The sequence below is a fragment of the Ptychodera flava genome (assembly GCF_041260155.1).
Source record: "Ptychodera flava strain L36383 chromosome 23 unlocalized genomic scaffold, AS_Pfla_20210202 Scaffold_23__1_contigs__length_28996876_pilon, whole genome shotgun sequence".
In the NCBI taxonomy this organism is placed as follows: Eukaryota; Metazoa; Hemichordata; class Enteropneusta; family Ptychoderidae; genus Ptychodera; species Ptychodera flava.
The window spans coordinates 9,053,540-9,114,487 of NW_027248277.1; the positions used below are offsets into that span (position 1 = coordinate 9,053,540).

The 60,948-nt window shown below is 37.0% G+C and overlaps 4 protein-coding genes across 4 annotated transcripts in view; 1 reads left to right on the forward strand and 3 right to left on the reverse strand.

The window, feature by feature from the left end:
- LOC139124193 (dynactin subunit 6-like) overlaps positions 1 to 1,472 on the reverse strand; it is a 5,864-nt gene extending 4,392 nt beyond the window's left edge. The window contains exon 1 of the mRNA XM_070690334.1: positions 1,390 to 1,472. Within this exon, the coding sequence (XP_070546435.1) occupies positions 1,390 to 1,426 (37 nt within the window). The 5' untranslated portion in view covers positions 1,427 to 1,472. The remainder of the gene's footprint in view (positions 1 to 1,389) is intronic.
- Positions 1,473 to 30,449: 28,977 nt separating this feature from the next.
- Positions 30,450 to 38,744, reverse strand: LOC139124195 (dynactin subunit 6-like). The gene is made up of 7 exons (XM_070690336.1): positions 38,626 to 38,744; positions 37,475 to 37,539; positions 36,664 to 36,769; positions 35,559 to 35,635; positions 35,169 to 35,216; positions 33,157 to 33,299; positions 30,450 to 31,449 (listed from the first exon to the last, which is right to left on the reverse strand). Exons 1-7 carry the CDS (start codon positions 38,646 to 38,648, stop codon positions 31,357 to 31,359), a joined length of 555 nt encoding a protein of 184 aa, XP_070546437.1. The 5' UTR covers positions 38,649 to 38,744; the 3' UTR covers positions 30,450 to 31,356.
- A 6-nt stretch (positions 38,745 to 38,750) lies between these two features.
- On the forward strand, positions 38,751 to 49,797 carry LOC139124194 (ornithine decarboxylase antizyme 1-like). Its single transcript, XM_070690335.1, has 4 exons — positions 38,751 to 39,051; positions 42,147 to 42,292; positions 42,927 to 43,164; positions 45,712 to 49,797. The coding sequence occupies exons 1-4, from the start codon at positions 38,979 to 38,981 to the stop codon at positions 45,819 to 45,821; spliced, it is 567 nt and encodes a 188-aa protein (XP_070546436.1). The 5' UTR covers positions 38,751 to 38,978; the 3' UTR covers positions 45,822 to 49,797.
- A 7,836-nt stretch (positions 49,798 to 57,633) lies between these two features.
- Positions 57,634 to 60,523, reverse strand: LOC139123945 (uncharacterized). Its single transcript, XM_070690092.1, has 2 exons — positions 60,261 to 60,523; positions 57,634 to 59,181 (listed from the first exon to the last, which is right to left on the reverse strand). Exon 2 carries the CDS (start codon positions 59,121 to 59,123, stop codon positions 57,999 to 58,001), a length of 1,125 nt encoding a protein of 374 aa, XP_070546193.1. The 5' UTR covers positions 59,124 to 59,181; positions 60,261 to 60,523; the 3' UTR covers positions 57,634 to 57,998.
- Positions 60,524 to 60,948: the final 425 nt, after the last annotated feature.

Below are 60,948 nucleotides of genomic sequence, written 5' to 3' on the forward strand. Positions count from 1 at the left end.
ACTAGAGAAAACTTCCTCTTAACATTTCACATCAGAATTTCAATGTACTGTTATGATATAATATCAACAAACCAAGTCCAGCGATGGGTACACAACTCGGTTTTGACCACCTCAGTCTATATATGCATGTGATATCGCTCGTGAATTTATGTAGAAACTGGTCAAAATCCTTTGGTATAAAATAGCTGTGTGTGGGTTATTACTTATTATATTACCATGCCCTGTCCATTGCATTTTAATTGGTCGAGCTGAACCACGTGACTGCCCATAAATACACAGTAATGGTTTGTTTTCATGCCCGTGAATATGAATAATATCGTAAACATAGTAACTTTACGGCTAAAACGAAAATTGTGATTTGTACAAAGATCATAATCAACCACAAAATAAAATGGAGCATTTGTGGGCCAAGTTTAGACGCTTTTTTCAAACAAATCTCCGGATTTGCAAATTTTTGCAGCGCGCGCACTACTCACTGACAGGTTCTGGGCCCCGTTGTCGTTCGCACGGGAAATTTTCTTAAATTTCGATGGTTGTTCGGGGTTTGTTGATACTATAATTGAACCAGGCGAGAGGAAAGCCAAATTAATGGGCTCGGCAAGCCTCGCCCATTAATTTTGGCTTTCCTCTGGCCTTTGCCCACAAATAAATGTTAGTGGTCAGTGCATCGTCCGTTATTTCTACTATATTGACTTATTAGTCATGATTATTTTCACCTTACACTTGCTGTACAAGGAGTACGTGGCCCGGTGTTCTTACATACTGTGACATTTGTAAAAGTTAGTGAAACAAAAGACATAAAATATAAATATCATGATGTGTGAGGGCGCTTGTAGCATCTGGTACTTGGAAACACTATGACTGTGATGCCAAGACTTGTAGAAGAAGAAGAAAAGTTTGAAATATCTTAAACAAAATATCCACCTTGCCTGTTCTCCCTTGAATGGTCTGCTTAAAGCACCAATTCCATTTTACATCCCTCAATAGAATATGTATGGATGCGTGAAATGAAGGGAGGGTGACTTGTACACTCCCCCAGGTGTAATGAGTGGCGCAAGAGCTGTGATACATGCAGAGGGTTCAATTGACTTGTGTACATATTCATAAGCACCCATATGAATATGGATACATCCATGTCAGTATATAGATATATGCATGTACACATACATAACATGTAAAATATGCATGCATGCATCCACGCATCCATCCATACATACATACATACATATATGTACATACATACATACATACACATACATACATATGTTAATACATATGTATAAACATACTTACATACCAGTATATGGTGTGTTCATGTGTGAAAGATGTTTCAAGTGGTCTTGCATTCTGATATCAAGAACCAATGGATTTTAAAGCTTAAACACTTACCCCTAGCTTCAACGATATTGTTACTGCCCACTCTCATTGCTTCACATCCTGGAGAAACTTTGTTAGGAAAAGAAAAGGGAAAAAAAGAGGACTAACGCTACCCACTGATCACTGGATTCTCAACTTGAGGGTGTCAATGAAAAAAGCACATTTGAATATGCTTTCCATTTAAAAATAACTCTCTACCGCTACTGAATAAATAATTATATGAATATGAATCCCTGCTTGATTACAATCAATTGGTCTTTGCAGTTTGATTTGTTGCAGGCCTGGATTGAGTAACAGAGAACTGTTTTAAAATTGCCTAGGAAATGAACATATATACAGAAATACACACACACACAAAGACGCCATTTTGCCATCTTATAAGGATACCTCCCATTTGCATATATACATTTGCATATATGGGAGCTAAAAAGTGATTTTCATAAAAGTGTGAACATTTAAAAGTTTTAGTTGTTTTCAAAATGGTAGGTGTTTACAAACAAAGCAGTACGCAACAGCTTCCTGTTTACTCAGATTTCTTGTGACCTTATTCATTTGTTAGTGCTCTGAGAATCACCTAGTTTATTTCATGAACAGAATGAACTGCTCTCTCTAGAATGGCACCACAATACAGGGCAAAGTCAGAAAATGCCACAATATGAGGCAAACTGGGGTGTTTGTTATAAAATTTACAAATGACGGAGAATTCTGCCTGGAAACATGCGTCCATTAGTGTGACCTTGAGGTATTTTCACTGTATGCTAACTTTGGTAATTTTAGTCGGCACATGCGTTGTAGTTGACATCAAATATGTGTTTGATTTCTATAAAGCTCATCTCTTTCTCTGCTTGTATCTTGCAGGTAGCGAGAAGCCAAAATGGAGCGAGAAATCGAGTGTAGGCAGGAATACTATTAAACGAGTATTGCTGGTGGTACTATGAACAGACCTTTCACAGACTTTAAAAACTGGAAATTTCTGTTTTACCGGAGTTTATTGGTCCATAATAAACCCACTGCTCCAGAAGCAGAATGGTTTTTGCAAATATTCGACGATCTCAAGGATCTGATAATATTCATTATCGGATGCACTAATCGTTACGCTAGACAGAGGAGAAGGGCAAATGTGAGGGAACATGATTGTCCTAGACACCAACAACGGTTGTCGAAAAATGCCAGCATTCATTGGAGTTGATGGTGCTGTTTTGGAATATGCTTGTGGCCTGACATCCAGCTGTATTGGTCGGACCATGTTTGCTTTGGTCATAATTTCATCAAGAGAACATTTTCTCATGATCGCTTCAAGCTACTGATACAATATTTATACTTATGCAAACAGCCCTATTGTGCTCATAACACTGTAATGTATACAGCCCCCAAAAATAACTAAACTAAACACCATACTACATTAACCTTGTCATTTATGGGGTTTGGAATTTGTCAAACACGTTGATCACGTTCCGAAAACATTTCTGGGAGCCGCCATTACCAATTCCGGTAAAGGCGGCTCCCAGAAACACGGATGCCCCACGCATAGTAAGTGAGGCTACCCACAATTCCCCTTGATTTGTTCACTCAGACATTTTTTACTAAAGGCTTTTTCAATTTTATCAGTTTCTCAACAATTTTTTACTTAAAATTTAAGTTTAAGATTATTTGTCAAAACTATATTCCAACATTATTGATTATGTTTGATATTCAAGAGTAAATTGAATGAGAAGTCGATGTTTGGAGGTGCTTAAAATTGCACAGTTGTCAAGATAAGGTATCAGCAACTTAGATTGTCTCATCATACCACCTGTCGGCATGCAAATTTCCTTTGTTACGAACATTAAAATAAATAAATACCTTTTCTTTTGCCAACACAGATACAACTTATTCCCTTAGTTTCCGTAAAAATATTGTGTATGGCTGTCAAAAATCTATGTCGACAAGATTACAAAATTGCTATCTCCTCCACAGAAAAGGGGTTGATCTTCTCATTATTCACAGTGAGAAATCAGAAAATTATGATTATCAGAACTAGGTTGCCTAAATTTTGAAATATGGACCGAGTTGTTCTGAGTACAGAAGAAATTTGCTTCAGTCTAGTGAGTGATCTCCGTGTGTACAGATCATGGAGAATTGTGGGTAGCCTCACTTACTGTGCCACGCTCAATGTTTATGGAACTTGATCGATGTGTTTGAACAAATTCCAAACCCCATAAACAACATTTTACGTCTTCAGTAGTGATAAATCAGTACGACCAAATGCAGCAAATATGTTGCATTTCACATAACTATAAATATGGCGCCGAACAAAGGTGACACGGTTTGTGTGCTCTTACACTTTTCGTGTTCGTATGCTTCTTTATAATTGAATCATCCGGACTACTGCCTTACAACAGAGAGGAACTACTGGTGCTCCGCCAGAGCGGCGGTGAGGTGAGCAGTGAACTGATCTCGGGTCGAAATTTCATCGAAAAATCTTTGTTCACAAATTCAGCTGGTGAACAGAAGCCTGCCCATAGCTGTTCGAATAGTCGTCGACCACGGGAGCGTGGAAAACGTGGCGGAGTATTGACGTGTCTCCGTAAGCGAAAGCATCGCCCACCACTGCCCAGTATCATTCTCGGAAATGTATGCTCGCTACGAAATAAGACTGATTAACTTGTCTCATTCACATGCGGAAAGACTATCGCGATTGCTCAGTGTTTTGTTTTACTGAAACATGGCTAAATTCATCAGTGCCTGATTCCATTCTAGTGCCTGATGGATTTACACTGTTTCGTTTGGCTCGTGTATTTGCTGAAGTGGAAAAATCTATTGGTGGCGGACTCTGTTTTTTTTAAATAATGCTTGGTGCACTGATGCCAGGATTATCTCAAAATCGTGTACACCAGAGTTGGAAACTCTTGTTATCAAAAGTCATCCATTTTATTTCCCCAGAGAATTTGGATCTGTACTTTTGTTTGCTGCATATGTGTCACCAGATGCAAATTCTAATTTTGCTATTGACCAGGTGTCGGGTATAATTACGCAACATTAAATCAAACATTCCGGTCAACCTGCATTGTTTTGGGTGACTTTAATCATGCAAATTTAAGTAAAGGGCTACCCAAATACTATCAACACGTAAATTGTGCAACCCGTTATGACAAGATCAGGTGCCGCCAACTGAACTGTTCGTGCAAAAAGGTGTTCGTGCGCAGTTTTTCAGCGGGCGGGCAAATTTCAAAACTAATCAGCGGGCGGGGAGAAAAAAATCGATATTTACTGTGGGCGGGGAAGAAATTTCATTATTTTCAGTGGGCGGGGAGAAAATTTTTGACAGTGGGTACCGGAAAATACGTAGAGGGAGGGGAAAACCGTGGTTGATAGAACTAGAGGGGAGAGTAAGCGCCTAACTTAGAGGGGAGCAATGTTCCAAGGTATACTGCTAGCTGCTCGCACGGTTTTGCGTTGATCTAGGGTACCTAGTGGGCATCTAGTGGGCAATGGGGAATTTCAGTAGTGGGGAGAGGGCAGTGGGGAGCTTGAATTGTTGTGGGGAGTGGGGAGCGGGCAGACCATAGATACTGGAGGGCAGTGGGCATCAAAATTCAGTGGGCGGGCACATTTTCCGTGAATGCCAGTGGGAGGGCAGTTACGAACAGCTCTACTTTCCCCTCCAAATTTTAGGTCAAGGTGAAAAATAACTAAAATTGGTATATCAGCCTTCAAAACATGTTTTGTGATGATTTTGCGAAATTGATGAAATTTACCAGTTGGCGGCCCCTGCAAGATCTTAGACCACTGCTATACGACAATAAAAGATGCTTATCGGTCTCTGAAACGTGCACCTCTCGGTAACTCTGATCACGATATGATTCATCTAGTACCCGTGTACAGACAACAACTCAAATGTCAAAAACCTACAAAACGCCTTGTCCCTCGATGGACAGAAGCAGCCACTCAGCGACTTCAGGACTGTTTTTGCATGTGCGAATTGGGATTTGTTTATTGAAACTGCAGCTGACCTTGATGAGTGCACCGAGGTCACGATGGATTACATATCGTTTTGCGAGGAGCTATGCATTCCCCGGAAGGTGGTAACTTCTTATCCCAATGATAAACTCTGGTTTGATTGGACCGTAGCTACCCATCTTCGCGCAGAAGAAGCTGCTTTCAGATATCGCAACAGTTCAGCTATAAAGAAGGCAAAATATAATGTTGTGAAGGCGATTAAACATGCGAAATGTCTATATCGAGACAAGTTAGAAAAGGATATTTTGACAACTGACTCACGGAACCGTGGAAAGACTTTGATAAAATCCCAGGGTATAAACAAAAGTCAAAATCAGCTCCAATGGATGATGAAACTCTTCCGGATAGTTTAAATGAATTTTACGCGTGATTTTACCGTCCTTTTGACATTCCACCAGTTACAAGTGAATCGCTGCCTCCTCCGTCTGAAGTAAGCTTGGGGACCTCCGACGCACTTTAAGTACATTGAACGTGAGAAAAGCTTCAGGTCCAGATTGAATTTGTCCTCGCCTGTTACGATCATGTAAAGATGAACTGTGTGAAATCTTATGTGTGATAATTTACTGGTCATTGAAAACGAATCACGTTCCAAATGTGTTCAAAAATCCATTATAATTCCTGTACCAAAATGCACTCCAGTTACTAGCTTAAATGATTATCGTCCAATAGCTCTTATATCTACTTTTATGAAATGTCTAGACACCATTGTTAGGAAATACATTCAGTCGAATGCAACCCATACTTTTTCAATTTTGCATGCCATTGTACCAGCTCTGGACACAGACATCTCTCCTATCATACGAGATACATGGGATATCAGTGTTGACAGCACGCTGCTCAAATATCTTAGGCTTGTATTACGCAATTGCCGAAATAGATACTAAATTTAGACGTTGTGGTATTATAGTCGCAGGGGCGGAATGTCCATGGTTCAAAAAGTAAAGCGTTGAAAACAGACAGAATTACAAATTTAGTTATCAAGCACTGAAAATAATTGCTGATGAGACAGTTGTCGATATTGACAGACCTGGACAGTGGACCCATGAAATACGAATTTTAACATGAATTATTTGCATACTTTTGGACTGTTAAGAAGTTGTGTAAGAGAATTGGACCTTGACCTGTCTCACCCAGAACAATATATTACTGTATTTAAATAAATCCTAAAAGTAAAAAGTATCAAAGAACAAATGTACAATTAACTGTAGTATACTCAAATTTACAAATGTTTAACTGTTTTTAAATAAAAAAGTGAATAAAGCATGTAAATCTCTGTGAAACACTTTTCTAACGGTCCACTGATGTCTACCTGTTAAATGTTAACTTTAAAATTAAAAATAAAATGTTAAATAAAATAATAAAAATTGCCAAAAATGTATGATACTGATAATTTTACTATGATTTTTAAACTTCAAAATATGAAAACCCCAATAAAAGCAGATTTCAGATTTTTGAATAATTTTGCCATTATTTAAACAAAACTGAAAGAGAACATCAATGCCTACTTCTAAACCAATTTTAAAGCGACCAGGCAAACGGCTGCAGAGGTGGTTTTTAAACAAAACTAAAGAAAATTACAAAAAAGATTATTAATGAAAAATAGACACTGCAAGATATCAGCTCAAAAGTAAGCAACACATGAGGTGTATCTAATTTCCCATTCACTTAGTTAAACACCAGGTCTTTGTCCTAACCTGTTACATGGCTGACCTAAAAAGTACTGTGATAAAACAGAAAAATTCAACTCAAGTGATAATACACGAAAGTCAACTCAGTACATGAACAGATACTTGAAATGTATGAAAATATAACAAAATATTGCAGGAACAAACCAGAAACAACAAACAAACTAACCTTTACAACAACAACAAATAACTAGCATATCAAAAAAATCAAACTATCCTATACACGAAGGAAACCTACTGCAGTGTTCTCCATAGGATTTTCTGGTGGAGTGGCGGTCAATTTGCATAAAGATTAATGTAATTGTTATGGTAATAAGTTTATATTGTTTACCAAAAATTAAAGAGTGATTCATTATTTATGGTTGAGTATTCGATCCTAACCAGGAAGGATTTCACATTTTGAAGGATTAAGGGAAGAGCTACTGTATTTGTGTAAATGAAGCATAAAAATTAAAATGGACAAACACACACACACACACACACACACACACACACACACACACACACACACACACACACACATATATATATATATATATATATATATATATATATAATTTCATATATTTATAATTTCATATATAAAAGATTTGCTGTAAACGATAAACATGGGCATTTCTTTTACCTTTTCATTTGAATGCAATGATGTAAAACAGCTAGCTCCGATTGTGTTTACATGATGAAGGACGCCACCACATTACATTTGATAATATGTACTCCACTTGGGAGGGATACTTTTATCGAAAGGATATCATAAACCAAATAAATGCACTCTGAAAACGATATATATGTTCACGGGACCGTTTGGATGAGTCTTTTTATTTTACTCGACTAGACACTTGGCAATCAGACTTTGGCAATTCAGTTGACATTAAAATGCGTTTGGAGTTTAAATGGATATATTTATGTGGGTTTCTCGTCATTATAAAGTTTTCTGTTCCATTTCATCGGAGAACATAATTCTATTTTCTTCAATTTCAAAGACCTACACGCCACGGGGGATCTTTGCCAACCTGGTGGCATTCGTTGCCCAATACTATTATAGAAAACAACAGATACAACGTTTAGCAGTGAACCGGGTAGCTGCAGTACAGTAGCTCGAGGTTTTGCCTGGGTATTTGGGTCGGACCAAAATACCCAGGCAAAACCTCGAGCTACTGTACTGCAGCTATGAACCGGGTTGAGTGTAGATAGGAAAAGCTAGGTTTTCGTCGAATGAGATCTAGAAAATGATACACCAGTTCGTGTCGTTGGCACCCAAGCTAACCCTGACCTAGTGCTCGGTTCGTTCAAGAACATATGGTCGTACTACAGAGCAACTGGCCGTGTTCAGACATGAAAGAGAGACAAGGGGGAAGTGATCGATTTATTAAAGCCAAGAACGATGGAATAAAGTGAATAACAACTACAGGTTTTTCATGCTCAGTCAACAGGACAGGCCTCACGAATCTTTATTCTAATGAGAGGATCCGACACAGGAATGAAAGATGTGGTTTTGTAATATACTTACATTGCAATCAAGATTATAACTGGAATGGCGGCCATTTTGGAATTTCAAATGTCGCAAAATGTTGGGAAGTTTCGCTAGTTCAAAATTTGCACGATAACCCTCGATTTTATTGTTGGTTTGGTGAGAGAATGATTGAACGTTTCAATGAGGAAAGTTTGAGCAAAAGTTCAAGTCTTTCACTTTCGTGGTGCATACTGCCTTTTGTATTGTCATTTGCAAACTTTAAATCAATAAATTTAGACGGTGGAGAGGCATATGTCCTTTCACTTGATCGAAGTAGAAACCAAACAGAAGAATAAATTAGAAATACATTATGTAATACATTGCACCATATAAAAACGATAGAAAGTACGAGTATTATAAATCCAATCTGGTGTTAACTATCTTTTACTTTATAATATTGCTTTTGTTCCTTTTTCAGTCTCTATGGTGATGAATCCTTTTCAACTTTTTCGATCTTTTATTGAGAGATTGTATAATCTAGACCGATCACCGAACTATATTTTAATTATAATCGATCGAAGACATTTTGTGAAATATTAAATGTTGTATTGGACGAAAACTATTATGGTCGAGGTAGCCGTTCCTCCTGCCTGTATCATTTAGGGTTGAAATGGATTTGTTGCATAAACGCACTACACGGCAACAGAAAATAATCGTTAAAGGAGTTTTACTTTACCACAAAAAACAGCACTAAGGTGAAGGCTATAAATAACTCAACAGACAATATCTCGGGTGAAACTTGAATTTAGCAGGATACTTGGCATCGGTAGTCTGATGAAGTTGCTCAGAACAGTATAAGTACCACTAATCAAGAAACAATTTTCATGCCACCAATCAGCACCAAAGTGTCCCAAAAAGACAAGACAAGAGAAAGTATTAAACTCTTCACAATTTCTCAGTTATCTTCGAGGATGTCAGTACTTTGTAAAGGCCAGCTTTTATCTGAGCAAGCCGGGAGGTATGCCATCTGGGAGTTTCACAAGGTTCTTGATATTGTAATTTGTCTTTCCATTTGCTTCTCTGTTTGCAGCCACAAATTTGGACCAGCTGGAATCCTGCGAGGCTACAAATACTGCAGCTCCTACAAAAAAGTGAAATTGCGGGCGACAATGATGACCACATCAAGTTACCGTACACATCTGTGTCATGCGTAGACTTCTCATGTAAATAATTTAAAGAGAATGACTATGATACGCTGGATTGTTATAAAGCCATTCAGCAGCAACATGTTATACCTTTACAAAATTGATGGTTACTATGAAGACAGTGACGACGATAATGATCATGATGATAATATTTACTATTATTATTATTATTATTATTATTATTATTATTATTATTATTATTTTGTTGTTGTTCTTGTCGTTGTCGTTCTTAATTAACACATACGTGATATATTTATGTTATATTATGTTTACATTCTTTGCTAAATGAATATTAAAAATGACTTTAGTGGAAAGAAGAAACTAACAGTTCGAATTCAGAACTCACTTAAGCAAATTTCCTGTTCTACGAGGGACAATTTGTAGTAATCGTCGAGAAGTGTTTTGTATTTCTTTGAACCAAGAATATCGCCCGATGTAAAGATGCTTGCTCTCGGTATCCGCTTGGACAAAATATCCACCATTTCCTAGAAAGATCACAAAGAAAAACATGAGAAGGCTAAATTCACTGACTCCGAGAAGTAAAAAGTAAGACATACAAATAAGGAAAACCACTTAATGTAATTTGAATATACGTATGTGTCCTTCTGGAGCAATAACCTGGGTGAAAAGCCATGACCTTTCGAGTACAATGCTAACATCACACCAAAATGAATATTAAATGACAATGAGATGTCTTGTTGAAATTGGATAAGGAAAGGACTAATCAAACTTAAAGCCATCATGTCTCAATGTGTTTAAATAACCACTTTGGAAACAAGGTCCAGTACTTAGGGACAACAAGTTCAAAACGTGCCCACACAAGTCAGAAGACTAACGTAAAATACGAGTCAAAATATCTGTCACTTTGGTGCATTCTACCTTAAGACGAAATGAAGACATATAAATACAGCCCAGAGCATTCGCTGATATTGTAACTTATGCGACTTACCAATGCCCACAGCGGACAGGCCAAATAGATGCACTCTATCTGCTCAGATTTCATCAGATCAGTTACAGCTTCAGCTGATATTTCTGCAAACTTCCTAATCTCTTTTCGAAGCACATTCGTTCTCACGGCGTTCACGGCCCAAGAAACATCTGTGAATCATATTGAGTATCTCAGAAATGTAAACAACATTTTCATTTAAAAGTATTACCTGCGAAAGTTTCTAGTGCTTGCCTCAAAAGTAAACAATATGTCACTCAGTTGTCAGCAATTGTCAGTTGAATCTAACCATGTACCACAGTGTGCCTCAAGTTCATTTGTCCATATATATTCGTACTCGAGACGATAATTGCAGGTAATTTTCAGCAAATACATGGCATAAGAGAGTTCGATATTTAACGATTTGTGCTTTTGCGACTGTCTCTTTATTAAAAGAAAAAAATGCAAGCTTGGTTTCATCACAATACCAAAATACATTTTGTAGATATAGTGAGACTTACTGAGTCCAAACTACATGCATAAATACATTGCAAAATGGTCTCTATATGGTTTCGTCATTAACATAACATAATATACCAGAATATGTATTATACTGTTCCGAAAGCGACCCTAAATGCAGTTCAGAGTAAGTGTCCTTGTGCAAAAATGGGAATTCTTTGCCTGTTGATCTAAAGCATGATTCCGATTTTAATATGCTTGCATTTTAGGGAACAATTAAAAGAATTACAGCCACTTGAACTTTTGATCTTAACACGCCAGATTTTTAGTCTCTGAAATTTTTCGGTTGCAGTACCACAACTTTCGTCAGCAGAATAACCAGATCTCAATGTCGTGACCTTTCGGACACGTGACATCAAAATCGGGTCATAGACCTTTGGTAATGTATACCTTCCACTGTCTCTATTAAGGGATAGCTGGTTAACACGGATATATAACGCCTCCTTGACACCCCTTTCAAAGTATAGGGGATCCCTATTAAATATTTTTACATTTTCCAAGTCCACAAAGTGGTCTGGTGATTCACTGTGGATATGTTAGAAACCTCGGATGTTGTGGGGGGTGGGACGCCAGTGTTCAAGAAATCTTTTAGGAGGTATCTCCATTTCACCGATGTAAAATTGTGTGCAGGGCCCCTTATCGGTCTGACCGTGACACGGAATCATGTAAACAGGACCAGTGATGTCTTTCTTGGCAGTTTTGTCCTTGGGTGCAACCAGTAACTGGCGTAGTGTTTGAGTAGGTTTGAAACATACCATTATGCCGTAGGAGTTGAATGTCCGTTTCAGGGCCTCCCTTAAAAGGACAAAGTCGGCCATTTTTCATGAATTTTGATTGATACGAGACACTACTTATATTGTTTGACATGTTGAAAGACACTGAATGAATGGGTGACCATGCATATATTCGATCCCGGTTTTACACATGAGGCATGAAACCATCGCGAAAATGAATTAATGGTCATGACCATTAATTCAATTTCGGGATGGTTTTATTTGTCTAAAACAGAGGTCGAATATATGTATGGTTACCCATTCATTATCTTTCAACATGTCAAACATAAGTCAAGTAGTATCTCGTATTAAACAAACTTCATGAAAAAGGCCGACTTTGTCCCTCATTATAGGGACAGTGGAAGGTATAAATTACCAAAAGTCTATGACCTGATTTTGATGTCACGTGTCCGAAAGTTAAGGTCACGACATTGAGATCGGGTTGTTCTGCTGACGAAGGTTGTAGTGCTGCAACCGAAAATTTCAGTGACTAAAAATCTAGCGTGTTGAGATCAAAAGTTCAATTAACAGTAATTTTGCTACCAACACAGATGAATTTCCATGCAAAAAATAAAAGAATTCATAAAAGAAAATATTCCGTTGGCATGGCGATTGCATTGTACTTTAAAAGTGACCATAATTCAGAATGATTACTACGACATTTCAAATTATAATGTCTAAAAATATAATAATACATACGCCATTTCCGCCGTTTTGTTTCTCCAATGATATGCTAGATACCGTCTTCCCGGGCAAATCTTCTTTGTGAGATAATTGGCAATATGGACGATGTTCGGTGATGGCGTCAGATGTTTGTCGGCGAGATGCTCTAGTCGACCTAATTGTTTACTGTCCACGAATTTAATGGCCTTCTCTAAACCATCTATGGAAAGTGCGACACAGCTTTCGTTTTCGGTTATTGACACCATCTGATCTATTTGCCTGTGTTCCAAAATTGTAACTTTGTCTTTGCTTGGAAGATCGACGTCTATTATATCAGTATAGATCAATTTTTTAATGTGTTCATACTGCGTCGCTTCCCTGGGCCAAAGAATGACTTTAATATTGTTTTGATTGCATACCCTTTTAAATGCTTCAATCGTAGCTACTGGCACCACCTGAGACAACATATCAGCGTCGAATGTAACATTAAACGGCCTTAGACGTTCTGTAGAGTATGGAATGGTGACATGACCACCACTTAGGAAAAACGGAGTCATGACTAAAGTCCGATTTGTCAAAATTGACATAATGACGGCCTTTTTGAATGTCCAGACTTGGCAATTGGACCCCCTCGTGAGTTTTGTCTTAAGGGAAACAGATACCGATTGGAGTAGATCTTGGCTTTATTTGTAGCAGTTGAATGTTTCAGCTTCATCCGAGCATTTTCCCTACGTTCCGGGACAGCTATAGATTCAGCATTGCTCTTTGCGTCTGGTCCATGACGCTCCTGTGTAGAGTGTTGGTGCTCGTCACCGGTTTTGATATTCTTCACATACTTAAGCTGTAGATGAAGTATATTAAGTGTAGATGAATATATACAGAGAGAGTCAACGATAACACTCTACTACAGCTGTCGACAGATATCATGACTGTAGCTTTTAAGTGTTCTTTGTGTATTCTGTCTTCTGTTTTGCAAAACCGGTATCATTCGGCGGGGCACATTAGCTTAATATGTGAAAAAATGTAACGCAGTTCTAAAGACATTCCAATGAAATACGAGGCAAAAACAGACACACTAAAGGTATAACTTGTACTCTACAGGATAATTAAGCAGACTGGTTGGAGATATTTGGTAGATTATTTCCGCCAAATAAATGATTGTGAACACAAAATGAAGTCACTGTAAGCTTTGAAGACCTGTGTTCAGGATGGAGTCAATTCATATACTGAAGACAGCCTAACCAGGCATTTTTTGATACTTAGGACTTATTTTGATAAAAAAGAGTTTAAATAATTTACATTAATTTACATTACCCATCGAATAACCTGGGTACACTAGTAACAAATGTCGACTTTACGCGTTTTGTTTGTTGCATGCGGTCAATATATTTGTAAGTATTTTGAAAATTTCTAGCAGATTTGCTGCTTATTGTGATTGGCCCGCTACAGGCCTGGCTGCGTTCAATACAAATCATTGGAAAACATAATTTGATTTTATTTTAATTTCAAAGACCTACATGCCACCGAGGATCTCTGCCAACCTGGTGGCATTCGATGCCTAACATTAAGCAAAGCAAAAGATACAACGTTTAACAGTGAACCGGATTGAGTGGAGGTGGTCAAAGCAGGGTTTTCATCGAATAGGATCTAGAGATTGACACTCCAGTTCGTAAAGTTGGCACCCCAGCCATCCCTGACCTAGTACTCGGTTCATTCAAGAACAAATGAGAAACTGGTTATGTTCAGACATGAAAGAGATGCAAGGGGAACTGATAGGTTTGTTGAAGGCAAGAGCGACTGAATAAAATAATACCAACTACATATTTTTCATCGCTCAGTCAACAGGACAACGACAGCCTCACGAATCTTTATCCTAATGAGAGGACCTAACACAGGAATGAAAGGTATGGTTTGTAATATATTGGTACTGTAACCAAGAGTTTAACTAGAATTTTCCTAAACATTATTCTACTTATTGCAATGGTGGCATAGCCTACAGCTTGAAGACACAGCTGTCAAAATACATGTAAAATATATCGCACAAATTTTACATTTGGATTGCCTTACAATATAAATTATCTTATATTGAAGTGGGTGACTCATTTTGTGGGATTACAGGGCCCAGGGCACAACATCTGGTTTTGCAGTAAAATGTACCGATCGCATGCAAGCAGCCATTTTTTCACAAAGGAAAGTTGGCTCTCCGTGACAACTTATTGTGGGGTATTAAGAACATTTAGAATGTTTGGAGTATAATTTACATGGTCGAATTTCAATTGGGAACGAGACATGATTTGTGCATGTGTTCACTGTTATTTTCATTTTTCGCCCCTTGTGTGTTTGTGTCTTAATTGTATTTTTCACATATGTACTGCCGCATTCCATGTTGCACGCGAAAAAATAAATCCCTTATATTTACAATCTGATATGCAAATTAGCAAACATCCAGAGTAATCCATATCCATTTGTCTTTATTTACATACAAGTAGTCTATGACATTTGTTTCCCCCATTGCACTCAAATAATGTTAAAGAAATAAATCTGATACCAAATTCGTTGCAATGTTTGCTCCGTAAGAGATCAAAATGTTAACATTTTTATTAAAACCGCGGTAATGTCCTTCGGCGCCTATAATTGGCAATTTATTCATGTTGTTCATCCAAATAAATAAACAAACAAGCAAATAAACAAATAAATAAATATACAATAATGATGTTGCCAAGTTGATGATTCTATGGAGGAATAATGAAAGTTTAATACTAATGTTGGAAATGAAGCAGCATTGTGCGACCACCAAAAAATAAACGGTTGGTTAAGGCGATAAAATGGCTTTAAAGCCGCACTTTTCAATCCCAGGTTCTCGCATTAGTGGAGTTCTCCTCCCAGTCAAACACATGGCCAGTACGATGTTTGATTTCTATTACACTACTTACACAAACTGATTTCAATCTTTTGTCACCTTTTGCTAATCCTGCAAATAGAGCTTATAGGCGAGCGGCAGGCTCACCTATTTTTCACACTTAATGTACCCACCTTACATACAGCCACATCATACATCATTTGAAAGCTTATTATCTCTACTTCAAGAAAATTGACGATGTGGAGCTGCCAAGTAGGGCCATAACCCCCTAATTTGCATTATTCACATGGGTATCCAATTTGTATAAATGTGATATAATATTCGGAAATTCATTGTTAACTACTCTAAACATACTTTTAAACTATTGAGTGATATATCAAATGAAAGGTACTTGCATGTAAAATACAAAAGTGATATCCAAAAAGATATTTAAAATGGGTTTACTGAAATATTTTCATATTAATACTAAAAAAATATTTTACCCTTTTGAATAACAATATTTTAAAAATTTGATCACATACAGCCACATCATGCAGCCACATTATACATCATTTGAAAACTTACTATCTCTAGTTGAAGAAAATAGACAACATTTAGCTGTCAAGTACGGCCGTAGCCCCTAATTTGCATAAGTCCAACGGGTAACCAATTTGCATAAATGCGATTAATATTAGCTATTTATTATTCACTATTTGCCTTGAATGATAATGATTGCTGGAATCGATTTGATGTCATATTTTAAACTATCGAGTGATATATCAAATGAAAGGTATTTGCATGTAGAATACTTAAAAGACATCCAAATAGATCTTTAAATTCATTTTACTGAAATATTGTCATATTTATATTGAAAAAATATTTTCCCCTTTTCAATAACAATATCTAAAACAATTTATTACAGAAAGCCAAATCTTACAGCATCATCATACGTTATTTGAAAACTTGCTATCTCTACTTCAAGAAAATTGACAATGTGGAGCTGTCAAGTACGGACATGGCCCTTAATTTGCATAATTTACATGGGTACCCTATTTGCATAAATGCGATATAAAATTGGAAATTTATTAACTACTATAAACTTACTTTAAACTATCGAGTGATATATCAAATGAAAGGTATTTGCACGGAGAATACAAAGTGGATATCCAAAGAGATATTAAAAATGATTTCACTAAAATTTTTTCGTACTAATGTAGAACAATATACTTTCCCCTTTTTAATAACGATATTTTAATAATCTTAACACATAGAACCGCATCACACAACCACATTAAACGTTTTTTGAAAGCCTATTATCTCTGCCTCATGAAAAATGACGATATGCAGCTGACAAATAGGGCTGTAATGATTTAATTTGCATAATACACACGGGTACCTAATTTGCATGAATACAATATAAAATTACAAACATCAATTGTAAAGTACTCTAAACTTACTTTTCAACTATCAAGTGATATATCAAATGATAGGTATTTGCATGTAGAATAGAATCATGAACTCCAAACGTGTATTCAAAATATTCTTATTGAATATTTTCAATTAAATCGTAAACATCTTGACTAGTTTTTAATATTCAAAATATTGTGTACTAATAACGAATAATGCTAAAGTTATGGGGATAAATATCTGAATTTGTTTTGCAATTGATTTTTTGTTTATTAAGGATACGCAAACTGGAACACTTTCCTGTCCAATTCCCATATAGCTGAACAAAAAGAATACATAAAACCAATTGGAACTAATTTGGGATAATTGGGTCTTCATATTTTGCAAATTTTCTAAAGCGTGTTTTGAGCTCTATAGTTGAGTGTTGAAATATAACAAGTTACTCTTAAAAACAAGTAAAAAGCAGATGAGCTTAAATTTGCAAATTAAACCGACATTACTTCATTATCCAATTATCCCAAATTAGTTCCAATCTTGTTATAAATAGCTGTGTGTTGAATGACCCTTTTGTATTATTGATGTCATTTTTTGTTTCAATTTCTCTAGAAATCTTGTTTGATGGAGACATCATTGGTTACTACATCTGTGTTACATCTGTATTTTCAGTTCAGTTATGTGGAATATGTAGACGGAAGGCACCATATTTCATTTATCGTATTTATTGTTATATAATGAAGGAAAAGCAACTCAACACACCGTTCATATCTTCGTTGTTTGCATTTTGTGTATGATATTGTGTATATTGTCAGTGTATATTATGTTTGGCTATTTTATATTGTTAATTAGCCATGGCGATTATTCCAGTTAACAGTAAAATACTAGCACCACTTACAAGTTGGTACCTCATGCTAAAAATACTAGTGAACAAAATGACGCCCACGAGGAAAGTTCTTTGGCCGCCCAATTATGAGTGGATGATGCAGTCCAACCTTTCACAGATCAAAATTCATTGACTATTTACTCAAAGAAATCGTGAAGAAATAAACAGCATAAAAGAAAGATACGACAGATTTTACACGGAAAATTGAGACAATAAAAGTTACGGCCAATGCGACATTGGTAACACTAGACATTGTTTCAATGTACACTAATACAACGCACAATGAAGCAATGGAATCAGTCGACAGAGCATTAAATCAGGAAAGATCATCAAATGATTGCATAATCAAACAACCAACAACAAAATACAAGATAGCTATGCTGAAAATGATCTTGAAAAACAACACTTTCAAGTCGACAGTGAATTTTACCGTCATGTATTTGGGTGCGGTACGAGATCTCCAGTTTTACCAGAAATTCCCGACATTACATTTCACAAGACAAAATGAGAATAATTCAGCAACACACTGAACAAATATCGCTCTGACTGAGATTCAGAAACGATGTATGATTCTCTTTGGAACTCAACACGAGCTTAATGAATTCATATCAAACATGAACAAATGCATCATACTTTCAAATTTTCGAAAGCTCTTCTCAAGAAATCATATCATTAGACCTCATTATCTATAAAGGTCATCAGTGCAACAAAGAGAACATTTTCGACTGCAAAACACACACAAAACCAACAGATACATTGCGGTTCACGAAACCAAATGGCAACATTCAGCGCCTTGTTAAACGCGAAACATTACCATACATTAGAACAATCATGCAACAACAAGGCAATAGAGAATACAAGATATTTTTGAGATAAAAGTAATGAAATGCGACCAAACGATCCTAAATCTTGTTTAATTATTACTAACTTTGGACAATCGGATTACATTTAAATGTTATTAAATTTTCATTAAATTAATCTCAAAACCATGGAATCGTAAATAGTGAAAGGGAACCAAAACATTTTCAGGTCCCCTATTTGTAGATCAAAAACTCCAAGTGCCCCTCTACAATCTCCGAAACTTGTCGAATCCACCCCGAATTCTTCTGCCTCTCACCGTTATTTGTGAGCGTAGCCTAATCACATACATAAGAAACGGAAATATAAGCGTTACGATGATGCCAAACTTCACAAAACCTACAACAGCCCGATCTCCGATTCAAATGAGCGTACACAAATACAGCCTGAACGAACAGTAGACATTCTAGCTTCCGTACTTGAACAAACTGAACTTCAGTGGAACAACTCGATTGGTAACACCTACAATCATTCAATCAGTGCACATGTTTCACCAAAAAATGAAGGACTGATGAAGACAACTCTATTCTCGAAAGGTAGCATCAAAGGATCGCAGTGTCACATTAGTCTTGCTACCCCATAGGGCAGAACACGTAGATTAGGGTTACGTCTCGCCATGGCAAATCAACACTATACATAAAACGGCCAAACATAACATAATATACACTTACAATATACACATGTACCATACACAAAATTCAAGCAACTAAGATATGAACGATTTGCGGAGCTGCTTTCTCTTATTATATGTCACAAATTGTGTCTGCTGTCGAATTAGTCTTCCCTGCACAGACCTTTGTTCCTGCCAAGGCAGCGATAACTTTGGCAACCCTTTTACTCATGACAATGCTGGTGAAGAAGAGGATGATGAATTCCTTCAGGTTTCCTGGAAATGACGTGAATGATTTGGATCATGAATCATGCCATTACTTTGATGCAGCTTACTCTGACACATTGTTTCAGCTACAAAGCCACATTTCAACAACTACAATAGTGTCGTACGTGTAGATCTTTTTGTTGCATTGATACTTTAGTTAATTTTTTTAAATACCATTATTAAAAAGAGGAAATATTTATTTCGACAGAAATATGAAAATATTTCCGTAAATTAATTTAAATATCACTTTTGATATCACTTTTGTGTTTTACATGCAAATACCATTACCACAGACCATATATCACTCGATAGTGTAAAAGTGTGTTTAGAATAGTAAACAATGAATTTTCTAATTTCATATCTCATTTCTGCAAATTGCTTACCAGTGTAATCTATGCACATAAAGGGGTACGGCCTTCCTTGATAGCTCCACATTGTCAATTTTCTTCAAGTAGATATAATGAGCTTTCAAATGACGTATGATATGGCTGTATGATAGGACTCTATGTGTTAACATTTTTAAAATATTGTTATTCTAAAGGGGAAAATATTTTTTCCATATAAATATGAAAATATTTCATTGAAATCAATTTCAATATCTCTTTGAATATTCATTTTGTATTCTACATGTAACTACCTTTCATTTGATATATCACTCGATAGTTTAAACGTATGTTTAGAAAAGTTAACTATAAATTTATAATACTATATCGCATTTATGCAAATTGGGTATGCGTGTTTATTATGCAAATTAGGGGGTTATGGCCCGATTTGGTAGCTCCAAATTGTCAATTTTCGTGAAGTAGAGATAATAAGCTTTCAAATGACGTATGATGTGGCTGTGTGTTGTGGCTGTATGTGTTAAAATTTTTAAAATATTGTTATTCAAAAGGGGAAAATATTGTTTTCTATATAAACATGAAAATATTTCAGTATAATCAATTTCAATATCTCTTTGAATATCCATTTTTTATTCTACATGGAAAGACCTTTCATTTGATATATCACTCGATAGTTTAAACGTATCGTTAGAGAAGTTAACAATAAATTTCAAATATTATATCGCATTTATGCAAATTGGGTACCCTTGTTAATTATGCAAATTAGGAGGTTATGGCCCTACTTGGCAGCTCCACATCGTCAATTTTCTTAAAGTAGAGATAATAAGCTTTCAAATGACGTATGATGTGGCCGTATGCAAGGTCGGTACATTAAACTCCTGAAATAAGGCCCTTTTTGTGGATTCGCCGCTCGCCTATTATATAACCGTTTGATTGACGGTCGGTTCAAATTGCCAACGGTCATTTATTCCCCAGCACCACATTCGAATTTCCTTAAGAAACGTCTTCCAGTCACGTTAGAATTTGAATATAACCACAGAGTTCGATCGGCAGCAGCTTCGGGCTGGCCGCTTGGCAGTCTGTCAGCGTTTTTGCATCCGGGAAAACTAAAAAGTGGCATTTTCTGGAGGGTGTGCCCTCATGTTGCCTGTTTGGTGTCCACTTACACAATGAATGCTGCCATAGGTTGGCACCCTTTTAAAGGAGGCCCCGCCTTTAATAAGCATCTTGACTTTATGAAATCACATTTTGTCAGTTGGACACGTTTTGACAGGTGTGACCTTTTTCAAGTTACACATTAATATTAAGGTAGTATGCGCCTCGAAAGTGAAAGACTTAAACTTTTGCTCAAACTTTCCTTGAGATATCTTTCAACCATATTCTTTCAAAATCAAAAATAAACATCGGGGTTGACCTTGCAAATTTTGGTACTAGTGGAACAAATAACCCAAGATTTACCGATATTTAAAATTCAAAATGGTCGCCATCATTGTGGAGAAAAGTAAAATTTTCGAATTTCGAAAAAAACTAAGCCAGTGAAATGTTTTCTTACACCAAGAGCTTTAAAATGAACCCCCACAAGTAGTTGATCAGAAAAGAACTGAAAAAGTATGAGAGTCCGAATATCTGTCCCGAGTTCCACGTTAATAGTGTATCGTCTTCGACTAACATTGATTTGCATTGTTAATACAAAATTTAGGTGTTACTCCTACATCCTTCGACTAAACTACTCCTACCATACTAAACATTAGTTTCTCGGGTTTTTGAAAATATACTGTGTGAGGGGGTTAAATGTCACTTTGGTGAGAAAATAATGCTTTGAAAAAAGTGTGTTGGTTATAGGTGTAACTTTTCCTTAATTTATGATATTAACAAATTTATAAAGACTTTTCACGTGTTGTCCGTGAATCATCACTATCATCCGAACCATTGATTTCTACCCTACAATATTAGCTCATATCTGTTTGATAACAAGTCAGAGTGATATTATCGCTCGGGGTCTTTAAATTCACATGGGAGAAAGAAATCTACGATAATTTTTAAGTCAAATCGTTAGCGAACAAGGCAACTTCAAGTATCTCCAAACAATACAACATTGCGATGATTAGAACTGTTGTCAATATCTCGGTTCTCATTTAACACGTTGTATTCGATACAAGTTTCTCACAATCTCTGGATGAAAATGGTAGGGTCTCTATATAACAGCTGATGCATATTGCTGTAACTCTTGTGGCCTGATTCTGGGATGGAAAGGATAGCAAGAACGCTCACATACACGCGTACAAACATACCGAATGCGACCACGCGTGGCCATACTTCACAACAAAAAAGGTACATCAACTGTACCTGTATACTTTAAGAACCAGTCTGTACCTATTCTGTCATATCGGTACACCAAGACAATCTATAATAAGATATTCAATTACAATAAGGCATTGCGGCACTTAAAAATTGATGAATTCCTTCAGACACCAGCATCTTGTTACTGCTCTACATCTCCTTTCAAATATACTCCGTTTGGCCACGTCATCACCGGTGACCTGAATTTGGTTCAACATCACCACCTTCGTAAGATATTATCTTGTGGGCCCAAGTTCAGAGCATCTCGCAGGATCAACTGGAATCATAATTTTAAGATCATTATGGACTCTGTTGAGGAATATGCCAGGAAATGGGCTAAAAGGGAAGATGTAGAGCTAGACACACGGTCACAGCGGGTCAAATCTGTGAAGAAAATAGTCCGTTGGTCTAACTAAGACCTCCACCAACTCCACTTACAGACAATAAATGTTCAACAAAACTGAAATTTTGGCAAACCATACGTCATTCATGGATAATTTTAACATTTCAACGGATGATGACCACAATAAGTTGCCTAGCTTATACTGGATACCAAAACTCCACAAAACACCATACAAAGCTAGCTTTATTGCAGGGTCTTCAAATGTTCAACACCAGAGTTATCGAAAATACTGACTTCTGTTCTTTGACCCGTTAAACAGGGACTTCAGGCATACTGTGATGTTGTCTTTTCTTGAAGTGGTATAAATCAAATGTGGATATTAAAAAATTCGAAGGAACTCTTGGATAATTTGAAATCAAGATCTGTTTCAACAATAACATCTATTGAAACTTTCGATTTTTCCACATTGTATACCACAATACCACATGATAAATTGAAAGAACGCTTGAAAAACGTCATCAACCAAGCATTGTTCTACAAAAACGGTTCAGGCCGTTACAAATATGTAGTATTAGAGTATAATTCTACATATTTTGTTAAAAATATTACTAATGCTAAAGTGCTTTATACCGAGAAAGACATTATCAGTATGCTTGATTTCCTCATCGACAACGTATTTGTTGAATTTGGAGGACACATTTTTCAACAGTGTATAGGAATTCCTATGGGTACTAACTGTGCTCCCTTGCTTGCTGACTCATACGAGACAGAATTTATCCAGAACTTAATCAAACAGAAAAAGGTCTCTGTAGCTAGAACTTTCAACTTTACATTTAGATACATAGACGATGTCATTTAAATGAATAACTTCAAATTCAGCGACTATATCGCTATGATATATCCTCCAGAATAGGAGATTAAAGAAACTACAGAAATGGCCTCTTCTGCTTCATATCTGGATATTTTACTTGAATTTGACTCTAATGGTCACCTTTCTACTTGGCTATATGACAAGAGAGATGATTTCAACTTTAGTATTATTAATTTCCCACACCTCATCAGTAATTTTCCGCTCTCACCAGCTTATGGGGTAAACATTTCCCAGCTTATTCGATATGCAAGAGCATGCAGTTCATATGTTGATTTTGTGGAGAGACATAGCCATCTCTCTCACAACCTGTTAAATCAAGGTTACACCAAGAGAAAGACTTGTCTCTACATTCAAACGCTTTTATGGCAGGTATCGCAAGCTGGTAGATAAATACAGCATCTCTCTTCGACAAATGATCGCTGATGGCATCAGTGACATTGGACCTTAGTTGGTGAACACTACCTATTTGACTTACAGATTGATATATGGCGGGTGCCCCATGTGGGGAGGGTGCCCTTACAATTTTCGAAACTGATATCACTTCTTGGCCTTTTGCCCAGAGGTCCATATATCTTTCTTTCATGAATTTGACTTTGTTGTATGTACCGGTGCTTTACTGTCTGTTCTGTGCTGTTTTGTGTCTATGTTTATAACTAGTGTATTACGAATTTTGACCTAGTGTCATGGATTACGGATTGGTATGATTGCGATTATCTTATTTTATCATAATGTCATTCAGGAATTACGAGATAGCCAACCGGCAACGAACAAAGCCCAGAGAACCAGCAAAAATTGGTGTATTGAGTTCTGAGTTTGTTTCCCAGATGATATACAATCGTCTATTTTTTCCATGTAACTTATCAAGTGAAAATTTGTTTCTTAGGCATTTGTTTGACAAAGCAATGCAGCAGCGAGAACGAAATCATATCATCAAAATTTACAAGAATTGTTAAAACCTTGTTCGTTGTCCTCCTGTATGACTTGTTCCTCTTTCACGGTTACTTGAGCTGCCCTAGAAGAACTAGCAGTAGAATTTCTATCAAGAATTGATCTCTGATCAGACTTCAGGCTACCATGGTAAAAAATCACTTGATTCACCATATGTGCTGCAGTCTTGGCTAACTACAAGTTGCATGTTGGAGTCACTTACCTCGTTTCCTTGTAGCAAATCTCTACGAACATACACGGTGGTGAAGACAATGCAAAAAAGGATACAACTTAGCAATACATTGCGGTAACTTGCCTGCCACATGTTCTATCTGTGCCAGATAGTATAGGAGTGTCGCCAGGCGTGATTTGTAGACAAGTGTGTCTGTAATAATTGCACATGTGAACAGCTTTCCCAGATTAAAGCATTACGTTGTGCACACACAATTCGTATGTAAGGGAGCATTCGTTTTTTTACGGGGGGGGGGGGGGTTGGTGGAACTTGAGCGACAAATGAAATGTAAAAAGCGACCCCCTCCAAATCAAATTTCTAAAATTTGCCCCCCCCCCAAAATTCATCAATTGTAAAATGTGCCCCCACCAAATAAAAAATCATCAGATTTGATTCATTAACCCTTCGCACCCTATGGCCCTGGGCTGAAAACATAGGCCCTTCAAGAGTGTTTGCGAGAAAGAGAATTACCCACTCCAATTTTCATGCACAAAAAAGCAACCCTCCCCAAGATGTCACAGTCCGTATCAATAATATCTTAATTGACTTATAATTTCTCAGTGACCTTTGAACTTTCAAAGAATCCTTTTTGAACTTTACAAATAATCACTGGGTGAAATTCCAATATCATATTGGTTTTTCAGACCTGCTTTTTCAAATATAATATTCTGGTCACGTACATTTATATCAATTGTTAAACTTTTTTAAAGCAAAGATTTTAATAGTTTTGTATTGTAAAGAAAATATTTAAAGTTTCCTCGCAGACCACAATGTATAGACAATCAACATTTTTGCACACACATGAACTTATATTTGCCCTAGTCTAATCAAGTACACTAAAATCAATAATCAAGAGTACATAAATACACAGATTTACCTAGTTTTGTATTGGAAAAAAATTATTCATAGTTTCCTCATAGACCAAGATGTATAGTGAATTAACATCTCGGTGAAACTCCAAAATCCAATTTCTTACACAAACATCCACTTGTCACCACCCCATTCTCGCAAGCCAGAGCATAATTTCTGCTCCGCTGACCTACACAAAAATCTTAACGGGTAGCGCTAAGCTGCTGCCATAAAGAAGCGCGTGGTTTATGACGATGAACCACTCTATTCTAATCAAGTACATTAATATCAATAATCAAGCGTACATAAATACACAGATTTAGCTAGTTTTTTATTGTAAAATAATCATTCATAGTTTCCTCATAGACAAGATAGTGAATCAACATTTCGGTGAAATTCCAAAATCAAATTTCTTGCTCAAACACAGACACACACACACACATATATATATATATATATATATATATATATATATATATATATATATATATATTATATATATATATATATATATATATATATATATATATATATATATATATATATATACTCACACACACTCACATATATAGAAATTGTTTGACGACACCAATACATTAATTTGACAGAGAACAATTGTACGATATCGCAATACACCCCACCAATAATTAGCTTATTACGGTTAATGGTAGGCTGGTTTTTTCCATGAGAGCAATTTTTACTGTAGCAACAGCGGTGAAGTACCTTTTGAAATACGTATGAAATTTCCTAGACAACTCAGTAACCAATGGCTGGGAGATACAAAGAATAATTTGAAATTATCATGCGGGGTTTTTGATGTGTATTTCATTCAAATATTGACAAAGATCACATGAGTTAAATGTTACTATGGTATTTCCCTGGGGTGGGCACTTCCATAGGGCAACTCACTATATGAGTAACGATGCTAATTGCTGTCAATTGGTGTTCAAAGCACTGCAAATCAAAAAGCCCACGCACACCGTCGCTTTCTCCTTCATCGTATGCTTTTATTCTTGCATTTTATTATTTGACTTTGACAATTAGTAGAAATTTGTGAAGGGGAGAACTACAAAGACGCTGCTATTGTTTACCCTTACAGACTCACAGCATCTGGTCCATTCCCACTCTTTTTCTGCCAATGGTTGTACTGTGCAAAAGAAATGCATCAGGGGCCACAATAGCTGCACTTGAGTAGCTTGCGGTTTTACTTGAGTTTGTGAGTCAGACAGTGAAACTGGAGCTAGCTACACAGCTGCTCATGTGTTATGTATGTGTCCCCAAATGGTATGCCTGGGCGTTTTTCTCAAGCTGCTAATAGCATGTAGGAAAACTATTCCAGATTGCTCTGCGATAACCTGACTACCTCCAGGCTCCAAGGATGGTACCTGCCTCTTTGCTACAACAACCTGAAGCATACCTGTTTTGATTGTAAATTTACATATATTAAGTATTCATTACGGCCATTAAACCCCCGAGTTTGTCTAATAAATATGATATCAATAAAATGATGAAATTATTAATAAAAGTTTTGGTATTTCATCAGAATGAGTTTCCTTTCTGCTCCTCAGTACTTGGGCATTTAATGAAAGTGTACAAATCATATTTAACTAAGCTGTATATAGCGCATCCATTTTTTAGCTCACGTGTGTAAACACGTGGGCTAATGTCATAGCGATGTCTGTCTGTCTGTCCGTGTGTGTGTGTGTGTGTGTGTCTGTCTGTCTGTCTGTCTGTCTGTTTACACGATAACTCAAAAACGCCTGAACGGATTCAAGTCAGATTTGGTACACAGGTACCATATGCTACTTGCAAGAACTGATTAGATTTTGGTTAGTGTGGCTTGCATTTTAATGAAGTTATGCAATTTCGTTTTTTTCCTTATAATGGTTTCCCTATGGAGACGGTAATGACAGTGTAGACATATATCAAGAAATACTGCACAAAATTTCATAAAACTTTTCACAGATGACAATCTAAGAACATTATGATGATACTGTGAGTGTCATGTCAATTATCTTCTCATTTGCATATTTAATGAACTTTTGTTATTAGTGAGATAACTCTGAAATTCCTGCACCAAACTTGATGATACTTGCAACAAATATTGATCTGATATATATGTAATTATACTTAGAAGCATTAGGCAGTGTCAAGTTAATAAATAGCTCATTTGCATATTTTATGAAGGTTTATAATTAGTCATATAGCTCCGATATAACTTCACCAAATGTGATGAAATCTGCTGCAGATACTGATCCGACTGATATCTAACTGTAGTGTAAAGCATTTAGTAGTGTGAAATTAATTAAGGGTTCATTTGCATATTTAATGAACTTTGTAATTAGGTATATAACTCTGAAATTACGGCACCCAAGTCAGTGAAATTGGGTACAGATATTGTTTTGATAATATCTTGTACTGAGAAGCATTTGGCAGTGTCAAGTTAACAAATAGGTCATTTGCATATTTTATGAAGTTTTGTAATTAGTGATATGACGCCAAAATAACTGCACCAAATGTGATGAAATCTGCTACAGATGCTGATCCAACAGATATCTAATTGTTGTGTAGAGCATTCAGTTGTGTGAAGTTAATTAAGGGTTCATTTGCATATTTAATGAACTTTGTAATTAGTTATATTACTCCAAAATTACAGCGTTAAATTTGATGAAACTTGCTACAGATGTTGATCTGATAAATATCCAATTGTACTGAGAAGCATTGAGCTTGTCAAGTTAATAATTAGCTCAATTACATATTATGAAATAAAGTTTTGTAATTAGTGATTTAACTCTGAGTTGATGAAACCTGCTACATATAATGATATAACAGATATCTGATTGTTCTTATTACACGCCTCACACGGGTGTCGATTATATTGGTATGAATTTGGTTTATTGACAGGAATATTAAAAAACATAATACAATAAATCCTCGTCAGAGATAGTTACTCTGGCAGTAGACCGTATACACGTCTAGTCTTATCAGAAGTCTGTCTTCCACTCCACGTCGTTTATTCTGTCAGAATATACAATGTCTGTCTTTGTTCTTGTGTTTTGGTTAGTGATTATCCTGAGGTCTGCATATGTTGCATAACATGTCCTTGCTCGTTGATTTGTACCCTTTAATACGACACAGGTCAAAGGAACAATTGTTTTACACAACCTCATAACAGTCAAAAAGTGTGCAGTAATTCATATCATACTGTATTATTTCATGCGTCCAGTAGTGTCTGATAAATGTCAATACATGTCGAGTCATCAGCAGTCAATTTCAATGCCTGATAACTAAGTTTGTAATTTTTTCAAACTCAAAGTCATCCATTCAGGGGTCACATTAGTAGGTCAAATTGAGTAAATGCTAAAATTTTCTAATCTGTTTACTGACTATTAATGAATCTGTTGTGAAACACGTGAGCACATTCAGTTCATATCTGGTTTACACATACTATAGTCAACACAGTTGTTAGTAATTTGACTGCTTCTGCACATACCGGTACTTCAGAAACAACAATACATATTACAATACAGTATAAATTAAATTGCACATTTTATTTCTTCCCTTCATGAAAGGATGATGACAAATATGTACCTGTGTATGGAAGATGAAAGTCATAGGAATGACCAAAAATAATAAATAGCAGTGGAAATTTTTGGTACATTACGGCAACTCCTGTGAATTATATTCCCATTCCTATATCTGTGTCCAGAACTATGCTGATTTTCAGAGCTGTGAATAGCATATGGATAAAAATATTATACATGAAGTGTTTTTCAAATATGCAACACAACAGACAGCCATGATAAAACTTATCTTACATCAGCCTAGTACACCACACTATCTTTAATATGAGTTTTCACCACTGGAAAACCAAGCCGCCCAAATGAAAAAACAATAAATTCCCAACCATGATGAAGTATAACTGTAGGGCATCGAAAAAAATTTGAAATTTCAAAAGTATACAGGCAATAGGCTCCACATTCTGATTGTAAATCATTCTTGTCACTGACTTTCTGAAACCTGACAGGTTCAATTTATAATTGGGGTTGTTAACCCTTTGACTGCGGAAGTCAATTTAGTCCCCTTTACAACAACAGATTTTTCCCAAAATTTTGACCAAAAACTGGAGTCTATGAAAAGTGCTGTGCATTTGGTCAAAAATTTAAAAAAGAATTACATAAAAGTTTAAAAAAATAGTAAAATGTTGCAGTTAAATTTGGGTGGGAAAAATTACAGCATTCAAAGGTTTAAAGTCAATGAAACATTTCACTGTACACCTAACTTGTGATAAATTTACAAAAGCAGTGACACTGTATCTTCCACAAGTTCCAGCATACATAAGCAAAATTATGTTTTTGGAAGGCTGCCCCACACAATATCTGTGGCTTTGACTATGTAGATAAACGAGCAATTTATTGCAGATACATATTAGATATTCAGAGACAGTAATAATGAATATGAACGCTGTACCATCTTCAGTTGCTCAGCTTCATAATACCTTAGAACATCAATGCGCAAGCTATCATCACAGACGTTGTAAGTGTTTTACTATCAGTACCTCGGTGCTAAACTGTGCAAATAAATGCACAAAAACAGCGAAAAATCACCTCGGCATTCCTACAGACGATGAAACTTTGGCAGGAAAGTTTAAAAGAATATGTAAGATTTACAGAGTTGCCAAGATTATTCTGATCTTGTGTATGGAAAGAGACTTTGTTAAATTTGCAGGATTTCCCAAAATTTGTAGCATGGTATTCAAGCGCTTTGTTGTGACGTCGTCTTGTGATCTAAAACATTATCATTTTTTGGAAGAAAAATTATTAGAGAGGCATTTCAGGAACTATTTGTAAATACTGTTGTCTTATACAACATTTTCAATCAAATTGATGAGATATACGGACACAAATACCAGGATGTGAGGTCATGTTGGGGTCAGGGAAAAGGACAATTGGAAAAATCTGCTGTGACCGTGAAATGAAAACAGCGTCTGATGGTATAAACATACATCAAAATAAAATATTCCTAGAATTAGAATTTGTTTTGATTCGTGATAATGTTAACAGTTGCAGTGACAAAACAAAGTGTAAAAAAACAGCAATAAATTTATAACTTTCCATGTAAAGACAAAGATATATCAACAAAAGAAATTTGGCTAATGTGCAGTGTCTCAGAAGCTTTAAACTCATTGGTTTGCTGAAACTTGAATTGTTACTAAAATAGCCAATCAGAGGGAAAATTTCAGACTCCTCAAGTTGCTATTAATAATGACAATAGCCCTTGTTTCAGACTTCTCAGGTTGCTATTAATAATTACAATAGCCCTCATTTCTGACTCCTCAAGTTGCTATTAACAATAACAATATCCCTCGATTCAGACTCCTCAAGTTGCTATTTAAAATGACAATAACCCTCATTTCTGACTCCTCAAGTTGCTATTAATAATGACAATAGCCCTCATTTCAGACTCCTCAAGCTGTTATTAATAAATCAATCTACCAATCAGCGATTCCGTTCTGAGATGCTGGACATCGCTGGGCAGGTATCCAATGACAGCTTCTTTATTATAAGAATGTATCTGTGTTTGATCTTTTGTTGGATTCATCTCTCATAACAAGACTTCAGAGATATGTGCTGACACAAATGTGCAACTACTTCGACTGTCACAGATATCATTCTCACTTCAAACATTTTTCTCCTGTTTGTTTTGCTCTTTAGAAATGTCTTGAATGTGAAAAACGACTATGCAGATTTGTAAACCCTTTCTTTTCAATGGTTTGGCCCAAGCCCATTGTTATCAGTGGTGATTGTGGACCTATTTACAGGGAAATGGGGGTAAGCTGGCTGAGTAACCCTTTCAACATCAGACATTGGTATATCCTAAATGTTTTCATTGAGAGGGTTAAACCACCAGACAGGGACATGGGGTGGAAGGGCTTATCACAGCTTAAATTTGACATTTACAAGAGGAAAAAATAATTAACTTGACAGTATCCTTCATTTGTCTACATGTTTTGGTCTTGTAGCTTTCTTCAAATGATGATAGTTTGGTAAGATCTTCATCAAGAAATCCAGTTGTAATGTCTGTGGCTGAAAAGATAAACAACAATAAACATTTCAGTTTTGTCACGATACTTGTTGGTTTAAATATAAAATTTTGGTCAAATGTCAAGAACTTGTGTCTCAGAATTTATGAGCAATGCAGGTCTGGAGGTATCCGAGAACCACGAAGCTGAAAATGGTGACCAATTTCATCTTGAAGTTCAAGAACTATGCCAAAAAGAAATGCGCAAAATTGAGCAAATGTGAAACCTTAAGCTCGGTTATTAAAAAATACAATTGCTAGTTCTCTTGCCATTTTATTGCCACTATGTCTGCATGGTAATATACCTTCGTACAAGTAAAAGAGTGAAAGTTGGTGTTTGGCAACTCAAACCCTTATTTTCTTTGACATTTTCAATGAAATAGTCTCATATAGTTTTCTCGAAGGAAAGACTGGGATTACAGTGTTGCAGCAAGGACGCGCCCTTGCGACAATGTCCCCAAAACAGAACCTGTTGTTCCGTATTCTAGCGCACTGTGGGTCACCTCGGGCGCATTCATGTGTTGACTGTGTTCAATGGATGTAGTCTGCCATTAATATTACCGATGATGACCTTTGTTTTACATGATTATTTTGAGGCTTATATTTACATATTTGAAGCTCTGATTAAAAGTAACTAAAACACTGCACTTGGTTGTTGTCCAACTGAGCTGTGATTGGAGGCAGATATGGCATACTGTTACAATTGCCTGAAATTATAGCATAGCAACGCGGTCCCGGTAGCTTGAATTTTGTTTTGTGAAACTATAGTAACACACTACAAAATTTGATTGACAACTGACGCATGTTGTCCCAAAAATGTGCAAAATGTCCCCAAAATAAATGGTAGTGGGACACAGTGTCCGTTGGTTTAAAATTCCTGGCTGCAACACTGCAACACTGGGATTAGCACAGTTTGGGCACCTCTCTCTCTGTCACTCTCTCTCTCTGGTGTCTCTGTCTCTTTCTCACTAGTCTGTCTGTCTCATTGGCCAGCTGCAATAACTTTGGTGATTTTTTTTCACCACTCTTTTAAATCTCAAATTTCAACTACAGTTTCTAGTTTTACTCCCCAAAAAATGTTGAGATACACAGTATTTAGCAGTGTTCCCGCTAAGGCTTATTTGCGCGCTAATTGCGCAGTGTCTCCGACTGCTCTCGCACTGAAATTTCATGTTTTGCGCAACTTTTGTCTCAATAATTTCAATCGGTATTAGTTTTGGAAACGATAACTCCGGGCGAAAAGTGCGATCTTAGCGTAGATTTTACTTCCGCGTTTCGAGTTTAGCGCCCGTTGGCGGTGCAGTTGCCACCAACGTTCATTGTACGTTGTGACGTACCTCAATAAATTAGCATATACATGAAGGACCCAGCTAGCTGTGAGGCAATCAGGCGTATCTCAAGTTGCGCACCCTCTCAAAACCTTAGAGGGAACACTGGTATTCAGCTTGTCAACTCAGCCTGTACATGTGTCGACTGAATTGGCATTGTTGAAAACTTGAATTCTAATCCCGACCAGAATTCAAATGTAAACACTGTGCATTTTACATGTGTAGATGCTGTGTTGACAATTTAAGTAGTAAATGTTTTGACATAATTTGGGGAGTTGAACAAGAACTTGCAATTGACATACAAAACAAGTTGGGAAAATATCAATCGGTACTACTACTGTTGAAGTTCAAAGGTCATCAACATAAATTTCATGATTAACTCACAGGTGGTCTTTCTGCTTGTACACGTCTATTACAGTTACCGCCAAATATAACAGTGTTCTCTGGCAAGACTTCATGGCTAGTGACGTCACAGGCTGCACCTATTATACAACCATTGCTAAGCTCTGTATTCCTTCCAACCAAAGCTGGAGAAAAACAAAAGGATACAGCAGCTTTTTGTAAGAGGGCAGTATAAAGTGCACATGTTAGATTGTCATAATAATATGGTGTTTTAAATTCTGTCTTGAAAAATGCAGCACTAACATCTGGATAATGATAATTTTCTGTGGCAACTTAGAAACTTTTGAGTACCTAAGCAGCTCACCTTATGAATGAAGTTACCTATGTTGATATACAATTTTTTTTTCATATAAATTACAATAGCAATTATATCAACCAGTATACTGATAGCACAAATAAGGCAATTTGATCGATTGAGATGTGAAAATAACCTTGCTACATTCACATTTCAGCAAGGTAGGAACATGTGTGAGCTCTAAACTAGAGAAAACTTCCTCGTGACATTTCACACCAGAATTTTAATAATACTGATATGATATAATAGGAACAAACCATGCCCAGCAATTGGTATACAACTCGGTTTTGACCACCTCAGTCCATATATGCATGTGATATCACTTGTGCATTTATGTCGTGAACTGGTCAAAATCCTTTATTATATCATACCAGTATATTGATGGCGCAAATACAGCGATCTGATTGGTCAAGACGCGAAAAGAACCGTGGTATATTGGTGAAATACCATGGCTAGCATACGCTTGAGCTCTCAGCTTGAATAAAAATCTGTTTTTTGACATTCAATGCCAGAATTTCCATATACTGTTATGATATAATAGCAATAAATCACACCCAGCGACGGTATACCACGAGATTTTGACCAGTTCACTTCATATATGCACTCACTATCGCTCGTGCATATATGTCGTGAACTGGTCAAAATCTTGTGGTATACCATTGCTGGGTGTGCTTTATTGCTAAAGTATACCATAGCGGTGTGTGGTTTATCGCTTAAACCCTCTCAGGCCTAAACACCTATATATAGGGCTATCTCTGGTAAGTTACCGGAAAGTCAGACCTGAAAGGGTTAATACTGATGTATTCCTCATGATCATTTTCACCTTACACTTGCCATATTTAACAATACTGTAAAAGCAAAAGGTTATACAGTAACTTATGATCATTTACTGCAGCACGACTGTATAAGGTTGTAAAACTGAAGAATAATGGGACCATGCTAGACTGTACAACAATTCAATAGTATCTTAGAGGGTATGTCTATATTTATCCATCATTGAAGGTACCCTCAAGCATGGACTTATTTATAGTACAAGGAGGACGTGGCCCGGTGTTTACATACTGTGACATTTGTAAAAGTTAGTGAAACAAAAGACATAAAATATAAATATCATGATGTGTGAGGGCGCTTGTAGCATCTGGTACTTGGAAACACTATGACTGTGATGCCAAGACTTGTAGAAGAAGAAAAGTTTGAAATATCTTAAACAAAATATCCACCTTGCCTGTTCTCCCTTGAATGGTCTGCTTAAAGCACCAATTCTATTTTACATCCCTCAATAGAATATGTATGGATGTGTGAAATGAAGGGAGGGGGACTTGTACACTCCCCCAGTGGCACAAGAGCTGTGATAAATGCAGAGGGTTCAATTGACTTGTGTACAACAAATAACCAACTTTGATGCACACATATTCATAAGCACACATATGAATATGGATACATCCATGTCAGTATGTTGATATATGCACACACATGCATAACTTGTAAAATATGCATGCATGCATCCACGCATCCATCCATACATACGTACACACATATATGTACATACATACATACATACACATACATACATATGTTAATACATATGTATAAACATACTTACATACCAGTATATGGTGTGTTCATGTGTGAAAGATGTTTCAAGTGGTCTTGCATTCTGATATCAAGAACCAATGGAGTTTAAAGCTTAAACACTTACCCCTAGCTTCAACGATATTGTTACTGCCCACTCTCATTGCTTCACATCCTGAAGAAAACTTTGTTAAGAAAAGAAAAGGGGAAAAAGAGGACTAACGCTACCCCACTGATCACTGGATTCTCAACTTGAATGGTGTCAATGAAAAGAGCACATTTGAATACATGTATGCTTTCCCATTCAAAAATAACTCTACCGCCACTGAATAAATAATTATATAAATATGAATCTCTGTTTGATTACAATCAATTAGTCTTTGCAGTTTTATTTCGTTGCAGGTCTGGATTAAGTATGAGAGATCTGTTTTAAAATTGTCTAGAAATGAGACTTAAAGATCAGTAATAAAAAGTGACAGAAGTGTTTGTTAAAGAGCAATACTGTTTGAAAGGATACTGCAGCCGACTTCAAAGACATTGTGAGATCCTATTGTCATTGTGTTACTCTCTCTATTGTCCTTATCATCTGATTTTCTGTGAGAAAAAAAAATTACGATAGACATATATACATACATTATACACATACCTAATACCATAGACCCTTGTTTTTCTCAAGGGTCTATCAATAGACAAAGAGAGATACAACATAGCTACATTGATATGTAGATACATACATAAATACAATAAAGATACATTGATAGACATATATACCTATATATACATGTACATGTATACATTCATTCATACATCATATGCATGTACATACATACTGTGCACAGTGTACATACATACATCCATCCATCCATCCATCCATCCATCCATACATACATGTAAATATACATATAGACAAACCATATAAGGGTAGATATACAAGAGTACAACATTACACATTTTATACATTGAATGAATGTCTCACACTGGGTTTTCTAAGGAAGTCTGTTGATGACGTAGCAGGCTGAAAAACCATCACTTGCATGCAACTTAGTCTGAACATCATTTATGATCTGCCTGGTTCATCTAACTTTCCTATTTCAAACTTTCATTCATTTCCTATTTACTGCAAGTTAACGACAAGTACTGGTCCTGTAGTGAATTTTGAAACAACTTTACAAACCAATTACACGAGTGTGATAACATTTAGATCAATTTCATCTTTTGTTCTTTGCTGGCTTCAGCTATATCATATACCTACCTACAGAGTAAAGGGTATGCACAGATAGAAACAGATACAGAAGATGGATACCAAGTTATCAAGAGTGCTCTTCACATTGTGATTAGTTTAAAGGTATACAGTCACCTGTAATCTAAATATACCCATATATGGTCAAAGGGGCGTTCCTTGCTATTCAAAATGCCCATGTGAGGGTGCTGTTTTTAAAAAGCGGCCACCCGCTTAAAATCTGTGATTGGTTAGATTTTCTCTTTCCATGGTAACTGTGGCAAAATTGAACAGGTGACAGTATACCTTTAATGGTGATTGTTGACCTGTATACAGGGAATTCGGGTTAAACAAGTTAAGGAATTCACCACTGAAGAATTCACCTCGCTGAACCTTCACTTACGGGTTGATAATGAGAGCTTGTTCTTCTATAAGATTACTTTCTCCAATTACGATTGGTCCACCTTCTGCCACAATCCTTGCCTTAGGATGGATGACAGTTCGTGGCCCTGGAACATGAATATAATAGACATGTTAAGGGCTGTCTATGGTTGGTTTACTTTAATTTCGAATTTGGCCCCTTCACCACCATGGTTTGGCCAAGCCCTTACTGTAAGTGTGGCTACCCGTAGTTCCTCTTTGTAAGTGCACTCAGACGTTGTTTCCTACAGGCTTATTCAATTTTTATTAATTTCCAATGAATTTGAAACATAGAATGTAATCTCAAGATTATTTGTTAAAGGTATGCTCCAAAATTGCTTGATTATGTTTTCAATTCAAGAGTAAATTGAATAAGAAGCAAATTTTTTGTTATAAACATTCAAAGGGATACCCTTTCTTTTGTCCACACAGATGCAACTTATTCCCTTAGTTTCCTTGAAAATATTGTGTGTAGCTGTAGAAAAAATCTGTTCACAAAATTACAAACTTCGATCTCCTTTGTGGAAAAGGGTTGATCTTCTCATTATTCAAAGTGGGAAATAAGAAAGTCATGATTATCAAAAAAGTCAGAAATTTGAAATAAGGACCAAGCTGTCTGTATGTACAGAAGAAATTTGCTTTTAATAGTTCAATGAGTGATCTCAGTGTGTACATATCAAGGAGAATTGTGGCTAACGTCACTTTTTGTGTACAATGGTTTGGTCCAAACCCATTTGTATCAATGGTGAGTGTGGACCAGTTTACAGGAATTTAGGGGTGATTTAGGGTCTTACCTATGGTTACATCTCCCTTGATTTCCGCTTCCACACATACGACTGCTCCAGCACCAATCTTCACGCTTGGAAAAATCAGAAAGACCCCCGAGAAATTACAATGTGCTTATTAAAATTCATGAAGGTAAGAGAGACATATTTGTCAATTTGCAAAAAGTATAATTTTAATAGAATAAATAAATAAATAAATAAATAAATAAAAGAGAAAATAAATTGAATAAGAATTGAAATAATTGATGGAACACTACATGCAACACAGAGTGACACTGACGTCGCATTTTGAATATATTGCATGTATTGTTCGGTCAATTATTTCAGTTCTTATTCAATTTATTGTTTTCTCTTTTATTTATTTATTATTTATTTTTGACCATGGGCCATCTGGGTACTTGCGGTGTCTGTACTATGTACTTTTTGCGTCACAGGAGAAAACAGATAATTGGAGTTTGGATTTTTCAACCATCAAACCAATATTCAAAGTTTCAACATATATTAATGACATAGACTGTTAGTTCTGATTTTTTCTTACAATTTCTGAATCATTCGCTCTTCTGTATCGTCTGATCTCTCATTCACCTTGCTCACTTGCATATGTCACCTACCTACGTCACTCCCCGGTCAAGAATATAAACAAACAAGGGGACTGGGTTCCCTGTACCCTGCCTCGCAGAGCTACATTATTGGCTCGAGGGTTTGGTATTTCATTTGGGTTGGACTGGGCAAAACAAGATTTTTGCCATCCCAACCCAAACCCCCAGGCAAAACATCGACTCACACTACAGAACTTCAACTAACAGCAGCGGTGATAGGTTGAGCCCTAGTGAACTTCCACAGTATTTTCTTCAGAAAGAGAGGGTATTGTAAACGCAAGCAAGGCTAGTGTGTATGGACAGTTTGGGATAGCTCGTCCATGGATGTAGCACATTGTGAAGTCTCTCCGTGCTCCGACTGGTTTGTTATTTGTCGGATGCCATGTCCCGATGTTATTCATCGTGCACAATTTCACGAGATGAAATACCACGAATACTAATCGTTAAAGTAGATATAAAGTCTTAGAATTTTTTGTGAGCTTCGCCTCAAGATTTTATCATAATTAACCTGGAAAGCACTGCAAACAAACTGTCGGGTTTTCCTCTGGTCTCACTACTCACCTAGGTTTATGGGTGGCCGCCATAATGTAAGTGCGCCCTCTCAAAGTTTAACGCCATCTTTCGTCTAACGTAAGAGAGTATCGGTAACTTTCGGGTATATTTTCGGCTATTTAAATTTCCGAGCATACATAATTTTGACCATATAAGGTCTTCGTTTATCTTCGTACAGTTTCGGATGAAACCGGCGATTGTGTACAATCGAGAATTTTCCCGAAGCAGATTAAAACGAGCTGTGAGTGTACGTCGTCATATCCCTTCTATGGTTGAACCGTGGCGTAAGTCCACGCAAGGCTTATCTATGGTGCTGATGAACGATAAATCGAATAGTATAGACCACAATTTTATAGAAAAAAATGAAGAAGAAACGTCGAAAATACCAAGGAGTAGCCTCGAAGCAAGTCAGGGAGCTTTGTCAACAATTAAACTGTAAGTACAATCGTCAAGGAGTTGTCTTACCATACCTGGCAACTACGGTGTACCGTAAAACCGACTGAACATTTCCAAAAGTAGCCTATTTTCCTCAAGCTGTGGGTCTTTATTTTGGTATCTTTTACTGGATGGTACATGAGGAAGAAATAATTATGTTGTGAATTTCTCCACCCATATCAACAATTCTTTTGTCGGAAATTGGGTCAGACGCCATTGTTGCGAAACTCGTCCTCACGTCCAGCTGTGGCAGGTCTGACAACAACTTAGGCGAGGATAATGGAATTATAAACAAACCTTTTCACCCGATTTTGGTCGAGAATTGCTGCTGCCTCACGTCAAGTGAACATAAAGATAGAACTTTTGAGACATTTGGCAAATTTCCGTCTGGCTTGTATGTTCATTGTACGATCGTGAAATCAGGTGACCTGCCTGCGTACGTGGCCGGAGACCATTGACTCAGAGTCAACGAAGGATATTATTAGCCCTCAGGGAGTGGCCATCTTTCGAGTCGACCACCAATCGCTACTAGTGGCCAAGCATCTTGACAAGGATGTTCATATTTGTTGCCTACATGGCGATTCCGTACAGTAAACATCAGTTACATGTAACAGTGTTCCGTAATCAGAATCAACGTAAGGTATTGTATGTCGAAACTGTTAACTATGGAAGGTCAAAATTTCAGATGAAACTGTTAAAAAAATGATATCAAAAGAGGGAGTTTTGTCTTGAGCAATGAAGTTACTGTGTCGATTACTGGCACACATGGCTTGCTGTAATTGCAGGTTTACTTGGAAGTTGAAGTTGACATTCACTGTAAAATGTGATTTTCCCTGTTTAAAAATTCGTTACTCTTCAGGAAAAGAGAAAATGCGTAAAGTGCTCATTTTTCCGTGAGCTTTTTCTATTTAAAAAACCGGGAATGCAGACTACACATATTTCATTATCTGATCATTTCCCAACATATGGCGGATTATGTAAGGTCAAGAGGGTAATTTACGCGTTTCAAACTATATATGCCCCAGATACTTAAATAAATAAAAGATACTTAAGCATAGATGTGTGGAATTGAACCAATTAAAGTTAAAACTGTTGCAGTCAAGTGCTCCTTCACAAGATGGTACCCTGGGCTGTCAAGAATTTGCATGCGATTTGCAGTAGAAATGTACAGGTATTATACCCGGGTATTGACAGTCAAAGTAAAATAGAACAGAGTTGTGTAACCAGCTCATTTATTTTGAACTTAATGTAAAACCGAGGGTATACATCTTTGTGAGGTGACCTGGCTAGTTACGTACAACAGATTGCTGTGTCAGAATAATGACATGCATTAACTGTCACCAGTTCTTTTGATCAATTTATTTTCTGTATTCAAATTTATAATCACATTTTCAGACAATTGATGAGATTACGGTGCTTGATGAAACGAGGGTACTCTCAATATATAGAGTGCTTGATAAGATAATAACTTAACTCTGTATCTTCAGTGGATGAGGCTGTTTTCACCTCTTCTTTTTATCCTGTCATACTTAAAAGCCATAAAGTGACTTACTGTTACATTAGTTATCATAAATTGTTGCCAGTCTTTTAATGTTTACAATATTATTTCAGTCAGAAATTCAATTGACTTAAGTTTGTACTAGCTCAGTTGTTATGTAAGTTTGAGAGAGTCAAAGATAGAAATTTTAGTCTGTATGGCATTAAATTTTCAAATAATGGTACTCTTTGTGGCCATGACAGTGTAGTGTAATTTACATGTCATTGAAACATGTCAATTGATGATATTTGAATTTTTTTAAGTGATTGGTAATATTTTAACCCTGTGAGTGCCAAGTCGATATTTGTCACCTTTTTAAAATTTTGTTAGATTTTTGACAACATTTTGATGAAAACCATTAGCAAATGAGATGTGATATCCATTCAGTTCAAAATTATAAAAAATACAGAAAAATTAAAAAAAATGGTAAAATGTTGCACTAAAATTTTGGTGGGAAAAAATTACAGCACTCAAAGGGTTAATGTGAATATTTGCCATGGATATGTAAGCAAACCATTTACAGTAATGCAAAATGTGAAACTGAAGCAAAATTTTCAGGGTGTTGACATGAATAAAAATATGAATCCATTGAACATATGGTAAAACTTGTACGCTTGCATATGGCATGACTCATCATTGATGCTTTTTTTAGCCTTCATCAAAATGGATGCTGGCACACTCATTATCGGACACTGTGCCAGGAGGTGATAATAGCAGATAGGAAGTCTAATTTTAAAATGACTCTGTAGTCTACGACTAGAAACCATAATGGCATCATTATATGAGCCCTTTCAGTCTGCAGTTTCAACTTGTACATCAGCTGCCGGGGCAATGTGAAGTGTATGAGAAAATGGATATTAGAAGTATTATTTTGTGTGTACAGATCGTGAAATATTCTATTTCTTTCAATGATTATTGACAGCCATAGTGTATGACTGATAATTCTCGCATCAGTGGCTATGTGTCTGAAGCAGCAACATGGTAAATTTGATTTTCCGTTTTCACTGCTGATACTGTAGGTTGACTGTGATTTAGAAGTATAGATATACCAGAATTTGTCTGGTAAATTTGCGATCTAAAATCTGTTCAGGGTTTTGCAGTGCTCACACATGTAATCAAGTGGAGAGGGGATCCTGTACAGGTATACACGCCATGGCATTGACTGGCTGAAGTGGACAAATTGATATTCATACTGAGTAATTCAGTGCTTTTGAAAATACTTTTTTGTCAGTGTATCACAATGCCATTTCCAGGCAAAGTGACATAATAACACATAACAAATTGAAATTTGTATTTAATTTGAAATTGTAATGTTCATTGAATGGTGTAACTACAGTGTTCTTTTCTGTGACAGTGTTTTAAAAATATTCAAATGTTTGTCCTTGATTGTCTGTGTTGCTGTCTCAACTTGCCTGCTGTGAATAGACGCAACAGATATGCAGAGATAAACAGTTACTCATTTGGACAACAACTTCAGTCTCATTATCATAGATTGTTTACTTCATACAGAACAAATATTCTACAGATGTAATTTATGTGTTTTTTCTCTTCATTCTAGGGAGCCCTACAAGCACCATCTTATTACCCTTGGTCGGGGGCCTGGGTGGTATTCCTGATGTCCCTAACAAGAATGCTATAGAGCTCCAGGACCAGGCAGGGCTGAACAATGACAATGATTCATCATTTGTGAAACGCCTCTTTGGTGTAAGTACAACATCTGTTGCCCTGAGTTCTCCTGTCTACCAAAGTTCAGGAACTTGAACATGAAATAGGAGGGGTGTTGAAGGAAAAGGAGTTTAGCCAACATGTACATCAATTGCCCTGAATTCATCCCATCTTCCAAAGTTAGGAAATGTGAACATTGAATGGGAGAGGGCATAGAAGGAAAAGGGGGTATTACCACTTTCAGTAGTTAATCTGGGTTACATGTTTTAAGTGGTGTAATGCCCTTTTGTACAAAGTCAAGAAATTTACATACAATCAACTTGGTAGTCAGCGCTTTCTTATTCTAATTGTTTGAGCTGTAAATTGACCAACTCAAAGCTCCCTGCATAATGTTAGGCAAGTCTTAGACAGATTTTAACGTCTTTAAGAAATAATACTATGTTGTGCAATCTTCTCACCATCTATCTCGCTGTCATGGTGTTCACAAGTGTTACATTGAAATTTGCCCTTCAACTGGCTTTGTTTCAATAGAGCTACCTGCAGCTTTATGTTTCCACTTGTATATTCCTGTGAAATTACTGAGTTTTCCAGGTGCTGCAATAAGAACCTCTGACTTTTGCTGTGATTTATAACAGGAAGTAAATTTCCCTTTGTCCAACTTTTTTTTCCCCAGGAGGATAGTCTTGACAACCTGCCTGTAACTTCGTTGCGTTTCCAACACCACCTTACTGACAAACTGTGTGTGCATTGGGACGCCGTACTGTGGCAACATAAACTGGTGGTGGAATTACCGAAGGGAAACATTCCGGAAGGCAGCAGGGACAGCTTTGTGGCATTGCTGGAGTACGCTGAGGAAGAACTTCAGTGCAGCCATGTCATTGTCTGCTTCGATAAGGAACGTTTTGATAGAGGTAATAGTGACTTTGCTGTTGAATGGTCAATCTTTGCCTGGTAGCATTCCTCAACCCCATTCAAAACAACCACCCAACCCCTGCCCCCCCAAAAAAACAAAAACAAAAACAAAAAAACCAAAACAACAACAAACAAACAAACAAACAAACAAGAAAACAAAAAAGTAAACAATAAAAGTAAAAAAACACTGCTGTGGTTGGAGATTTTGTCAATTCCAGAAAACGTCACAAAGACAGTGCAATTGTCAAATGTTTATTAGCTCACGTGTGTAAACACGTGGGCTATTGTCATAGCGATGTCTGTCTGTCTGTCCGTGTGTGTGTGTGTGTGTGTGTGTGTGTGTGTGTGTGTGTGTCTGTCTGTCTGTTTACACGATAACTCAAAAACGCCTGAACGGATTCAAGTCAGATTTAGTACACAGGTACCATATGCTACTTGCAAGAACTGATTAGATTTTGGTTAGTGTGGCTTGCATATTAATGAAGTTATGCAATATCGTTTTTTTCCGTACAATGGTTTCCCTATGGAGACGGTAATGACAGAGTAGACATATATCAAGAAATACTGCACAAAATTTCATGAAACTTTTCACAGATGACAATCTCAGAACATTATGATGGTACTGTGAGTGTCATGTCAATTACCTTCTCATTTGCATATTTAATGAACTTTTGTTATTAGTGAGATAACTCTGACATTCCTGTACCAAACTTAAAGATACTTGCAACAAATATTGATCTGATATATATCTAATTATACTTTGAAGCATTGGCAGTGTCAAGTTAATAAATAGGTCATTTGCATATTTTATGAAGTTTTGTAATTAGTCATATAACTCCAATATAACTTGACCAAATGTGATGAAATCTGCTGCAGAAACTGATCCGACTGATATCTAACTGTAGTGTAAAGCATTTAGTAGTGTGAAATTAATTAGGGTTCATTTGCATATTTAATGAAATTTGTAATTAGGTATATAACTCTGAAATTACAGCACCCAAGTCTTTGAAATTGGGTACAGATATTGTTTTGATAAATATCTAATTGTACTGAGAAGCATTTGGCAGTGTCAAGTTAATAAATAGGTCATTTGCATATTTTATGAAGTTTTGTAATTAGTGATATAAATCCAAAATAACTGCACCAAATGTGATGAAATCTGCTGCAGATACTGATCCGACAGATATCCAATTGTGGTGTAGAGCATTTACTTGTGTGAAGTTGATTAAGGGTTTATTTGCATATTTTATGAACTTTGTAATTAGTGATATTACTCCAAATTACAGCGTTAAATTTGATGAAACTTGCTACAGATGTTGATCTGATAAATATCCAATTGTACTGAGAAGCATTGAACAGTGTCAAGGTAATAATTAGCTCATTTGCATATTTCATGAAGTTTTATAATTAGTCATATAACTCCGAAATAGCTGCATCAAATGTGATGAAAACTGCTGCATATACTGATCTGACAGATATCTAACTGTGTTGTAAAGCATTTAGTAGTGTAAAGTTAATTAAGGGTTCATTTGCATATTTAATAAACTTTGTAATTAGGTATATAACTCTGAAATTACGGCACCAAATTTTGTTAAACGTAATACAGATATTGATTTGATAAATATTCAATTGTGCTATGAATCATTGAATAGTGTCAAGTTAATTTAGGGATTATTTGCATATTTAATGAACTTTGTAATTAGTGACATTACTCTAAAATTACAGCATTAAATTAAATGAAACGTGCTACAAATGTTGATCTGATGGATATCTTATTGTCCCATGAAGCATTGAGCAGTGTCAAGTTAATTAACAGCTCATTTGCATTTTAAATAAAGTTTTGTAATTAGTGATGAAAATCTGAGAGTACTGTGCAATGTTGAAACAAACCTGCTTCTTATAGTGATAACATATATCTTATTGTTCTGTGAAGCGCACTACTATTGATGAACCTGTTGTAAAACACGTGAGCATATTCAGTTCATATCTGGTTGCTACCTACTCCACCCCATTTCCATGTAAACAGATCCACAATCAAAATTGTTAACTAGAGGTTTGGGCCAAACCATGGTGATGAAAGGGTTAAAGAGGTAGTTGTGGAATCTTGGTTTTGCCGAGGGTTGATATGTGGCCATTTTGGTTGCCTTATTGTGTTTGTCTCCAATAGCAGCTTAGGACACCGCTTCATGCTTTTCAGAAGAACAGATCAGAGTAGGCATGTTGACTAAGTAAAAATGCCAATACAAGTGTGCATATTTCAAGTACTTCTTCACCATAATTTCAGGTGACTTTTCCGAGCTTTCTACTTGAGAAGTACAGATTCTTCAGGGCAGCAGTGTCAGCGTAAGCTGTATAGTTTGGATTAAACTAAAATCAAACAAAGGTTTATTTTATAGTACGATTTAAAAGTAGTGCCATGGTGGCCTAAGTTATGTTTGGACATGAAAATGTAAAATGAATGATTTCAGTGGTTAAATACTCAAATTACTGATGTGAAAGCCCCATTTCTTCAAAACTCATTAAGTCTTAATATTTTCCTCTTTCAGGTATTTTGATCCGTACTTTCATGTTCCTTGGGTTTGCTGCCGTGCCACCAGGACATCCGGAAATACCGGACAAGCCAGAATGCATGTTCCTGATGTACAAGATTGAATAGTTGCCAAGTACACCTTCCTTGTCGTTCTCTCAAGACATCTTGATTTTTGCTGACAAGCAGTGGATGCGTGTGATCTTTCAATGAATAAATGTGCCAAAATCTCATGGCAACCAAACATCTCAATGTAATCCTTACTCCCCTTCTTTTCTTAGATAATGGAATGACCCCATTGTTACTCCAAGGGTTGGCCATTTTTCAGGGAGGATTGGATATGACAAATAGGAAAAAAATTTTCAGGAATGTTATTTCACATATCTTGAATGGATTTGATCAGAAGTGATACTGTAATGTGAATTTTTCTTTTGCATTTAAAAGGTTTTGTTAGTTTTTAGCTGCTGTTTTATTGATCCAAGTCAAATTTTTGGTGGGCATATTTTGTGCATTAATTTTCCTTAATTTGCAATGTCTGTTTTTATCTGGTAAACATAGTGAACGGTCTTTGATATTTTCACCCTAATTTCACTGATTACCGAACCACAGCATTGAAAATGATTGGGATCAAAAAAGGTTGGATTATTAAAGAGTAAACTTGAAGTGATGAAATACTACCAGTATTCTTATCAAACAGCTTTTCAACCACTCTTGTCCACAAACCAATCAATCTTGAACCCTTTCAAGGTAGGAATCTGTCAGGAAAACTACCAACATCATGAGAGAGTGGTACCTCACAACATTTGTGCAGTAATATGAGTAAATGTATTAGACATGCATCTGAACATGCACTCCCCTAATTTGCCATAAACTGGTTCACAATCACATTGATAACGAATGGTTTGTGCCAAACAATGATGGTGAAAGCTGTTAATTAACATGGTTTTATGTGTATCATACAGAAATGGGGACTGTAACACTTTCCATGGGTCTTGCATCTATGTACTTTAACAGGGTTATTGGATTCAAACACATCTACCAATATAGTGTGGTCAGCAGTATGGTTGTTAGCTTTGAAAGATTTCTACATTCTTTGAGTTCACCCAGGGAACTTGTGTCATTCCCTCCGAGTCTGTCTTGTTTGTGAAATGAATTTGTACACTTCTGTCAAAGATCACACCCTTGAGTCTTGTGACGCATCAAATTTGCTTTGAAATGTACACTAAAGGTCATTCTTTATGTTTAACCCTTTCACCACCATGGTTTTGCGTGAACACATTGTTATCGATTGTGGTTGTGGACCTGTTTACTTTGAATAGGGGTGAACAAGTCAATCCTCTTTTTACACCTGGCTCCATGGACAAACCACAGAAATAACTACGACTTTGGATTAAAGTGGTGAGCTAGTATATTGCAGTGAAGGTTTCCCAGAGAATGCCTATTGCTGCATTCTAGGAATGGCAGTGATTTTACCTTGGTAACCAAAATATTTGCTTCCATATGACCCAACACCCATGGTTATACTCCATTGTTATCAGTGATGTGGTTGGACTGAACTACAGTGAAATAGGGGTGAAAAAATGATGTCGTACGACCGATCTCTTGCAACCCTGTATCTTCAACAAAAATAAGCTCTGTGTCATGCACATTTAAAGAACCCAGCACAGAAGGTAGTGCTGTTCACCCTGTAACCGTTGGGATTTTGGTCCAGTCTTCATTGTACTTTGAATTCAAATTGTGAACTTGAAAATGGGGGAATTGTGAACTTGAAATTGGGGGAAATCAATGTAAACAAATAGGTGTAATGCATGTACTGTTCATTATCATTTATCAATGTCAGTCAACCTCCCTCCCCCTTGTCACTCATTTGCTGTACAATCCAATGGTTTCTGGTGATGAGGCATAATCTGTGTTAAGGGGGGGACCTTGGGTGAAAGCCTAGTGCCATGTAAACCTCACTTTTCCCAGCAATAAATATAAAAATATTACAAAGCTGATAAGTAAGTCAGACCAGACTGAACAATATCTGATGACTTTTCATTTACTGAGACCACCCCTTGCATCTCTCTGTGAATGGTACAGACCTTGTGTTAGGCAGACCTGTACACATTCTATGTAGGGGTGGGAGGGGTGTTCTCTTCTCAATTGCATTACTGTATGGCATCTTTTTGCTTACTACGCAAACTATACTGAAATAATGTCTTTCACTGAACCGATTTCAGAAAAAGTAATGAATATTTTCAATCAGTGCCATGTGGTATATTTGTTTCCTTTTTTGTCAAAATTAGATCTTAACAGATGATTTGTAGCATTTTGATATGCCATTTGCACAGCATTTTATTTTTCTTATGAAAACTGATTTTTGTTATGTTCACAGCCATCACCCCTACAATCTCCAAATTTGAATAACGCCTGTACTGTTCTTGTACTGAGGTAGATACCATGATTTGGAATTGCTAGGGGTGATGGAATGGAACCGTCATGTAGTTTACGTAATATCAGCTGACTTTCCCTTTGTTATATGTATTTGTGTCAGATTTTCCATGTTTGTAAGCAGATATTTTTTTGTGAGAAATATTTTTAGTAGCTTATTTGTGTATCAGTATCAGCAGATTTAAACAGCAACAAATTCCCCTTTCTCATTTTAAAACCTATTTGATCACTCAGTTTTGCTAGGAAGCACCGTGTACAAACACTGAAGAAAATTCCGTGTCTTGCCTAATGTAGTTGGTGCCTCAAAAACGAAAGACTTAAACTTTTGCTCAAACTTTTCACAAGGAATCTTTCAACCATTCTAAATCAGGGGCCACTGTGCAAAGTTTGCTCCTATAGACACAAATAACCCGATATTTACCAATGTTATTTCCATGGGAGAAAATACAAGGCCGTTAAAACTATTAACTCCATGAGCTTCAAAATGAGCACCCACAAGTGGTAGGCCAAAAGAAAATTTGAAAGTTTCTAAATCTGAACATATGTGTATGAGGTGCATTCTACCTTAAACAATTAGCGACTTTGAAGTACAGAAGAGTGTCAATAACGGGGTTGTCAATCATAACAGCTGACGCACTGGAATGTAATTCCTTAGTTGAGGGGGAAGAGCCCGATTCGTTTTGTGGGAGGCAAAATTGCAATAAGAATTCCTTTGTAACATAACATAAAAAAATCAGACCATGATAAGAAATACGATATTATAATTATGACATACAAAAGCAGAATGGAAGAGAGAAACTCAACAGGAGAGACAGGGTTTCAATACAGATATTGGACACAGTATTCTTGTGCCGTTATAAATGTGTGGACTCAACTAAATGTGGATTATACAGCTCCAATGCAGTACTATCGCTGTGTTCATTGAGAACAAATGAGACACAAACTACTACAGTGTGAAAAAACAAAAACATAATTTAAACTGACAGAAGAATATAGATTACTTGGAATATCCAAAAAGTGTAAACGTAAAGTTTGTTTATCTATATTTATGTGTAGATATTGCACATTGTGTTCATTTTAAGACAGGTTGGTATTCTCCATGCATAGTAAATAGCATAGTTTTCCTGAAACCCAACATCACATTATGTAGTTTTGTTTTTGGAGGGGTCTGACACCAAATGAAGGAATTGCGCTTCTGGTCAGTGCATCAGCTTTTATGATCTACAACCCCTATAAAGTTATCAACAATCTGCCAGTCTGTTGAGGGATGTATCATCACTTAGAATCTTGTATACTGTTGTTTATCAACCATGAAATTTTCTGGTAAAGAAAAACAGCTTACAGGATTTGTATGCACCTGGAAAGTCCTCGAAAATGAAATTGAGTCCTTGGAAATTGATAAACCAACCCACAATTTTCAAAAATGACAAAATTATCAGTCATGATATTATGAAAATTACAAGTAAAATGATGTAAAGAATCGATGACCAAGTGCAAGGGGGGCGTATAATATGTTAAAGCATAGGAGATGCGCCCCTGTTGCACTGGGCCATATGATGTAGTGTACAAAACCTTTCTGGAAAACTGTATTTTGGACCTCAAAAGTCCTTTTAAGTCTATGACTGTTAAGTGACTTTGAGTATATTGACCCTGTAATAAACAGTTAAGCTCACCCAGTGACGGGTATAACATGATATTATTACTGCATGAGTGATGTACATTGTGTGAATTGGTCAAAGCCAAGAGATATACCCAGTGCTGAGATGATTCATTGCTATCATATCACAACAGTAAATAGAAATTCTGGCATGAAATGCTTAGAAAAGGGATTTTTCGCTAATTGAGAACTTGTGCATCTTCCAACTGTACTGTATCATGAATATGGTATGGCTCTGTTGTTTTCATGTGTCTTGACCAATCGGATTTCTGTATTTGTGCCATCTTTATTCTGGTAGGATTTAATTTGTGATAACTTACAGTCATTGTGGGATGCTTCGTAAAGGTTGAAAATGATACAATATTCGCACCAGTACTAGGGTTTCCAAAATCAGATCTGGTGCTGTAATTGGAATTTCATACTACAGTGTCAAAGATGAATATTCAAACTATATCAATATGAAGCACACAAAGAATAGTGGACTTACCCAGCGCAAACAGACTAGAACTCTGCACAGCCCTGACCTTGACTTGCCAAGTTCATGACTATCCTGCAGGTCCATTATTCTCAGTGTTTGTTTTGAGAATTTTGACTGAGACAATTGAAAAATCAGATCTGTTGTCTTTGATGATGCCAAAGTAAAGCAGAGTTTGTGATTGCATTTCATTCTCTGGCTGTGGTGCGACTTTCCATTTCGTGGCCAGATCAGCCACTGCAGTTGTGATATGGTATGAAGCATTATGTGAGCACTACCTATTTGAGTGCCTGGGGCCGGGAATTTCAGTTTAAAATTTCAAACTTTTGTAGGTGCATGAGAGACTCAACTGTAAATGTTCATGTCACTCTGAAAAATAAAAGTGTCAAGTAAGTGTAATGTGGGTAGTACAATCGCAGAGTGAATGTGCCAAACATTTCACCCATCACAATTGCAACTCACATTATGGGGTAATGCTGTACGCCATGTGTATAGAAGATACAGCATAACAACCTGACAGTTGAGGGCGCTGCTGCTCTCAAGAGACGTTCATCATCATTTCATGCTCTTACTCTCAGATCCTGAAACTTTTATTTATTCTCTTTCTTAAGAGAGTGTCAAAAGAAAGTATAAAATTAAGTATCTCATGCTTTGTGTAAATCTTGTCCTGCATTGGAAATCATTGTCTGAACATTTCCATTCACGTCTTTTTATCCACATTTTAACAGATCAAAATCAGGGATTTACGAAAGCTTTGCAATTTTTAGACTCCATTATTTGCCAATGTATTACAATTTCACAATGACATCTTGACAGATCTTTGTATTTCTCTGCCACATCTTGACCAGTGGTCTGTGTTTTGACATGTTTTTGATGTTGAATCTTTGTGCTACCAACATTGTTGTAAGCACCACAATGTATTAAGGTAGTATGCGCCTCCATAAACTTTCGCCCAAACTTTCCTCAATGAAACTTTCAACCATTCTCTTTCTAAATCAGTAAAAATCAGGGGTCACCGTGCAAAGTTTGACACTAGAGAAACGAATTACCGAACGTTTAAAGTGAACCGCCATAAGTGGTAGATCAGAAAAGAATTGTTAAAATTTGAGAGTCCGACTATCTGTCCCCGAGGCACATTCTACCTTAACCCTTTCACCACCATGGTTTAGCCCAAACCCATTGTTAACAATGTTGATTGTGGACCTGTTTACTGGGAATTGGGGGTGAACAGGTTAAGTAACTTGCACATCAGTTATGTGACAAAGGCAGAATGAGAGTTAACGTACACTGAACTGTACATTTACTGTAGCCATCTAAACTGGACTCAAAAGCCAAAGTTTATTAGCCGCTCTCAGACCACAGAGGCTACACGTTTGTGTTTTAGGCAAAGAAGGCACAAGAGATTGACAGCAGTCTACAGTGTTCCACTCTCCTCTACAAAACAGGAACTTTCATCAGTGTGTACCCTGTACAATCTCTGTACTTTGTGTATGTTTAATACTATCTTCCTACGTTCTGTGCTTTTCAGACAAAAGTATGTTCACAGTAGCAGAGGGCCATTATGTATATAATTCATCAAGTAGGGCATTAGGGAAGGAAGATCAATGATTATCTCGCCAAGCTTTAACCCTTTGAGCACCAAAGTCAATTTTTGTTGCCTTTATGAAATGTACTCCAGTCAATTTTTTTCGGGCTTTTGCCAAAATTTTGATAAAAATTGTAGTCGATGAAATTTTATGTCCATTTGGTCCAAAATTATCAAAAAAGTACAGAAAACTTCATAAGAATTGGTAAAATGTTGCACTCAAATTTTAGTGGGCAAAATTACAGCACTCAAAGAGTTAATACTTACCCATGTGTTAAAAGTGGTATTCAGCCAAAACCTAGACATGTATGTATTTTGGCCTACTTACCGGGCATTCTATGTCATAGCAGATGACAAAATCACATTTACAGTCAGTTTCAGGGACCTTCAAAGTTCAAGTCTTCATTCAAATTCAACATATGGACAAGTTATGTCTCATTGGTTCTAATCAACTTGACCTGATGGTGACATATGAACTTGGCAGCTAGGATAAGGGTAAAATGCAGTTAGCACACACTTGGTGCAGTTAATGTACATCATGAAACACTGATCAACTTACACCAGTGATGCTTGAAGCCTTGTTTACATTGTAAAAGTTTTATGTACATGAACAAGGATACTGTTAGAACATACTGGCTGAGAATTTCATTCCAGATCTTGAACTGAAATCTTCACATCTTTCACTTCAGATGTGTATTCACACTCACAAACTTTATTTGCACAATATCTCTTAAATTACCCCTCCCCCCCTTCCCTAAAAAAGAATTTTACATTTGTGTGGTATTCATTTAGAAAAGTTGCTTCATAAAATGATACTCATATCATTTTATATCCAATATCAAATACAGCTTTCTCAGGATTGAACGCTAGTGTATTCACGGTAGTAGTTATAGTATGCTTGAGTCATGGGTCAATTTTGACCCTCCCCTGGAGAAATGATACAAATTTTGATGCAGGGGTAACTAATCAATTAATGAAATTATACTTGTTGCCCAATATTCATCATTTCCCCATCTGATGTAATTACTTGGTTCTCCTCAATAAAATATAGTTGAAAAATTGTCAGTGCCTTAGACTTGTAATTCCAGTCCATGTATGGAATGAAATGCTGTAATAGATCCAAGTAAGCTGGTGTGCACTGTGATAAACTCTTCCTGTTTACAGTAAACTCCCCGCCCCTTCCTGCAACTTTTCGATGTGTGAGTGGTTAGCTCAAATCATCCAGCTTCTACGTGTTCACAAAAAACAAAGGTTGGCATATGTTGAGTGTCAGATGTAAGGATGGCGACACTTTCACCTTTGCTGTTCCAGTAAGCTGATAGCAGGGATGTGAATACAAAGTCATGTGACCAGCAAATGAACAAAGCTGGAAGAATCACCATTCATCTTTACATAAGACTAGCCAGATTGGCCATACCTATAATATGCTAATTTGAAATTCTGGCTGACGTGCATTTCTGAATGCACACCATGAAAATCCTTACATATGACATCAACCCTACCTCCATACAATTTTATATTTTTGTTTCATGTGTTTACAGTAGTGTATCAATATTTGTCCTGGTTATTTTACCATACGATATCCACTCGGAATATATTTGCATAATAAAATATTTATGATGGTAACACACATCTCATCCAGCCACAGGCAAACCGAGAGTAAATAGTCTAAGAAATATATACATATAAAATGTGACAATTATGAAATATTATGAAATCTTAAATATATCAATATTATCAATAAAACCGTTTGATTATTGCATCAAGGTAGAGCTTTTTTCCAAGCAAATGCAGTCAAGGTTTGTCACACACACACACACACACACACACACACACACACACATATATATATATATATATATATATATATATATATATATATATATTGTAAGTATTAAACTATATAAAGGGTACGCACCACAGACTACAATGTCAAGTATAATTCATACACCGTAAGTGATTTTATCAAGTTTTGCTGGGCAGAAAAGGAGCTCTACCCACCCAGATATAATACAAAAACAGTTGTATTGATGTTATTGGTTCACAATTTATGACATGAATATCATATTTCTCCTAGTGATCCAGCATGACTGAATACAACTACCGAACTAACAATAATCAAAATTAAACATGAGGACTGCCAAGAAAAAGGGCCACAGATTTCACCTCAAATATGATGTACTGTAACACAATTCTCTTCCCCCCCCCCTCCGTGGGGATACGACCACTAAATGTAGGGAAAGGAGGGTCAAACATTGCAAAAATAATAGCTGCGGACCAAAAATTGTTTAAAATCCTTGTTGTCAAGCTGATATAGGGGAAAATTAGTATGTAGGTCACAAAAAAGACACCACGAGGTCAAATCTGTAAATATTCTTTTACTTCAAATATTTTGACAAGCATTTGAGGAAAACACTGATTTGCCATAGCGGTGTCTCAGTCAAGCGGCCGATGTAGTCGGGCTCGACTGCCGTATTGTGGAGGGACCGTCGTGAAGTCGAGCTGCAAGTCTTGAGTGTATATACTAGTAATTTAATAGCTAAACTCTTCCCAGGTACAGGGAAGATGCAAGTTCACCTTCTTCGTCCAATAATGGTCCAAAAGATTTTTTAGTTCTGCTGAGTTCATTTTGCGAATATTTATGTTTGATGAAATATTAAAATCGATCCTGATCAGGCTGACCGTCTTTCTGCAGTCACAGACAAGGAGATTATTCCCCTTGTTCGTCCTGCAGCAAAAGTCCCGACCATTTTAAGGACTCGTCACTTGAGGGCGCCACAACACACAGCAAGTTCCCTGGCGCATTGCAGTCCGATGCGCTCGAATTTCCAATACAATTGTAATGTCGTCGACGAAAGATTTATCGTTGTTTGAACATGAAACATTATAGAAAATATTCAACGTTTTTCATTAAGTTTGAGTTGACCACTTCACACTTCACAAGTTTATCAGTGCGTTTCTATTTTACAATCCTGTGAGAATTGAAAAATCTGGAGGCGCGCCTTTCTTGTAGGCCTACCCCCTAAGTTCCTTCTAGAAATTTCGGACATTTTTTATCACATTTTAAAAGTTAACAGAGATATAAGGTGCAACAACCTGCATGACGTGGATGTAATATTGAAGGATACACTGAATTTATTCGATTTTTATGTTTCTGTTTGGTCGGCATGCAGTATTTATGAATATACTTCACATTAGCGCTGTGTAACAGGGCAGTGTGTTACCATAGGGAGCCCAGAAATCTGGTTGTTGTTGTTTGTGTTGTTGTTTATGTTTATATTCGTCGTGTTTTTGTTGTTGTTGTTGACCGATAAAATTCAACGAGCATAACTATTGTGTTGTTGTCGATTCAAACGTAATGTAGATCATGTCATAATAAACACGACAAAGACACTATCATTATTTGACCCGATGTAACTCTCTCCAAACAACGACCAGTACTCTCTTCGTATAATTACAAGAAGATAGTGTACGTAGAGAGAGAATACAAACAACAACACCAACAACAACAACCATATTTCTGGGTTCCCCGTGGTGTTAACGTCTATATTTCTAACCATATGATCCAATGAATATAATGATCACCGAATTTCCGCGTTGAGAAAATTGATAAAATGTGTACTTTTGACTGCTGTTTTGATAAAATGTCTACTTTTGACTGCTGTTAACGTTCTTGATTGATTTCTATCACAGATTTTGATCCCAAATAAGCAGTTTGACAAATCATATTTCTACTAAAATTTGAGTTTTGAACTTATTGTTGGACAAAAATCTAGACTTTGGGAACTATCCCCAAATTCAACGAATTAACTTGTAGAATTTGTGTTATTTAGTTGGATGGACCATTAGACCTTGGGAGGGGGGGGGTGGTCACAATGAAATTGTGAAAATTTTTTTTTTACTATTGTAAATTTCTGAATTTTTTTTTTCCAATTGAGATTAGCTGTGCAAATTTTTTTTTTTCAGAGTAAATTTTCAGATTTATAATTTTTTTTTAGTTCGTCGCTGTCTGAAGATAAAGAGGGCAAAGATGTGGTGCCAAGCACCACAAGCGGCCACGCAAGCGGTCACGGGGGGGGGGGGGGGTCAGGAGAGGGGTGTCCCCTGCTGCTGTTGGAGCTTTTGAAAAATAGAGATTAAAATGGTGTTTTTGGTGGCACTTGGGGAGTATTTTTGAAGGGGGAGGTCAGGAGGGGGTGTCCCCCTCCTGCCGTTGGAGCTTTTGAAAAATAGAGATTTAAATGGTGTTATTTGATGGCACTTGGGGAGTATTTTTGCGGGGGGGGGGGGGTGGTCAGGAGGGGTGTCCCCCTCCTGCCGTTGGAGCTTTTGAAAAATAGAGATTAAAATGGTGTTATTTGGTGGCACTTGGGGAGTATTTTTGCGGGGGAGGCCAGGAGGGGGTTGTCCCCCTCCTGCCGTTGGAGCTTTTGAAAATAGAGATTTAAATGGTGTTATTTGGTGGCACTTGGGGAGTATTTTTGCGGGGGGGGGGGGTTGGTCAGGAGGGGGTGTCCCCCTCCTGCCGTTGGAGCTTTTGAAAAATAGAGATTAAAATGGTGTTATTTGGTGGCACTTGGGAGTATTTTTGCGGGGGAGGTCAGGAGGGGGGTGTCCCCCCTCCTGCTGTTGGAGCTTTTGAAAATAGAGATTTAAATGGTGTTATTTGATGGCACTTGGGGAGTATTTTTGCGGGGGGGGGGGTCAGGAGGGGTGTCCCCCTCCTGCTGTTGGAGCTTTTGAAAAATAGAGATAAAAATGGTGTTATTTGGTGGCACTTGAGGGGGGGGGTTTTTTCGGATTACACATCTTCCTCTGAAACATGGTCTTCTTGCTCCTCAGTAGCTTCCTATAGTTTTGAAAATTGACTATTTTGGTTTCCTGGCTTCCCTTTCTACTGCGTGGTGAAATGGCTACATGCACCCCACCAAACATCATGCATATCTCATGATTCACAATTAATTTTGACAAGCTGAGAAGCTAAAATAAGCTAAATAATATAGTTAAATTTGCATATTTGTGTTTTTAGAGCAATTGTTGCCCTTTTTTGATCAAAACATCTATTTCTCTGTAGCAGCATGTCCAAATTGATTGGATGTGTATAGATGTGTTGAAATTTCAATATTTGTCTTTTTAGGGCAATTTATGCCATTCATGGTCAAAAAATCTGTATTCTCTGAAAGGGCTTGTCCAATTTCTTTGAAATTTGCTACACAAAAACGATTATTCATTCAGTTTATTCAGTATTTGCTATCGAGAAACTTTCAAAGTTCAACCCCTTTTGTGTGTTTTTGTGTTGGGATTTGTTGGTAGATGGCATTCTACGTAGTGTATTGTTGAATGTTAAAACATGTGTTGCTGTTGTTTTTTGAGGCTGTTTTTTGAGGAAAAAGAATTGAAAATGCCTTTTTAAAAGCAAAATAATACATATGACTTGATATTGTTTTTATCATTATTGATGTGTTTCTACTTGTTCAACCATTCTTGCATTCATCATTGTAATAAAATGCTGTGAAAAAAATGAAACTGATGTGGCCTGCATCTGTTTACCTTGATCTTAAAAGGCAAATACAACTTTCTGTCTTGACAACCATACCATAGTTTCAATGTTTTACCTATTGTACCTGCTTGGTTTGTACGCAGGAAACAAGTACGTAGAAAACAGGTTCTATAATTTCATAATTTTCAAGTGATCAGAATACAAAAGTCCTGAATAGATAAGATAATCACAACTTCCAGTATAAGGGATACAGTCACTCTAAATGTATAAATTAAATTAAAATGTGCCGGGAGGATGTACTAAAAAATACAGAAAGTTGCTTTCTGTCGGTAAAATCTAAAAAAAATTCAAAATTTTAAAGACTTTTGCAGATTTTTTTTTTACGCCTTTGTCTTCTTATTTATTTTTTTTATTTTGCAGACTAGTTTGAAGATTTTTTTTTTCCTAACTTTCTGCTCTGAAAATTTTTTTTTTCTGTTTTTGACCACCCCCCTCCCAAGATCTAATGGTCCGTCCCTTAGTTTTATCCATCAAGCGTACACCTTTATCCAGTTTAGGGGTGACTGCCCCTTCCCCTTGGGGATTGCAAACCCATATTTAATGAAATGCAATTTAATAGCAAATCCACAGTCCCTTTGTGACGGGACCGTTTGAATTTATTGCTTCGTATGAGACTGGCGAGGCGATGTCTGTTTCGTCGGCGTTTTGACGGAGCGTTCCTTGTAAACCGTACCGTCAGGTGTGTTTGGCGGGTTCGGCAATACCGTGTTTTGACCAACTTTGGCGCCGTCCGCTTTAGAAGCAGCGATAGTGAGCGCGGGGCCTAATTTACTCGCTAGTGGGCCGTCGTCTGCTTTCATCTTCGTATCTACGGCAACACGGGAGCTCCTAGAAGCGGGCTTCACTACACATATTCTGGGTAGCCTAGTCTTACCCTTGACTTCAAACACTGAGTGCAAGCCGCCAAGTTGGAAATCGTCGTTCGAGCAGCCCGACACAGCGACTGTCCCCTCGGCTGTAGCACTCTCAACGTACCTTGTGATTTTGAAGAAATTCGTCGATTCCGGCGGTGGGAAAGATGGGGCGTGCCGCAGAGCAAGCGGCCACCCCAACAGTGTAAATGGTGGTGGCGCGTAAGACTTTTTATTCGCCCTCAGAAAAAGTTTTTCCGTGTAGACGTTGTAAAGCTTAGCTCCGCCACCGTCATTCTGCGTTCGGCAATCTTCGGCAGGCATGTTCGGACTCACGAACAGCGTGTTCCTTCCCTTTTCAAGCGTCTCTCTGTCACCGCGCGAGAGGTTGCTCGCTTGGAAATGATTGGCCGGGAACTGCCGGTACACAGGTGGTCGAATCGACCCAAAACTTGAGTATCTGTAGGCTTCGATGATTTCCAAACTCGTACGGCCTGCGTCCCGCATCTGGGAATCTTTCATCTTCCCGGTGGTGTTAGGTCCCACATTTCCCGACGACTTCAACCGCGTCGGTTGGAAAGTCTGCAGTAATCTGGCCGTGTTCTCTTCCCGCCGTCTGTCGTATCTTTCCATCCTGCGCAGAAACCGTTCTATCGTGATAGCGTTCTTGTGTCGCCGTCTTCGGCGCCCCTTCTTTCTGACCACGACGTGGGAGTTGTCGGAACAAGACATGTCTTCATCGGTATCACGGCGACGGAGTCTCAATTCACTGAGTTCTTGAGATATCTCAGCGAACTGGATACCCAATTTTTCCTTGTTGTCCCACGACAGGCTACTTCGTCGGCGTTGAGCGGTTACAGAGGTCGCCATAGTTAGATAGGTGATAGCAAAGTCAGTGTATTCATTCGTGTTGAAAGTACTTTTAAACCTAGAAAGAAGTTTAAAAGATAGAAAGTGTAAAACAAAACAGTTAAAATTTAGTTCTGGGTGATAGGATGGCTAGAGTTTCTGATATGAAATTTTTTACAGGTGGTTTGAAAATGCCATCATGTCTTTGTGCAAATTTCTGTACCGATTCGCCGGACAAACTTGTAGACGCGCATTCACCTTTGCGACGGTATCTTTATACACCCATTGCGAACACACATCTCACAAATATTCGAGATTTTCTGTACAAATAATCTCAGCAAACATTTGAAACTTGCCTGTTTTCACTGCTACCCCCTGTGGTACACTGTCGCTTCAACAAAATGAGTAGCCGCAGAAGAATAATCTATAGGTTGTCGGTCGAAGTGCTTTTTTCTTTCAATTATTAAAATTCAGAGATTTTTTGCTTGTAAAATATAGAGTACTTTTATTGACACTACTTGCGAATGCCCGGAATCTGTCCTCCTTTTGGGTGGGCATATGGGGGAACCGAAACGGCGTACAGTTGTTACTCAATATCAGGCCTGACTCAATACGATACTTATATAGCATGATGCGTTTGTGATATTGACGTCCAATGCAGAAAGAAATTCCGACAAATTTTGTTCAAGTTGCGTCTTCTATCGCTACAGTTATAAATGACGCGTCGTTAAAAACGTTGGGAGTCGCAAAGACGAGTTTAAATTTTTGTGAGGCGTGAATTCGTAATGTGGAAAAATTCTTTTTCAAACATTTCGGAGAAATATTCATCTTTCATACTGAGCGAGAGAATTAAGTAGTCACTTTGAATCACCAATGACATACGAAATCAGTATGTGTAGAAATCACACAGAAAATCAACACGATAAACGTGCAAGTTTTCGGATTATTGTTTTGAAATTTTAATAAAAGTATGAAAATCGGTTAAAGGTATGCGTGCTTCATATCCTGAACATATTTATGTCTCCGCCTCTTAATGCAGAGATGCGAAGCGAAATTTTACCGACGTGGTCAGCCGACGGGATGCTTGTCAAGTAGTTGATGGCAATCATAGCTTGGTAAGGGTTCGGGTGAGTATAAACTGGAGATCTGAAAACTTACCCGAAAATTCACTCCGTCGCGTCCCTTAGACTACGATTAAAGGGAACCTCCAAAGATTGGTCGTCTTACAGGTAGAATAATTGAAGGCGGTGTTCAGTAACAGTGTGTACACGGTCGCGTACAAAGGCAATTTCGTGTCGCCGCCTAGGTACAAGCGTGGTCCACGGTTGGCCGATCAACAGAGACACCGTGGACGCTGCGTCAACGCCGTCCGATATGTGAGCGCATCAGCGTTCCTTCCAATCTCAGAAAATCGCACAAAACTGATTGTTTTCGCTGAATAGACGTTACGCGTTTTCCGATGGAGAACATATTGCCGTCGACATTAATCATATGTGCTTTAAACTGCTGACAAGCATGTTTTTATCAGCTGCCGCTGTTTCCATGGCGACGACCGCGCACTTATTCGCTGACTTCCTGTTTGAGCAATAAAAAGCATTTCTCTGTCATCATATTCTGTTCAAAGTGAGTGGATTTCAATGGCGCCAACTCACCGGACAGAACACCGACTAAGGACAACAAGCAATCTACAAATGTCGAATCATTTAACCATGTCTTAAATTGTTTTCCCGCCCTTGCTAACCAGAACAAAAATAATTGAATTTTTACAAGTTTTTCAAGATTTTCAAGTTCCTTCACACCCATGGGTGTGACTGACGTTCGTTTGGGTACAATTTCTCCAAAACGA

Bases quoted from the DNA above. Each gene is read 5' to 3' on its own strand.
- LOC139124195 (XM_070690336.1), bottom strand. From the start codon at position 38,648: ATGGCGGCCACCCATAAACCTAG. The intron at 36,770-37,474 runs GTAAGACCCTAA...TTCATGTTCCAG, and splicing joins CAAGGGAGATGTAACCATAG to GGCCACGAACTGTCATCCAT. The intron at 33,300-35,168 runs GTAAGTGTTTAA...GTTTTTCTCCAG, and splicing joins CAATATCGTTGAAGCTAGGG to CTTTGGTTGGAAGGAATACA.
- LOC139124194 (XM_070690335.1), top strand. From the start codon at position 38,979: ATGAAGAAGAAACGTCGAAAATACCAAGGAGTAGCCTCGAAGCAAGTC. The intron at 42,293-42,926 runs GTAAGTACAACA...TTTTTTCCCCAG, and splicing joins TTGTGAAACGCCTCTTTGGT to GAGGATAGTCTTGACAACCT. The intron at 43,165-45,711 runs GTAATAGTGACT...TTCCTCTTTCAG, and splicing joins TAAGGAACGTTTTGATAGAG to GTATTTTGATCCGTACTTTC.
- LOC139123945 (XM_070690092.1), bottom strand. From the start codon at position 59,123: ATGGCGACCTCTGTAACCGCTCAACGCCGACGAAGTAGCCTGTCGTGG.